At 40.0% G+C, this 72,089-nt stretch overlaps 3 protein-coding genes across 3 annotated transcripts; 2 read left to right on the forward strand and 1 right to left on the reverse strand.

Annotated features, from left to right (window-relative positions):
* Window positions 1-21,088: 21,088 nt before the first annotated feature.
* LOC132050707 (uncharacterized) lies at window positions 21,089-22,960 on the forward strand. The gene is made up of 4 exons (XM_059442080.1): window positions 21,089-21,311; window positions 21,552-21,765; window positions 22,075-22,546; window positions 22,853-22,960. The coding sequence occupies exons 1-4, from the start codon at window positions 21,089-21,091 to the stop codon at window positions 22,958-22,960; spliced, it is 1,017 nt and encodes a 338-aa protein (XP_059298063.1).
* Window positions 22,961-26,449: 3,489 nt separating this feature from the next.
* On the reverse strand, window positions 26,450-29,840 carry LOC132051148 (xyloglucan endotransglucosylase/hydrolase protein 31-like). Its single transcript, XM_059442420.1, has 5 exons — window positions 29,593-29,840; window positions 29,022-29,122; window positions 28,693-28,910; window positions 27,972-28,115; window positions 26,450-26,683 (listed from the first exon to the last, which is right to left on the reverse strand). Exons 1-5 carry the CDS (start codon window positions 29,789-29,791, stop codon window positions 26,467-26,469), a joined length of 879 nt encoding a protein of 292 aa, XP_059298403.1. The 5' UTR covers window positions 29,792-29,840; the 3' UTR covers window positions 26,450-26,466.
* A 10,547-nt stretch (window positions 29,841-40,387) lies between these two features.
* Window positions 40,388-41,320, forward strand: LOC132048946 (uncharacterized). Its single transcript, XM_059439625.1, has one exon. The coding sequence runs from the start codon at window positions 40,388-40,390 to the stop codon at window positions 41,318-41,320; it is 933 nt and encodes a 310-aa protein (XP_059295608.1).
* The last annotated feature ends 30,769 nt before the right edge of the window (window positions 41,321-72,089 follow it).

The raw sequence follows: 72,089 nt of genomic DNA on the forward strand, positions 1-72,089 counted from the left end.
AGAATTGCTTCCTTGGCCTCTCCACTCAACACTTTATCACGAATCCTGCACAACTTAGCATCCTCGAATGACTGTGCCTTAATCTGATCCAAAAGCGACGACCTCGCCTCAACACAAGCCAAAACTTTACCTGAATCTAAAAAATCGAGTCTCACCATCCCGCTTGCCAAAGTCTAAACATCCTTAGCCAAAGGCCTCTGCTCAGATACCAATCGGGCCGAACTACCCATACTCACAGCCTTCCGGCTCAAAGCATCCGCCACCATATTAACCTTACCCGGGTGATACAAAATGGTCAAATCATAGTCCTTAAGCAACTCCATCATTCTGCGTTGTCTGGAGTATCCCTCTGATTGAACACATGCAAAAGACTACGGTGATCGGTGAAAACCTCGCAATGAACCCCATACAAGTAGTGCGTCCAAATCTTCAAAGCAAAAACTATCATCGCCAACTCCAAGTCATGAGTGGGGTAGTTCTTCTCAGGAACCTTCAATTACCTCGAAGCATAGGCAATAACCATACCATCCTGCATCAGAACACAACCCAAAGCATCACAATACACGGTGAAATCCTTTCCCTCGACTGGTAGGGATAGAATAGGAGCCAAAGTCAACAAAGACTTGACCTTTTAGAAGCTCTCCTCACACTCATTGGACCACTGAAAAGGCATATTATTCTGAGTCAAACGAGTCAAATGGGAAGCGATCGAAGAAAAGCCCTTCACAAACCCGGCGACACCTCGAAGCATAAATGGTAGGAATTAAGGTTCATTGGATTCTACTTAGGGTGCATGAGATGTTTAAGGAAAATATTGACGCGGAAATATTAAGGAAGGTTAAGGACATTGTAATGTATTGATTTTGTTTGGTTCATAAGTTGGTTATGGAAATTTAGTGTGGAAATATCGGAAAGGACTAAGGGCAAAATTGGAATGTCGGAAAATGGTTTCATGAATTACCAAAAATATGGATTAAGAAAATTGGGCTTGGAAAACAAAAAAAAATTAGGAGGCCCAACCCAAAGGGTGGCCGGCCATAGCAAGAAAAGAGGGACAAAAATTTAATTAAGTCATGTGACATGGTCACATGACAATTAATTAATAAAAGGGGCAAGAGAGTTTCAAGAAAATTCAAGAACAAGAACAAGAAAAACAAAAGCAAAACAAGAAGAGAAAGAGAGGCCATTCGCCCAAGCCTGGGAAATTTCACCCCTCAAAATCTTGATCCAAAAATTATTTTCTTGTGGTAATTATACTAATTCAAGGCCCCTTAACAACTTGGTGCAATTGGTTTGGAAGAATAAGTCATTGGTTTCTTCAATTCAACACTTGAGGGAGTGAAGAAGTTTGGAGAAAAAGGTAAGATTTTATTCCATTTATTTATGTTTTGAAGGTTTGTTTGTGTTGTGGAATATGTAGATGAGTAGAAATCATGAAAATATGGAAGCTTGCATGGTAGAAGTAAAAGCATGCATATGGCCGAATGTATGCAATATAGTTATATTGGATTTTGTGTTGAATTCTAGTTGTAGTTATTGTGGAAATTGTATTGGAAATGAAAGTTGAATGGAAAAGGAATGAAGTTGGAAATTGGCCTTTGGCCGTGTGGTATGTGATAAAGGAATTGTGATGGATTTATTTTGTTTAACGTGTTAGTCGTGTTATTGTGATCATTATAATGTAAATGATGAAAATTAGCATTGAAATGGAATGAAGAAGCTTATGTCGTATTTGTATGATTTTATGATATTATGGTAATTAAGTTGTTAAGATGTGAATTGCGATAATCGTTGATGAATTTGGAAGATGGAAATATGTTATGAATATGTATGTTGAAGATTAGAAGATTTGGAGGAATTATGGCTTTGATAGCAAGTTTGTATGTTTTAAGAATATGTTGAAGAAATGCTATGAAACGCTTCCGAAATTATATTGTAATGATCTTGATCCGTAATGAAAGAGAGCATGTTGATGTTGATTTGAAAATATGAAGTCGAAATGGAAAGCTGTCGCATTATGTCGGAAAATACGCTAGTTATGTTATATTGTGGTTTGTAGTAATTGTCGATGCTCTTGATGTTGTTGTTGGGTTGTTGGCAATTGTTTTGAGCCGAGTTTAATTCTCGGGGTGTTATACTTATAGGGGAAGTGCTGCCAAAATTTCGGTAGCCAAATAAAACCAAAGATTGAAATATCAACTTGCATGAATAGTGACTGGTCACTATGACCATTTGCAGATTTTCGACGAAATGGGATTGGAGTTTCGACAAGCGTAACAAGCGCAAAAGGTATGTAAAGTTTGCCTATTTCTTCTCTTGGCACGTCTTAGGGTATTAGGCTCGACTTTGGTCCCTCGGGGATATTCCTACTTCCTGGAATCTGCGTTTGAATTTTCCCCTTTTTCCTTCAGTAAGATTGAACCCAGTTAGATCATGAATAGCTAGAATGGTCTTAGATGCATAAAACTTGTCCAAATTCAATCCGACTACTCTAAAACATTTATTAATGATATTATGAGGTTCGATATGCATGTTTTATGTTCGCCACCTCATTTGACCGAGGTGAGCCCATTATTTCCGACTTTATTCTTTTGTAAATACGATTCGTTTTCGAGCGGCTTTCAAGAAATGTTTTAATTACTAAACAAAAATCATTTTAAACATTCTATCAAGCCCTATGAAATGTTTTGATATGTACTTCGACTCGAAAGTTCCGTTTGAGATAATCCGCCGTGATGTCCGAAAGGTATGTATTATGATTCGATCCGATTTCATTGATTTGATTCGTTATTCGATATTCGTTATTCGATATGCTTCATTGAGTCTCCGGATATTTTTATTGCATTAGTTTCTCACTACTCCACTCGTGGATGCCTCAATGTTTCCCACACTGAGCCCGGGCCAGGATATGTTCTCAAGCGTATTCCTCGGCATTATTCGCCGCCCCGGTGTGAGGGGGCAGGTATATACGTACATGGGTTGTGGTGTATGATGTGCCATGTACGCTTATTCTGATATCTGATTATGTTCTGATGTGGCCACTTGGTATGTTATGATTTGTTCGGAGATATTCCCTACTCTAAGTATGTTGTGTTGGCGCGGGACGGGGGAGCGCCTCGTTCGTTCACCGAGTCCCATAGCGGGGCCGGCTTTGCATATGTTTTCGTATGCATTACTTATGATTTTACGGTATGCATTTTGATTCCCTATGTATCTTATGCTTCCTCCGCACGTTCTGTTCTGATTTTGATTTTATTTATTACGTTCTCCGCTTTACATATTCAGTACATTTTCCGTACTGACCCCCTTTCTTCGGGGGCTGCGTTTTCGTGCCGCGCAGGTACAGACATTTGATTTGATGATTCGCCCGCCTAGGTTGTTTGCTCAGCTGGTTGAAGTGCTCCTTTGTCCGGGGCCCGTATTTTGGTATAAAAATTTTCTGTTACATTTGTATGTATTTGTTCTGGGTACGACGGGGCCCTGTCCCGTCATATGGTTATGTTATGTTCTGCTCTGTTCTGTAGAGGTCTGTAGACATGTGGTGTGGGTTCTGTATATGTTTCGTGAGATTTGCGTACGTTTAGAGTTTATCTATGTTTTGTGACGGCCTTATCGGCCTTCGTGCGGCATGCCCACTTGTCCTTGTTAGATTATTATTTCTGTTTATTTTTAATATTTTGCTAATTTAGGTTAAGGTACGTACGAGTGCCCAACTAGGGCACGTGTCGCGGCCTACGGAGTTGGGTCGTGACAAAAGTGGTATCAGAGCGGTTAGGTCCTCGGAATGTCTACGACCGTGTCTAGTAGAGTCCCGTTTATGGTGTGAAGCGCGCCACATTTATAAACGAGGAGGCTACGGCATCTAGGAATTGTTGACCTTCTTTCGTCTTAGATCGTGCGATAGAGCCAAGTCATAGGAAATAAAAATTCCTTGCGTGAGTTTTGCATACGGCGGAAAATGGCAAGTGGTGACGGGAAAGGTCACACAGGTAAGTTCGGATATATTTATTCCGTTACCCGAAATAGAAGATCCTGAATGGCTAGCGTGGGATACGAAGCTGTATATTCTGCACGGTATTATGGGTATTTGCGGCGTACAGGGTTCGAGTAACAAGAATTTGCAAAGGTGACTACCGAAGGTCAAGAAGGGTAAAATAGTAATTGTACAAGAAAGGACGTGTTGTGAATGTGCCTCGGGATCCGTAAGGCCTCGTATTATGTAATAAAGGTCGTGTGTGGAAACGGACGCGATTATACCGACATTAAAGGACTCGAATCTGTCGAGGTTGCGAAGTTAAGCGTGCTCAGGGGAGGAGCAATTTTAGGATGGGTGACCCCCCTGGGAAGTAATTGAAAATTTTGCAAACTTGGAATTTAAGGGGATAAATGGAAATTTGGGGTAACCTAAAGGAAACGGGAGTCTGTGAAGCGGATAGCACCCTTACAGAAGGAAAAGCGATTAATGAGGAAAAAGGAAGAAAGCGCAATATCGCTTGGAAATCAAGGTAAATTTAAGTAGCGATTGGAAATGTTTATAAGTAGAGTGATAATGAGTGTGTGTATATATGTATGTGTATGATTTTTCCCTGGTGATTATGTTGGTCAAAGGCGAGTCCTAACGACAAAAGGTTGCCACTAACGGAAGGCATTACGAAACGGAACATAAGGGGTGAAGAGAAAGAAAGTACAGTATAGCCTCGGGATTTGTATAGGCTTGAACAACGTTGGAATTATTTTGTGGGATAGTCGATAATAATCATATAGGTGTGTGAATGCGTACGATATTCTCGTATGCAATTGTATCGGTAGGTAAGTAATTCCCACCACCGGTGCTACGGTGTGGGAAGCGGCAATCGGACAAAGACATCGAAGTTCGAGTAACAAGGAAAGATATGGTACGGGTGTTGTAAGATAAGTTGCTACTCTTTTCACTATGGATTAAGGTTGGGAATTGAAGTATTGGAAGGAATTAAGGATAAGAAATATGATCAAGTAAAAACCTTTGGAGGAGCCGATAAGCGAAGTAGGAAACCATTATGTAAGAATGAGAGAAGCAAGTTTGCAATCAAGCGAGAAGTAAAACAAGACAAGGAAATTTCCGTAGGTCCCTAAGGTAGTAGTAAAAGTAGCCTGACCCTGAATGCGATTCCGTATGCCATATTTCTGTGCCTCTGACTTCGAAGAAACTCTGTCCATTATACCCCGGTACTACTGAATCTAATTATGTTTCCATCTGCTATACCTCTATATGTTCGACTCTGATGACAAACCCGTCTGATACATCTCTGTACGATTGACTCCAACCATGAATCCGTCCGACATACGTTCGTCCGTCCGACCCCGACTATGAATCTGTCTGGTAAATGTTCGTGCGCTACGACTCCGATTATGGGTCCGTCGATACGCTTTTGTACGTCTAGCCTCGATTTGAGTCCGATTTTGATTCGTCGTTAAGATAACGTCGATTATGATTGCTTCTGATTCCGGATATGTCTCCGTCCGACGTCCGTTTGATCTTCTGATTCTGACGAAGATACTGTTCGCCGTATATCCGATTTAAGACCCCGAGCAGCCCGAGTGAGGGGATGCCGAAGAATGACAGAAGGCGTTGGACAATGAAGACCCTTACAAGTGCTTGGGTCAAGCTCAAGTCTGTGTTTGGCAGGAAGGAAACCTCCCCGAAGTGTTATGAAACCCCATAAGGTCAGTTGAACATTCGAGGACGAATGTTCTAAAGGGGGGGAGAATGTTATACCTCGCATTTTATGCGTATTCGGAAAAATTGGAAACAAGTCGGAATGGTAGGAATTAAGGTTCTAATTGGATTCTACTTAGTGTGCATGGGATGTTTAAGGAAAATATTGACGTGGAAATATTAAGGAAGGTTAAGGACATTGTAATGTATTGATTTTGTTTGGTTCATAAGTTGGTTATGGAAAATGTAGATGCGGAAATATCGGAAAAGACTAAGGGTAAAATTGGAATGTCGGAAAATAGTTTCATGAATCACCAACCATATGGATTAAGAAAATTGGGCTTGGAAAATTAACACAAAAAAAAATTTGAGGCCCAACCCATGAAGTGGCCGGCCATAGCAACAAAGAGGGACAAAAATTTAATTCAAGTCATGTGACATGGTCACATGACAATTAAGAATAAAAGGGGCAAGAGAGTTCAAGAAAATTCAAGAACATTTGAACAAGAGAAAAACAAAAGAAACAAGAAGAGAGAAGGCAGAGGCCATTCGCCAAGCCTTGGAAATTTTCCACCCCTCAAAATATTGATCCAAAAATTATTTTCTTGTGGTAATTATACTAATTCAAGGTCCCTCTATAACTTGGTGCAATTGGTTTGGAAGAATAAGCATTGGTTTCTTCAATTCAACACTTGAGGAAGTGAAGAAGTTTGAAGAAAAAAGGTAAGGATTCATCCTTTTTATTTATGTTTTGAAGGTTTGTTTGTGTTGTGGAATATGTAGATGAGTAGAAATCATGAAAATATGGAAGCTTGCATGGTAGAAGTAAAAGCATGCATATGGCCGAATGTATGCAATATAGTTATATTGGATTTTGTGTTGAATTCTAGTTGTAGTTATTGTGGAAATTGTATTGGAAATGAAAGTTGAATGGAAAAGGAATGAAGTTGGAAATTGGCCTTTGGCCGTGTGGTATGTGATAAAGGAATTGTGATGGATTTATTTTGTTTAACGTGTTAGTCGTGTTATTGTGATCATTATAATGTAAATGATGAAAATTAGCATTGAAATGGAATGAAGAAGCTTATGTCGTATTTGTATGATTTTATGATATTATGGTAATTAAGTTGTTAAGATGTGAATTGTGATAATCGTTGACGAATTTGGAAGATGGAAATATGTTATGAATATGTATGTTGAAGATTAGAAGATTTGGAGGAATTATGGCTTTGATAGCAAGTTTGTATGTTTTAAGAATATGTTGAAGAAATGCTATGAAACGCTTCCGAAATTATATTGTAATGATCTTGATCCGTAATGAAAGAGAGCATGTTGATGTTGATTTGAAAATATGAAGTCGAAATGGAAAGCTGTCGCATTATGTCGGAAAGTACGCTAGTTATGTTATATTGTGGTTTGTTGTAATTGTCGATGCTCTTGAAGTTGTTGTTGGGTTGTTGGCAATTGTTTTGAGCCGAGTTTAATTCTCGGGGTGTTATACTTATAGGGGAAGTGCTGCCAAAATTTCGGTAGCCAAATAAAACCCAAAGATTGAAATGTCAACTTGCATGAATAGTAATCGGTCACTATGACCATTTGCGATTTTCGACGAAATGGGATTGGAGTTTCGACAAGCGTAACAAGCGCAAAAGGTATGTAAAGTTTGCCTATTTCTTCTCTTGGCACGTCTTAGGGTATTAGGCTCGACTTTGGCCCTCGGGGATATTCCTACTTCCTGGAATCTACGTTTGAATTTTCCCCTTTTTCCTTCAGTAAGATTGAACCCAGCTAGATCATGAATAGCTAGAATGGTCTTAGACGTATAAAACCTGTCCAAATTCAATCCGACTACTCTAAAACATTTATTAATGATATTATGAGGTTCGATATGCATGTTTTATGTTCGCCACCTCATTTGACCGAGGTGAGCCCATTATTTCCGACTTTATTCTTTTGTAAATACGATTCGTTTTCGAGCGGCTTTCAAGAAATGTTTTAATTACTAAACAAAAATCGTTTTAAACATTCTATCAAGCCCTATGAAATGTTTTGATATGTACTTCGACTCGAAAGTTCCGTTTGAGATAATCCGCCGTGATGTCCGAAAGGTATGTATTATGATTCGTCCGATTTCATTGATTTGATTCGTTATTCGATATTCGTTATTCGATATGCTTCATTGAGTCTCGGATATTTTTATTGCATTAGTTTCTCACTACTCCACTCGTGGATGCCTCAATGTTTCCCACACCGAGCCCGGCCGGGATATGTTCTCAAGCGTATGTCCGCATTATTCGCCGCGCCCCGGTGTGAGGGGGCAGGTATATACGTACATGGGTTGTGGTGTATGATGTGCCATGTACGCTTATTCTGATATCTGATTATGTTCTGATGTGGCCACTTGGTATGTTATGATTTGTTCGGAGATATTCCCTACTCTGAAGTATGTTGTGTTGGCGCGGGACCGAGGGGAGCGCCTCTGTTCTGTTCACCGAGTCCCATAGCGGGGCCGGCTTTGCATATGTTTTCTGCATGCATTACTTATGATTTTCTGGTATGCATTTTGATTCCCTATGTATCTTATGCTTCCTCCGCACATTCTCGTTCGATTTTGATTTTATTTATTACGTTCTCCGCTTTACATATTCGGACATTTTCCGTATCGACCCCCTTTCTTCGGGGCGTTTCGTGCGTTTTTCGTGCCGCGCGGTGAAGTGCTCCGTTACATTTGATTTGATGATTCGCCCGCCTAGGTTGTTTGCTCGTAGACATGTGGTGTGGTTGAAGTGCTCCTTTGTATGTTTTGGGCCCGTATTTTGGTATAAAATTATTTTAGTATTTTACATTTGTATGCATTTGTACGTAATTTTTTGGGTACGACGGGGCCCCGTCCCGTCATATGATTATGTTATCCTTTTTTGTTTCTTATCTTCCTTGTTACGTGAATCACCGTAGACATGTGGTGTGGGTTAAGTATATGTTTCGTGAGATTTGCGTACGTTTAGAGTTTATAATCTATGTTTTGTAACTAAAGGCCTTATCGGCCTTCGTGCGGCATGCCCACTTGTCCTTGTTAAATTATTTGGAAACACGGAAGCTCCCTAAAGCTGGTCAAACAAATCATTAATGTTTATTTTTAATATTTTGATAATCAATACACATCCCCATCGATCCATTCTTTTTCTTTGTTACGCTCAGTCTAATGAAACCCTTGCTAAGAAGATCTTGCAACTGTTTCTTTAACTCTCTCAACTCAGCCGGTGCCATCCGATATGGCGGAATAGAAATAGGACAAGTTCCACCGCAATAGGCACGTCAAGTAGATCATAAATCATATCCAAACCCATAGAGAAATATATAGCTACATAAGAGAAAGTAGAACTCGAGTCGAATAACACTGAAGCTGCCCGAAGACAGATTGAGATATTACATGTGATAACAACATTGGAAGCCTCGGCCTCTGGCCTGCTAGGGAAAGCGTAACAATGAACTTGTCCACCACCAGCCTGCGAACCTCCATGACCAACCTGACCAGACTGTGCTTCGCTCCCACCGGGCTGATGTCAACCTCTACCTGACTAAGATCCTCCTCTACTAGGTTGGGTGCCATCTCTACCAGATGTGTGGCCACCCCTCCCAGGCTGTGCACTGCCTTTACCATAAGACCCCCTCTCTAAGATGAAGTTTGGAGCCACAGGGGTCCGATGCGAGTACTATGACCACACTCTTACGGCCCTGTGGGCAATACATCCTGATATGCCTTAACTCACCAAACTCAAAACATACCCTATCAAATACAGTCCTCTGAACTAAAGCTGAACAACTCGAATACCCACCACGATCCGAGAACCTGGAATACAACCCTACTGGCTGCCCTGAGGATTGACGACTTGGCCCTGAAGACCCTCCAACAGATGTCTATATAGCCGAACGAATCGGGTGACCGGAATAGATCTGGGAACTCTGCCCATACTGGTCCTTCTCTCTGGAGAATGAACCACTTAAGCTGCCCCCTTTACGGGCCCTCTTGTCATTACCCTTACCAAAGTTATTCTGTCTCACTGACTTAACCGCAGTGACATGATCCACCACATCCTGAAATGAAGCCCCTGTGGATACTAACTGAAGAGCTGACAACTTCAAAGCACTGTTCAACCCCATGATGAATCTACTCACTCTCTCCACCTCTGTGGGAAGCAACTAAAGGGCATATCTGGACAAGAAGTGAAAACAAGCCTCAGAATCAGCAACAGAAGACCTTCTCTACTCGATGTGGCTGAACTCATCACGCCTCCTATCTCTTAGAGTACACAGGACGTACTTCTCCAAAAATATTTGATAAAATTAAGTCCATGTCAACGGAGGCACCCAGTTGGTCTTTACTCAACATACGCTCCCCACCAAAGCTTAGCATCACCCAATAGCTGAAAGGTCAAAAACTCAACCTCGTGGCTCTCTATCGCCCCCATCTGGTGGAGCCTCTCATGACAGTCGATGATAAACTTATACGCATCCTCCTGCTGTGTTCTGTAGAAGAAGGGAGGCTTCATCTTGGTAAACCTCTAAAACAAATCATGCTCCTCCTCGATCATCAAGCCACGCTACGTACACAGGAAAAAGTACGGTCTGGAATCTCATCCATACTGGAGCACAGAACCTCTATAGAATCTACTCAGGTAATCTCACTCCCAGACCATCTGGTGTAGCCGGTAACACACCCTCCTGAGTCAACCCCTCAAGCAGGTTCAGCACACAAACCAAAGCATCGGACAACACTGGAGTAGTAATAATATCAGGCTGAGCTGGTGCTGGTCCCAACTCCTTCTTCTCGTCATGATGACCCGCCGGTAGCTCAAGATAGACGGATCTAGCGCGAGCCTCACTAGCCACGGGTGCCCTGCCATTAGCCGGTGCTTCCCCTCTGCCTCTGCCTCATGCACGGCCTCTAAGCTTGCTCCTACCATGTGTCGCGGCCCCAGCGGCCGGCACTGGTGCCTCATTAACTGTCGCTCTAGCTTGAGTCCTCACCATCTGTGAAAGAATAGAAGGAGAATCAGATACCAATTTGAACAAACTAGATACCAATTAGAATCAAGTAGCACAAAAGGAAAGAAAGAATGGAGTTTCCTAGTGTTCCATAGCCTCTCGAATATAAGTACAGACATCTCCATAACGATCCGTAAGACTCTACTAGACATGTTCTTGTATTGGTCATATTGGTGAACCTAGGGCTCTGTTACCAACTTGTCACTACCCAACTAGCATAGTCGTGATGGGCCCCACTCTATCCACCCTAGTGGGCATACCACCTCTCATTTCACTACATATCAAATTTACGAATAAATGAATCACAAGATAAATCATAAGAGTCTAAGTCATAACATGAATAATAGTGCAGAAATACTACGTAAAATACCACCCAAGGATGTCAAGTCACTAGTACAAGAACAACTAATCAATACCAAGTCTAGGAATAGTACATCAATTTGAAACATAAAGAAAACACTGTGTAGTGGATAGAATAGTAGACAATAAGAGATAAGATCCAGGGTTGCGGGCTGGAAGGTGGCTTACCCTCAGAATCTCAGCTGGATAGCCTTAAGGCTAGAAACGGGGTCTCGATAAAGGTCATGCCTCAAAATTTACACTCAGGAAAAGTGCAGCAAGAGTAGTATTAATACACACACGTACTGGTAAGCATCATAGGCCCACTAAGATTAGTTTATGCATATATAGCACAGAATTAACAAGTTAAAGAGATAGGCACATAATAACTAGTCAAGTCACAAAATATCACACAACCAAATCATCGCCTAAGGTGAAGCACCTAAACACAAGTCTGTCAAGTACCCAATATTTCCTCACAGTAACCACAACACGAATACAACCAACAATCCAATCAATCGATGTAAAATGTGATGATAATATGTGCAATGCAATGAAATGGACTTCATGCAATGCAATGGCCAATACTTACTCTGTACACACATGCTCCGGACGGAATAACGACGTCTCGACAGTAATGAACCACAGGGGAACCATGGCATCTATGTAACGTTGTGGCATGCAACCCAATCCCATAAATACACATATATCCGGTGCGGCGTGCAACCCGATCCCATATTTCATCAAACTGATTTCACCTTTCTTTTATCAACTCATTTTCACATTCCTTTCATCAAATCATTCCCACACCATTTCCATCATGTATGAGTGTATGAATGGAAAAATGCTAAATCAAATGTAATCAATGCTAATGAACATTCTATGAAGGTCACAAACACCATTAGCCACCTCAAGACTTGCATAAATCACAACAACCATGGAAATGGAATCAACATCGAGTTTCAATCACCATAATGAATCTATTATATCACACCACTCCGATCACATAAACACATACACCACATGTCAGCAATGGGTAAAATAACGGCGACAAGCCCACATAATCAGAAGTCATACCAACCTAATTGTATATCCATCCCAACATCATGTCTGAAGACCTAACATTCTATATCCCGCTAATTCTACACATACATACAATTCACTAATCAAAGTCAAACTAAAGTAAGTCGTAACCTACCTCAATTGTCGAACTGGTTCCACGAACTACTCTACATAGGCCTTCCCTTTTCGAAGCGCCTCTGAAAGATCGAAGTCTAACAAATACCAATTCTAAGTAAGTAAATGACCACACAATATTCAACTATTCAGAAAAAGAATCAGGTGTGAAAGCTACCCAAAATACCCCTAACGAACTGTCACGATCCAAGTGGCCGTGAGTGGCACCCACACAAATCCCCTAGTGGGCGAACCATCCTCTTACCCAACTATCAATCATTTTAAAACAATTGCAAAGCGATAACTAGAATTAAATCATAAAACTATCTAGTCATGCCATTAATCAATAAAAGTGCGGAAATCTAACTATTACATCCCCAAAGACCCGAAAGTCATTGTACAAGGATTCTAAAACATAATATGTCTAAAGAAATAACAACTGTCTGAAATTACATAAGTAATGTCTGGAATGGAAGTAGACATCAATAAGAGAAGATTTTCAAGCAGCCTGGCATGGATAGGACCTCACCCTCAAATCTGTTGAAAACTGGCCTCACGCTAAATATTAGGCCTGGTAGATGTCTCTGGATCACAATCTGCACTCAAAAGAATGCATCAAGGTAGTATCAGTACAAACACTATGTACCGGTAGATATCATTGACCGATTAAGATTAGTATCATGCATAAAATCACAAAATCAATAGAATAGACAGGTAGGCACAACAACACATAACCATATGAAATTATCAACAAGAATCATCCAACATCGAAGTAAGATAAGCCCACACAAACAGCAATCAATAAAAGTAACTCAACCCATGTCATCACCAACACAACCGTAACTCACGAATTATCTTAGCTCAGTCACATATCTGTACACACATGCTAAATGATATTGTTTGCCCAAATAGCCATGACTTCCAGGAGACCCATGGTGTCCATGTACCACTCGCTCCGGAACTAACCTCCGATCACGAGCCCATAACTAGGCCATATTCTCACCCCCTGTCAAATGTGCCTTTTCATATTGACATGTTCTTTCTCATCTCAATGTATTTTCGTTCCAACAATCAAAAAAGAATGTGAACAATCAATGAATCAATATCAGGAAACATAAGTCACCATACAACAAGTCATATCAAGACTCAAGAACCAATTCATCAATGGCATCAATAAGATATTACTCCAAGTCAACAAGAAGAGTATTCATTAACTTCTTCTTATCATATCATAATAGTTGCTCACATAATCAATCAATCAATATCAAACTTGGGAAACTCCAAACACACTTTATGTCCGAAGACCTAATCATGCTTTCTCCTATCAATTTCATAACATATACAATCAATTAATCAAAGTCTAACTCAAGTAGACCGTGACCTATCTCAACGTAGAACTGGAACAATGCAAGCTATTCCACGTGAGCTTTTCCTTTCCGCAACGCCTCGAAACGTTCAAAATCTAGAAATATAGCGCTACATAAGTATTCGAATCATCTACTCAAACAATAAAACAATTGGGAAAAGAGAGCCCAACCATTCCTACCCTTTTTAATGGGTTTCTAATCCGTTCATCTCCTTTCAGACAGTTTTTATGCTAAAGTTACCATCTTTATGAAACTCTAAGTCTCAATACATCATTTTCATCCATTAGAACTTGAATCCCCTCCCCCCCCCCCCCAACCTAGGAAGTGATAATCTATAACCTTAGATGAATAAACCACAATAAAATCACTAACCCCTTCATTATTCAAGGATTTCTTAAGTTGTAGGGTTTTAGTCCTTTCATTCACCATTAGAGAACCTTAAACTAATCATGGAACTTAAGATAATGATGGAATGAACAAAGTAAAGGGCTGAGACTTACCTTTCAAAAGTGTTTTAGCCTTAGCCTTAGAAAATCGCCACAGGTGTTCTTGGGAACTATTTTGGAGTTATGTGGGGAATGAGTTCGGAATAAAGGATATAAAACACTGATTCTGTCTCCCGTCGATCGCTGCAGCTGTCGACTTCTCCCTACGGCGATCCTGCTATAGCGGGACCTATGGCGAACCTCATTAAACTTTCCTGCTCCAGCAGTAGCTCGAGTTTTTCCACCATTTTTTCATCCAAAGTCCCAACAACAATTCGAGGCCTACAAATGCAAACCACACATGCACATATACATAAAAACATGCTACGGACTCACCCGCTGCCTTGGAATTCCCCATGGAGGTCTAGTTTTACTACGTCACCCCCTAACGGAACACAGCAAGTTTTTCAACAAAACATAGCAATAACAAACAATTCAAGTTTCATTTGTTAGACTTCTACATCTTTGAGTTATTATTAGTACATTTCTATCTTCGGAAAGGTACTAGAAAGGGTACAATGGTCAGAACCCCCATAACGACCTAGCGGGTCGTTACACGAACTTCAAGGTTAAAACCAGAAATTAAGGGCGAAATTACATTACTCAAAATCTAGATAGTCATATTCCTTAATTTCATGGAATTCTAACCACAATTGGTCCTTCAATTTCACCAATCACACCAAAATCCCCAATTTAGAAAGAAACCCTAATTTCAAGATTGATTTCTTGAAGCAAAGGGAGATGTAAGCCTAGTATCTAATTAACCCATGATTAGATAGTAGTAAAAAGTAATTAAATCAATAAATACTCTATTAGATCAAAAGGGTTTTAAATCAATAGCCTAGGTTTCCATAAACCCATTTTCCCTAATAATTTATTAACCAACATGGATACTAATTAAGCATGATTAAATACTAGAATAAGGTACAAGGACTTATCCCAAGATGATTAATCCAACACTTCTTCAGAAATCACCCACAATACTCCTTTGAATTAGGTTTTTGGTGAATGGGATAAATGATTCGAAGTTGAGAAATGAAATAAGGTTTCTTGTTTAGCGATCTTCACTGGGGCGGATCTCATTAAATGACTCAGCTTCTACTCTTGCGGGCCAAGTCTAGCCTGGGTGGACCCGCAGAGGCAAACCCTCTCCCGCCGGGGCGAGACATCAAAAATATTCTGGTTTCACCAAATTCAACCCAAAATCACGACATCCATCCGAGACCTCCTGGATACAAACCAAATATGCAAACACAAGTAAAAAAACACCACAAACTTATTCATGACCTCGGATTTCCCAATGGAGGTCACCTTGACTTGGTTAACCCCCAAACAGCTAAGTCAAGTTTCAAACCAAGTAGCTAAAACGCCTTCAGAAGCCTTCGAAAATGAACCAACCACCCCACCAAGTCATAAAAAACCCTTCGAACCTCACGGAATTGATGGAATTCCAAAAAAGGTTCGTTTACCATAACATCAACTATTTGTCAAATGTTTTCACTTAAGGGTTCTAATTCTTTCAATTTCCATGAGCATCACCCTATAACCTCGAGAACTGGGTCAACGGGGGTAAAATGGTCAAAACATGCATAATAATTGAATGGGTCATTGTCACGCCTCGAACCATGGCCTAGACGTAACACGGTACTCAGTGCCTTGCTGCCTGTGAACGAGTGAACCATATGGCTTGCTCAATCAACATGGGGCATGTACTGATGCGGAATATAATATAACATGTATGGTGAGAATAAAGCATAGGTTAAGTAATTATAAATCTGAAATTAAATGATAAATGTTAAGCCAATACTGGCTATACGACTCCGAATAGCTGACATGACATAACTGAGCTAGTCTAGTCTATGAAACCTCTAACATGAGTCTGACTACTAAACTACTTACCAGAACAACATCCCCGGCATACCTTTACTGTATAACTGACAATAAACAAATAAAGGTAAAACCCCGAATGAGGTAGGGCTCACCAATAGCTAGTACGTGCAAAGTCCTAACGAGCTGATCTATCGTCCTGTAAATCTGCATCGTGAAATGCAGGCCCCCAGGCAAATAAAGGGGGACGTCAGCATATTTGAATTATACTGGTATGTAAAGACTGAATGAAATAAGCATGGCATATGAAATAACGGAATTGAAACTGAAATTGTATTTGTAAACTGAGCATGAACATGAATATCATCTTACATGTATATGTATAACATGAATAAGATATTTTAAGTCTATAAAGATATATGTGGGAGAGCATTAGTATAACTAGCATGTAACCACCATGTAAGCAAGTGGCATCATGTACCTTGTTGGGGTACAAGACATGAATGGATCCAATAACCCGCAATGGGTAAACATGAAGGAATCGTCCTAACTGGGTGGAGCGATCCCTATCCTACGCTGGCATACGTAGTTTTAGCCTATCTGAGCCTTCTCAAAAATCTGTACAACTCCCAAAACATGAACATGGATATAATTGTCTTAGTAGCCCATGAATTATATAAACATGATTGTAACCATGATTCGTGTTTGTATTGTAACATGAAGATAGATATAAAGTATAACTTGTATGAAAACATGGAAGCATGTAGAAGTTCATGAAAACAAACATAAAAGTTATATCTTGCATTTAAGAACCCATGGAATGCAAAGTATGGGTTTTCATGGATTACAAACAGATTCCCAATATCCAAAATGGACTACTAAGAACACAATAATGAATTATTAATACAACATGTTATATCATGGTACTAGTACTTAGGGTTTCATGAACATGACTGGAAACCCTAGTTTTAGTAAAATTTCGTATAATCATGGAAAAATGTGGAGTGGTGAAGAACAATGATGTTCCCACACGTAGAGAGAAACCCTACATACATGTTAATGCTCCAAAATTCGTAACTAATGGTCTGAATTTGGAGAAGAATCCAAAAGCCTTAATCTTGAATCCCTTAGAGGGGTTTTCTTGAAAATCCTAGGTTAGGAACAATGGATTCTTGTTTAGAAATCATGCATACATGTTATAATTCACTTGAAAGGCTTGGAATAGGCTTGCCTTAGTATATCTTGACGGTAAGAAGAGAAAAAATTCGTGTTAGGGCTTGAGAATATGAAAAGTGGGATTAACAACTGAAGTCCCGAATTTATACTATTTGCTGAAGCGGGGAAAGTATGGGCACAATGTATCCCCGTACAATATTGTGCGTCCCGTACAATTTGGGGCTACCTCATGTGTTAAATTCTAGAAACCACAATTTTTAGTCTGTGAGGTGCGTGATGAAAAGTACGGCCCGTACTTTAAGGTACGTTCGATATAAATTGTACGACCAAGAAGTACGGTCCACACATTCAGGCCGTACCTGGAATGCCAAATTCCACTGGTCCTATTTTCTCCCATATGAGGTACGTCCAAGAAGTACGGCCCGTACATTTTGACGTAAAACGTACTTTCACCGTTCCAAGGAAATTTTTAATCCAACCACTTCCCGTCTTGGTTTCTAAGTCTCGAATCATGAACGTAACTTAGTTAGGAGGTACAAGGTGTTATAGTCGTTACACTTCACTAATTCAAGATTTGTCGGTTTGCATTTCATCGAGTTGATGTTGATGAGTTGTTGGATCTATTGGGGGCTACCTCCTGTTTTATAGCTTTGTCGATCATGTTATTCACATGTCTATCAAAATTAGTGGAAATATTCGGTTGAAATTGGTTTCATTTGCTGGTGGATGTAAGTTGAGACGGGTGAAGAGGGTCAATGCTTTTAGCAGTGAGATTTTGGATCTGACCCAGATATCCCGTTTGTAAATATAGCTTAGAGGACAAGGAAATTTTTAGGGCTTCAACAACACTAGGGTTATTTAAGGTCCTCTTAAACAACTCTTCCCTGTTAAGGTTTCCTTGGGTGTCACTAGAAGGTGTGGGATTGAGAGGTGTAGTAGGGTTACCCATAGAGGAATTGGGGAAAGCAAAGGAATTGGGAAAAGCAGGGGATTGATGGCATGGGGGGAAGCATTTACAACTATAGTGGGAACTGGAAGTTGCTTAGTGTGAAGGGAGGCCAATCAAGGGGAAAGGAAAGGTCCACCATTAGCATGTCGGAATTGTGCTAACGGCTAATTCCAATAGTACAATAACGGTAGGATATTCGGAGAAAATACAGTGTAAAATTTAAAGAGAGAGAAAGTTAGCTTGGGGGAATAGTTCACCACTTCACTAAAATATTGATGTTCCCTAAAACGATAAATGATCAACAAAAATACAATCTGGAAATTGTAGGAGCCATGAATCTGTCTTTACGTTTTGCCAATTACAACTTCTTGTTGTTGTAATTGGCAACGTAAACACAAATTCATGGTAGATTTTCGTTTAGCTAAAATTACCTTCTTTGCCAATAAACTGTGTAGACAAGAAACAATTCTCACTTTGAGTCTAAAATTTGGCACAAGGATGTCCCTTATAAGATGTCCTTCATCACTTGGAGAGCCATTCACATTAAGCTCGCCACTGACGATAAAATTTTATAGTTTGGCATTGACATTGATACTAATTGCAGTTGTTGTTTAGGTGCAGGTATGTTACCTGTTGTGATAACAGTTGAACACCTCTTTTACAGCGGAGCTTTTGCACAAAATATTCGACAAGTGTTTCCAAGGAGGATAGCCATCAGATACACAAATAGCACTTTGAGGAACTTGCTGTTTGACTGCTGGAACTACAAGACTAATAACTCAGTTACTTTATACCTCCTGAAAATCATACCACCCATAGTGATATGTGAGTTATGGAGGTGCAAGTGCTGCTCCAAATTTGATTCACGGAAGCCTTCCGTCATCAGATCCATGACTTATGTCCTTCAGCATCTGTCCCTAATTAAATAAAACTTTAAAAGATCCTAACTACTGAAAATTGGGAAGAACTTTGCTAGATGATAAGACGATGATTGATACATCCTCTACTGTGGTCAAATGGATCAACCCCTCCCCACCTTTCTTGAAACTGAACACTGATGGATATTGTGTTAATGGTATACGTGGAGGGGGTGAAATACTTAGATATGAGCTTAGTAAGATCATCATGGCTTTCAGCATACGTCTAGGTCCAGGAATAAGTAGCCAAGCTGAGGCAGAGGCTCTCCTTTTTGGTTTGAAGTGGTGCACTAACAATGGCTTATGCTCTATCATAGTTGAGATGCAATTCTCTGTACTCCTATGGAACTGTATCTATGACATATGGACTACACCATGAAAAGGATGTTGTCTAGGAGATCAAAGGACTTAAAGGGCATCCATGCAATCACAACTCAATACTGCTCTGCTATAGGGAGGTTAATAGAGTTCTAGACAAGTTAGCCTCCTTAAGCCGTACTTTTGATAATGTACAAATAAATTCTCAATTCAATACTATCCCTGGGATTTTGAATGGACTTCTTAATAAGGATAGGTTGAAATTCCCTTCTTTTAGGATCAAGAAATGTAAACTAAATATCTTGTACTATGATCCCCGTGATCCCTTTCCTTTAGTGCTACTGGTGTTTGGAGTTCACTACTAAAAAAATCTCTATTTTCCCACTGATTTCCTACTGAAAAATGTTCAGTGGCTATTTCCCACTGAATGTCGATGGGAAAAACCTAAATAGTAGTGATTTCACACGAAAAAATTATGAAGTTTCCTAGCATTTCAATGAGAACCTATTTCCCACCATGCGTTATTTTCCCAGTGAGTTAGTTCGCTGAGAATGAGGTGGGAATATCATGTTTTATAGCACAAATTTTCTCCTGAATGTCGGTGGAAAAAACCTCTATTTCTAGTAGTAATTAGAACTCCCCAAACTCCGCATTTTCTCATTCAAATGATTGGTTTACCAATGTAACCAATCTCTTAAGAAGGTATGATCTAGCCCTCTCTCAAATGTAATCTTCTATTAGTAGCAATAGTTTTTTGCTAGTTAAAAAAAACCATATCATCAAAGAAAATCACTCATGAAAGGAAACCATTGCGGAGCCATTCGCATGACCTTTTACAGTACTCTCTTCATTATAACACGCCGCCCCACCAACCCAACCCCGACCCTCCCCCCCCCCCCCCCCCCCCCCCGCCACCACAAAAAAAATCAAATTTGAAAAAGTAAGTAAAATTCCAAATCTCCAGATCCTTGGAGGTTTGGGCGTACGGTCCAATTACTCTTTCATTACATTCATGGCAAGTATGATCCATCTCAAGATACTCCAAAAGAACTGTATTTATACAGAATTTTTGACCAAAATAAGCTATTATTTAAACCAATTCACCAAAATAATACGTTTTTAATTTTTTTTACAGAACTAGCATAAACGTATTCCTGAGTAACGTATTAGGCATTATTTTATTCAAAAATTCTGACGGGAAAAATAGCTGAGGTTAACGGTGTTAAAAGCTAATTCGTGACTGTGAGTAACGTATTATGCCTAATACGTATCCCAAGACCACGACTATTAGTTGTCTCTTCATTTAAAATAATCTGACATTGATTGATGTTAAAGTCGTAACTCGGAGTTACGATTTTAGGATAAAACGTAACTGACAGTTACGTTTCTACTCAAACTAGGCACGCGCAATCGAATCTTGCAGAGAATCCTGCAAATGGGAATCCTTACACCGATGTGACTATAAAATGTGATCAATAGTTACGTTTTAATTGTAAAACGTGACACACAATAACGACACACTGCTAAAGTCCCTCTTCCTCATACGTTTTGAACAAACCGTGCATCATTATAAAATATAGTGTATCGAAACGAATGTTCAAACACATTCCAATAATTTTCAGCAAAGCTTCTACTTGTGTGGCCTATTGTTGGAACAACATTAAAAAAATTCAACGGTATGAGTTAATTAAGTCAAATATGTTGTAATATGTTAAAATAATACTATAGTTTTAATTTATTTTTCTGTTTTATTAATAATAATAAGTGTCTTATTTTCGCGTGTAGGAGTAAAGATGGCTAATTTTGAACATAATGTGATGGTTGCTTTGTATTGGGGTGGCGAAATAATTACTGAAATGAACGGATTCAGGTATACTGAAGGTGCCAAAATGATTGTTAGCATGTTTATTTCAACGAACTATGCTGAATTGGTTGAACTATTGCATGAGAAGATGGGGACAAATAGTGAAAATATTCAAATTGATATTTCTGGAAAATATCCATGCTCATTTCAAGGTAACAATACAAGGTTCATTGAGTTTAAAATTGGGAATGACCAGTCCTTGCTACAATTTTTCACCATACCCATAAAAAATTTGCGGATAAGATCGATATAAATATTTTGGAGATTTATGTAAAGGCCAAACCAGCAAATCAAAATAATGTATTTCAAATGAGTGGTCAGCATGGTTATCACATGAATTTGTTGGCTCAAAATTATGGATTTGCTATGGCCGATCGGGCCTCATTTTGCAGAACCGATTATTCAACCATCATTCCAGCAATTACCGATGCATGACAATCCAAATTTCTATAATCAATCTCACACCAATGTGCCATCATATAGTGCGACACATGGTTTCCGTCAATCATTTGGTGCAGGTCCTAGCACGCATGATCATCGATCATTTGATGAAGGCTCAAGTAGTCAAAGACGTACTAGTAGTAGCCACGGAGAATATGAGGCCAGGTAAGCAACAAATTAGATTTTTTTTGATAGCTTAGGTTTATATATTTTCAACAAATAAATTATTCAAATTATATGCACTCCCCAGAAGATATTTGTACCGCCAATTGTTGCACTTTTACATGTTTTTAATTGTTGCTTCAATTATTTAGTGCCAGAACAGGTTTATTAGAAACCTCAAAATTGTTGCATTTTTTAACTTTTAAATGTGTTCGTACTCGTATAAATTTTCTGCTAAAAGAAAAAAACTTGCTTATATATCCTACAATCTTACTACAATTTACTAATATGGTTTCTTCCTTTTCTCCACAGAGAAGCTGAGGCCAGCGTTGATATGTATAATGATGCAAATGCTGAAATTAGCTCTGAAAATTCAGAGGATGACGACCCTTCAGGAGAGGATGAAGAGAGTGAAAGAGAAAGTGAACCTGATGAATATATCGGTGATAGTGGAGATTTACTTCAAAATAATATTGGTGTAAATCCTCATAATCAATTTGGTCATGGTGTGTCCGAAATTCCATGTCATGATATACCCTACTTTACGACATTGGAGAACGAGGAAGATATTTTCATTTCTACACGAGAATCTGAGATGGGATGTTGTTTAGCTTGGTCCGAGGATGCCAACAAAGACTTGGAAAAGAATATGTATTTTAGCAGCAAAGCAAAATTGAAACGGGCCGTGACGATTTGGAGTTTGCGCAAAAATAAAGAGTTCGAGGTGGTAACGTCAAACAAAAGTCTATGGGTTGTGAGATGCAGGTTTTATAAGACGAGTATGGTCAGCATGTACCCCATCTTTTTTATAATCGGCTTGTAAATGAATTCTATCAGCCTCGTGCACATATGTCAAGCACTTTTCACCTTCAGTCCGCACCATTGCACGAAACATATAAAATTCCTCAAATAATGGCGATCACCGAGTGATTTTGCTTTATCAACTACTGAATGAATATAACGCACCTGTGTGAAACCACATCAAAATCAAGCATCTTTAGAATAGTACAGTAATACTCTGTCCCAAATGCATTTTCATGGAACCAAACAGTACCTTTTTAACACAAATTTGCTTGAGAATTATGGGCAGAGCATGCATCATAGTTTCAAAAAGGAGAAAGACGTGGCTAGTATATCACAAGTTGTAATATACCATCTATCAAACAGTTCACCTGAAACTAAACTTAAGAACCACTAGATTAATTTATAAATGATTAGTTACTTGGTAGGATCTTTTAACCGAAACAACAAAGACAAAGGAAGTTATTAATATGCTACGACTAGTGTAAGGCGATCATCGATACGATTTTCACATTGCATATACAAGAAACATGTAGGATTGTTGAACCAAAATAAATATGCACCACTTACCATTGCTTCATAAGCCGTTGCATTAGGCACATAACCTTGTTGCCGCTGAGGACGCGAAGTAGGATTACCAATAACAAGACGAGTAATGCGTCCTCGAACCAAACAAGGTAGGGGTCATCGTACCGAAGTGGTTCATGATTGACGTGCATTAATAACGTATCGAAGTCGTTGGTGCCAAAATGGTAACCATTGTGCATGCTCCAATTCCCAATTTGTATTTGGCCTTCCCCGACGATCGTGGTTAAAATGTGTGGGATCAAATGGAAACAGAGTTGGTGGTATCTCCTGTATCATTCCAAATTGCCTCATAACTCGATCAGGCAAGTGAACCTCGACAACATCCCAACAAAATATTGTGACTCTAGCACGCCATATATTTCGTCCAACACGACAATAATCGGGAAGGCTCTCAATTAATTCATCAGAATATGGTTCCCAAATAAACTAAATGAAACAAATAAATCGAATGAGTCCTTACAATTACAATATACATGAAAATTAAAACAAAACTAATACAACATTGTACATGATCCTCCGTCATGGAATCAAGTGCATCCCTAAAAACTTTCAACACATATTGGGTAGTTTTGGTCCAACTAAAATGTGCAAACCATCTAGTAGCGCGTGGACCCCTAGGTAAACCAGCATTCGCGTCCCTTTGTTTAATAAAAAAAATATGAGGACGGTAATTCTCTCCCATGCCCAAACCTAAAGAAAAAATATTAATTTCAGCATCATTTAATGCAAGCCCCCAGCTGCCCCAGTAAACTAAAACAATCAACATCATTTTTTTCATTATAGCAAAAAGGAAATAAAAAATCTTATCGTTTAGCTAGAAAGAAAATAAAGAGAACTATATGTATACTCTAGGAGGACATTCCATGTAAGAAGGTTAGAAAAATCTAATTAGAAGAAAGAGAACTATACGTTTAGGAATTGAACAAGTTTTTTTTTATAGATACGGTACTAATACTTTTATTAATATTTTTAGGTATACTTGTAGTAGTGGTAGGAATCCCGCTATCTCATGTTGCTCATTTCTCTGTGAGGCCTTACAAAGATAGTGATACAAGCGCTAGGTCGCCTACCCTTAATTTGTAAGATCCTATTGTGTTGACGTCCTCGAGCATAGGTAAGTACATAAGCTTCAAATTACTTAAAAGATGTATCCGCCATCATCATAAAGAATCATCCAAAACATATAGCATCTAGCCTTGATTGACCATATCTTGTGTTGCCGTGTCAAGTAATTTTGGATGTCGTAGCATGTGTTGATTAAGTAAAAGATACCTTGAGGCTATTTTTTTTAAAGTCTCCAGTGGACTAAAACCTAATAATCTTTGACAAATGTCTTTCAATCCTCTTAGGCTCCTCGCCAACTCATTCCCAATCTTTGGATCACCATTCACGGGTAAGCCATACAACACCTCTACGTCTTGCAACGTGATTGTCGCTTCTCAAGTCCTAAAGTGGAACGTATGAGTTTCGAGACGCCATCTTTCAACTAATGAAGTAATCAAACTACGATCAATAGTAGGTCGATGAGATCTATAAACACCGTACAATCCCGATAGTCTAATCACTTCCAAGACTCGTGTATCAATTGGATGTTCCTTTACGAAGTCCCAAAAATTTCCATCACATCTCCTTGTATTCAAAATCACATTATCCTTTCCATCCCATATATCCGTGACCTATGGGTGAGTTGTTCATTCAATACGGATGACTCGAGTGGACCGGATCCATCGATATGTATTAATTTCCGCCATAAAACAAAAATACCTACACAAGTGAATATTTTCTATGAAACTTCTATGCTTGTTTTCCAATAAAAATGTGAACATCACATCTTCTTAAGAAAGTGAAAAAACAGAGAAAAAAACTCTGTATTTTCCCAAACGAAAAACACAGAAACAAGAATACTACATTTTTTTGAAGATAAAGGGGGAAATTCGTCATACCATTATCTTCTAATCCAGAAATTGAAAGTTTGAAACGTAATCCAGAATTCTTCCACTATACTAGTGTGTGAAAAAACACATACCTTAATCACAGTATCTGTTCCACGAACAACGACACACAATGACAATTGCAACTCGAAACCCCGATTGTTCAAGCGAGGACATTTTCTTGATCGAAGAGGCGTCTAGAAATGTATACCATACACGCAAACGCAAACCATCGCGGAGAAAGTCGAGAGATCATGAATTCACCACAAGATTAGAAGCAATGAAGGCGCATCAACAAACAACACATAACATCGGAGCAGATTTCTAAGCAATTTCAAATAAAAATCGAAGTTGCGGAGAAAGTCAGAAAGTCCGAACTCACCACAAAATTGGAAACAATGAAGACACATCAACAAACAACACACCATATTAGATCAGATTCGGAGCAATTTCAACCCAAATCGACACAAATACCGAAGTACAAATGGGAGAAATTTTAGGAGATCAAGCAACAAGATGTGTTCAAGGAGCTTCAAAGATGGAATTTTGTGGAGGGACAAGGCCAAATCATCACCGAACGTCAAGGAAAGATTCGAGCCGCTCGATTGACTTTATGGTTGCACTTTCCTTTTCACTTAGCTTAGTCTATTTGCTTTCTGTTGTTTTTCACGTTTTCAAAGACATTTGGTTTTTGTTGAACCTTTCCTTTATTAATAAAATAGCCACTAGGGGGCACAAAGCCTAGTGGCCTTTAATTAAAAAAAAAAAAAAAAAGTTTCTGTTACTTCATCGATTTTAGCAAGCAAAATCGCACAAAAATCGAGCTTTGAAAGTTTCACATTTAAAATTTGTGGCAAAAAATTGAATAAACGTCACAATCTATATCATCGGAACAAAATCAATTTGCAGAGATAGATAAAATAATATATGGATCGAGTAAATTTTGTTGTTCTCTTGATGATAGTGATGCTAGGGTTTTATTTTGAAGAGGGTTTTAGGTTGAAAAGGAAAATTTGTTCAATGAGCGTTTACTTCTCGATTGTATACATTCACATATATTAGAAAACATTGAACGATGTCGTTATTTTAAATGAAGAGACAACTAATAGTCGTGGTCTTGGGATACGTATTAGGCATAATACGTTACTCACGATCACGAATTAGCTTTTAACACCGTTAACCCTAGACTATTTTTCCGTCGAATTTTTTTGAATAAAATAATGCCTAATACGTTACTCAGGAATACGTTTATGCTAGTTCTGTAAAAAAAATTAAAAACGTATTATTTTGGTGAATTGGTTTAAATAATAGCTTATTTTGGTCAAAATTTCATTTATACACATACACTACTATACCTTTTTTTTTTTTTTCCTTTTCTCCATCCCTAGCACTCTGGTGTATAAGTATGGTCTCTTTGGGGGTCGTGGCAATAATCATACAATTTATAGTTCCTTTGCACCCATTCCATGGCATCATTCTGCTTGCGGCTCAGCCTGCCAAACCTCGACGGAGAGCCAGAAGGCGGGCGGCATGAAGGGTTATCATTGGTGGTGCAACCACTTATTTTGAAATTGTTGTATCTTCCGATGAAAGGTTGGTACCTATTAAAAATATAACAAAGTAAATAATTCTGCACCTTCTTAGCAGTTTAACTTTTAGAGACAGTCACGCAATTCAATAGTACCTATAATTAAGGGTGTCAAGTGGGCCGGGCCGGGCCATTTTAAGGTGGGCCACAAGGGGCCGGGTCGGGGCCGGGCCGGGCCGTAAGTTAGGGGGCCGGGTCGGGGCCGGGCTTGGAGAGGGAAAAGGGTGTCCAGCCTAGCCCACCCCGGATAGGGGCTACACCTCAGGCTAACCGGGCCGGGCCGGGTTATAGTTAGTGGGCTGGGCCCTTTTTTTTTTTTTTTTTTAAAGTTCTAATACAAAAATAGACATTTACATTTACTAATAATAATAAAATTAACATTTACATCTAATGATAAAATTGCTAAATTAAAAAAAAGTTTAGTCGTCGTCAAATTCAAAAAGCTAGCCATTGTAAATTTAAAAACTAGTCGTTGCTAATTTTATTTGAACCCACAAATTTATGAATAACTTCACTTTGGTCATATTTTCAAACTATAAATACCCCTCCATTCTTCTTCATTTTCACACAATTTTTCCACAATTCTCTCTTTATCTAAATTTGTTATTCAAATAGTGACATTACTTCACCTCCACCTTCTCCTCGAGTTGGAAGATCAACTTCAAGTGCGGTGTGGATGCATTTTGAGCGAGTAAATGAGGAACATGTTAAATGTCAACATTGTGGTGACATATATCTCCACAAGTCTGAAGCGTCGGGTATTAGCCTATTAGGGGGGGTGGGGGGTGGAGGGGGGTACCGGTGTGTTGCGTAGACACTTGTGAAAAGGCATGAAATCGAACTGAATGATTTATCAAAGGTATATTTGTTGAGATAAGTACTACCAAAATCTAATACATACTATATCGAAAATGTATCAAAGTTATATTTGTTGAGAAAACAAGATTATCTAGCTTTAAAATATAATTTTAAAGAAAACTAAAGTCTTCAGTAAAAAGAGACTCCCAATTTATTGGGATATAATGTTTTTAAAATACTTATTATTAGTAATAAATGTAGTACTTATCTTTTTTTTTTCTTTTTTTTAAATTTGAAGTGGGCGGGCCGGGCCGGTGCCGCGTGAGCCATCAACCGTAAGTGCGGGTGGGCGGTGCCGGTGGGCTGTCCACTTTGTCCCGGCCGACCCTCTAATCGCGCTGGCAGAAGCCCCTCACACCTTTTAGTGGGTTTGGGCCGGGCCGGTGGTGGGCCGGGTTTACCGGGCCGGGTTCGGGCTGGCCCGGCCCACTTGACACCCTTACCTATAATCAGCTTTGATCCTTCCATCATCGGTAGCCCATGACCAAGCATCCCAAATCGAACCATACACATACATTGGCCTTTGTGGAAACGTTGCATCACTTTTCCTAGGGTACCTTCTGATTGGAACATCATAGACAAAAAATCTACACATCACAATCAAAGAGACAATGTCATAGACACGTTAGAAAAAAAACAGCGAAAAAAAGGTTCGTTTCATCTATGAGTGGGGTCTTGTTGCTTGCATTAGCGTTGTTCGGTTCTTGAATAAGAATACATTTTTTTGGGGGAGAAAGTGGCATAATTATTATCTTAGTCACTTAAAAGCAACTAAAAGCAGTAGGCTCTGAGTTATTTTAATACTTTTTTCTTGATTTTACTCAAAATCTTTTATCTATGTTAAACTAATCTTAATGATTTTGTTACGTAATTGTTTTGTCGTTATTGATAAATTATCTTAACGTTGAGAAACTTTTTGTAGTACGTACACTGGTTCAGTACGTTAAATAATTAAGAGGGCGTTGATGTGTTTCTTGATTGAGTGGGTCTAAAATAGTGGATTCACTCACTTGAACCCGCTCTAGATTTGTTGTTATCTATGCGCATTATGCAGTGCATGCGTACATGCATGTATGATTCTCTTTTATAGTTAATGGAGAATAAAAAGAATTAAGTGAGAAAGACTAAAATAAATTAAAGCTTAGAGAAATAAGATGGACTAACATGATCTCATTGGAGTTCCATAGAATAGCATAATTGTGAAAACCTTTAGTTGGGTCGAACCAAAGGTGAAACTGCATTTCTCTCCCAATAATATGACCATCTCCACTTCCTTTTATGTACACATTTGTTTGCAAGATGTATGGCTTATTTGGCGTCGTCCCAAGGAACTCAATATCAATTTCATCATGATGCCCTGGAAAGTCTTCACTGTTCGAAAGCTATTACAATAATTAAAAATAAAATCAATTATTAGAAATCTCATGAGGATTTTAACAAAACTATAGCAGGACAGTTTTTTTTTTTTAATGTTTTGGGTTTTAGGTTCTCACGTAGAAAGAAGTAATAATTCTAGCAGTGTAACCAGGTTGTAGCTTGACAGACGTGCCAAAAAAACCAGATCGATAATCTCTTTGAGATTTAAAGCCACTCCCTGCATTTTAAAGCAAGAAAAAGATAAATCCAAGAATTTCGAAATTACATATATAAAAAATGAGAGCCACTAGCCCAATACTACTATACTCTCTGTACATTTCGTGGGACTTACGACATCAATATTAAAAATGATAGCCGATATATAAAATTATTTTCTAATTACAAAAATCATGAAACTATCATTTAATTTTCTAAACTATCATTCTTGTTCGTTACTTAACTCTTGTTGAGATTTATTATTATTATTATTATTATTATTATTATTATTATTATTATTATTATTAATAATAATAATAATAATAAAAGGCCGCGACACACTGTCTAGTGGTATAAATTCACCAAAACAAATAATTCACCCAGACCAAAAAGATATAAAAAAAGAAGATTAGGAACTCATACAAGATAGTGTCTAATATGCCCCACATTAATTCATAGGAAAAAAAATGGAGACAAGAGGTATATGAGGACCTGAATTATGATCAAGCCGAATTGTTAAGGTATCCTGGTTCAGTGACTGATGTTGAGGACCCCATAAGTTTCTAAAACTTTGCTTAAACTGTACTGGTCCAACTCTAGAACTAGGATAATAGCCAGGAGAAGGGGGACCCATTGAATTGCTTGGAGGGAATAAGGAAAGCACAAGAAGAGAAAGAAGCAAAGTAGCCATAATTAACAAGTAAAATACTTAATGCAATGTGAATAAAAAGGAAACTGAGTGCTTCAATATATTGCACTGTTTGAGAATGATGATGAGTATTTTTGGCTTGAAATTAGAGGAAGTAGACAAGGGTATAAATAAGGTTCCCACTAAAGAAAAAACTGAAGTGATAAGGAGGTGGAACAAAAAGGAGTTATATCTAAAGATTTTTTGAGAATATATAATTAGATGAGTGATAAGGAGGTTGGAAAAAAGGAGTTTAAATGAGATACTCACACACTTTAACATGGTAATAGAGCAGATAGAGATTTTGGGAATGAATTTTACCGCTTCCAAATGCTTGACCATGAAAAAAAAGAATTAAGCTCACACGTAAGGGAACGTCTTACATATTTTCATCAGACACAAATAAAGAAAACAGTTTTGTGATGCATATTGATGAACAGATAAAGAAGCAATTTGCTCACTAGCATCTTCTTCCGTTTTTTATTTCATTTTTTATTGATCCTTAATTTCTTTATTCAAGAGGAAAATTCAGTCTGTTAGGATTTTTCATTATGGAGAGCTAGAAAAAAGGGATGATGAAGCAGAAAGTGTTTTTTCTCTTAAAGCAAATCGTTTTCCCATCTTTACCTTTTGTATTTTCCTTCACTAATTATATTATTTTTTTATTTTGTAATTCTTGTGGCTGTGGCGTAGCACTGCATGTCTTACAGCGACAGACTTTTCAATCAACAGTTTTGCTCTAAGCCTTTCACTTGGTTTTGTCTTATATCAACATCATCAAAAAATTACTTGCAGTTCGGTTATATGGTTCAATTATTACCTTTTGACATGATTTTGTACAGGGCCTAATTTATATAGACCAAAATCAAGTAAAAAGGTACTACTACAATTTAACCTATCATCATGGAATGTGGTGGGCTGAATCACATCCTTCACTCTTAATGAGATGTCTAGATTCGAAGCTTGAGAATGAAAATATTGCTAATAGAGATCTTTAATGAGCCATATAAGACGTGAATTTGAATTAATCGTACTAGATTAAATTTCGAATACCTAATAGTTAAACTAATAAAAACACCATGCAACAAAAATTAAAAAGACTAAACCAATGTGTTGTTTGGCACAAATATCTATGGTTTGCGTCATTTCCCCTCGGTTTCTTAGTACTTTAATCGTACCTTTGCATTGGATTTGGTGGAATTGAACTTATGTTGGGGTATTTGTGTTTTTCAGGTCCCACAAGGAAGTTTGGATGAATTCCGAGCATTTTGACGATTTTTGAAAGAATTTCGAGGAACACTGAATCAACCCGCGGCACCTTAACGGCGCAGGGGTGCTGCAAGTGTACTTGAAGTTGAAGAATATTGGCAGATCCACGGCACCCTCACGTCGCAGAGGTGCCGCACTCAGACACACAGTCAGTCAGAATTTTGTTCTTCTCTGGCACCCTCGCGTCGAAGGGGTGCCGCACGTCGGCGACCAGTTGTCCTAATTTGTTCGGGATTTGGTCTACTTATTTTAGTTTTAACCTAGACTATAAATAGACGATTTTATCATTGCAAACGACATGTTAGGATTTTCTTAAGACTTGTAAGCCGTCATCCTTATTCTCTCTCTAGGTTTTACTTTATTTTTCATTATTCGACCCAAGATTACTCATGAATTCTTGTTCTTCATCTCGAATCATGAGTAGCTAAACTTCCGTATTCTAGGGTTGTGGCAAAGACATGATAGTTGGTTTGGTGGCAATTTCTATCGATTGAATTTTCAAATTTTGGGTTGCTTATTTATTCTTGTGCTTAATTGTCTAATTACTTGATCACTAATAAGACACTATCTGTGGTGCGTGAATTGGACTTGGAAGAGGGAATTCACGTACGTAATAAGAATAAATAGAGAGTTGTTCGATTTAATCATTTCGCTATTGAGGATAGCAATATACCCTTTACCCCTACTTACGGAGATATAAAAGCGTTCTAGTTACTTCTTGCGATCATAGAAATATAGACGTCAAGAGTAGCATCTACAGGCTTGTGAGTAGTTCGAAAGAATATCATAAAGTTAACATCAACCCATCAACTAGTAACCCAGGAAATAAGATAGGTAGAATTATCTGAAGACTAACTGGATTGTCGAAAGCCATGACCCTGAAACTCTTTCTCATCTGATAAACCTTACAGTCTTCGTCACAAGTGTCTCAGTCACAAAATATGCATATTGATTTGTTTACTTTCTTGAATAGTTACAATGGAATTTGAATTAGTTGAACAGTATAATATCTAAGTCTCTGTGGGTACGATATCTGGACTTTATATCCTATATTAGTTGTACGACCACGTATACTTGCGTGTGCGTTTGGAAGCAACAAGTTTTGTATGAAATGCTAACAAAATACTCCCTCTATTTCAATTTGTTTGAACCTATTTCCTTTTTAGTCTGTGCTAAAATGAATGACCTCTTTCCTATTTTGGAAACAAATTCACTTTATGAATGATTTGACCACACAAATTTTCAAGGCTTATTTTGAACCACAAGTTTCAAAAGTCTTCCCTCTTTCTTAAATGTCATGCCCGGTCAAATGGGTTCATATAAATTAAAACGGAGGGAGTATATTTTACTCATATTGTCTACCAAAAAATGGGCGGCATTAGTGTGTTATTATACTACTCCCTCTGTCCCAAAAGGATTGTCCTCCTTTCCTTTTTAGTATGTCCCAAAAAGATTGTCACCTTTCTATATTTAGAAACAATTTAACTTTATGTGTTGATTTACAGCCACACAAATATCTAAGGCTTATTTTGGACCACACTTTTTAAAAGTCTTCCTTTATTTCTTAAACTTTGTATCAAGTCAAAAGAGGACAATCTTTTTGGGACGGAGAGAGTACAATATTTAGGACGACAATTGGTTATGTAGTTTGTACTTCCTTGTGAGGTTGTCCTCAAGAAAAATTTTAAGGGAAGGGAGAGAGGATTTACACTACTGTCACCATCCTCTCTAGTTTCATCAACATTCATAGACAAGGTTGTATTTATTAGATCCCTGAAATACGCAATGTATCTGTCATAATAGATAGTATCATTTTATCTTCAGTGTACAACTTTTACTTATCTACAAATTTTACTTGTCATGAATAATTATTTATAATTACCTTTTTACTGACCGATGGTAAAGTTAAATTCGGTGTTCGCAGATACAAATTAAATTCTTCGAACATAGTTGTCTCTTAGTGAATCAAACCCTTGCGGTATGACAAAATTTTAGGTCATAATTTGTGGTTGTATGACTTTCGTGTGATCTAATCACAACGCATATGACTTACAAAACAAATCAAACTTCATGTGATTAAGCACTTACATCGCATGGATGCAAGAGTAAGCCCATGCATATGCATTTCCAAATGGCAGGTTGATCACAACTTGTGGCTGAACGGTGGGAATTAACTCGAGCGAATTACTACAACCGTTACTTTTTTTCTTCCTTTTTTTTTTTTTTTTTTTTTTGGGGGGGGCGGGGGGGCGGGGGGAATTGGGAGCAGAAAAGAGAAGTTGAACTCGCACATCTTTTTGCGGTAGATTGTAACCTTATCATTGGTTCATCCGCGCTCTCTCACATTAAAGCTTTTTTGGGTTTCTATCTAATATCAATTTTACATTCCCGATTAATTTAGATTCGCGTCGTAATAAAGAAAATCGCTCGTTATCAAAGATTTTATTTTTATTTTCTAAGATCCAAGTTAAAAATCTTTAATTATTACTATAGTGAAATTCTATCCATCACTTATTGTGCACAAAGTTCTATAAAGTGTAAATCAAATTTGATATTTTCTATTATATATAAGCCTCTAAGGAGGATCAACACAGCATCAAATACTTGTACCAAAAGCTTTACAAATTATACACTCAATGAATGTTTGTACCATAAGCTATATAACTAGTGCACTTTATCCAACTATTTTTTTATCCCACGTGGACATATGTCATAAAACTTAATATTTATTCTCTTCTCATGTATAGACGTATGCACTTCAATTTTAATTCTCCGACACATTTATTTCCCCCGTGCACTTTTACTTGTTCACTTTTGACTTTTCACGTTCTTGCTGCATATTTATTCTCTTCTCTTATATAGGCGTATGCAGTTCAATTTTAATTCTCTTACACAAATTTATTTTCTCCGTGCACTTTGACTTGTTCACTTTTGATTTTTCACGTTCTTTAAGAATTAATAAAATCATGTGGATATATGTCATAGTACTGAATATTTATTCTCTTCTCATGTATAGATGTATGCACTTCAATTTTAATTCTCCGACACATATTTATGTTCTCCGTGCACTTTTACTTGTTCACTTTTGACTTTTCACGTTCTTGCTGAATACTTATTCTCTTCTCATGTATACATGTATGCACTTCAATTTTAATTCTCCGACACATATTTATTTCCTCCGTGCACTTTTATTTGTTCACTTTTGATTTTTCACGTTATTTAAGAATTCATAAATGAAGTACTTCCTCCGTCCCATATTACTTGGCCACATTACTTAACTTTTCACGTTCTTTAAGAATTAATAAATGAAGTACTACCTTCGGCCCATATTACTTTTCCACATTACTATGCTTGACATTACTAACAATATATGTCTATTTTTCTATTTTATATTTTTCTTCTTCTTCTTCTTCTTCTTATATATAAACGCCCAAGGTGGACGAATACAACAATAATTTGTACAAAAAGCAACTGAAATTGTATTCTAAGCAGGGACTAACATGTGTACATTTCAGAAGTTGAGCATTAATTCTATCTCTTGTGTGTTTACTTTTTAAGTCCTCACAGGTCCGCAGTATCTTAATTGTCCTTTCATTTCCTTCATTTGGCATATACTCCCCCTGTCTCAATTTAAGTGTCTACATTTGACTAGAGATGGAGTTTAAGAAATAAAGATAAACTTTCAAATCTTGTGGTTCTAAATTAAAAATGTATATAATGTAATAAAATTTCTTTGAATCTTGTGATTACAAACTTGACATGTAGGATATTTGAATTGTCAATTTAATAAATATAAAAGTGGCGGACATAACCAAAATAAGATAATTTTTTTTTTTATTTTTTAACAACAAACGCCCAAGTGGACGAACACACCAACAATAAGTTGTACAAAAAGCAACTGAAATTGTACTAAGTCGGAGCTAACATGTGTACGTTTCGGAAGTTTAACATTAATACTACCTCTGTGTGTTTACTTTTTAAGTCCCCGCGTGTCATGAGTGTCTCAATTGTACTTTCATTTCCTTAATTTGGCATATACTTCCTCTGTCTCAATTTAAGTGTCTACATTTGACTAGACACGGAGTTTAAGAAATAAAGATAGACTATCTTGTGGTTCTAAATTAAAAATGTGTATAATATAATAAAATATCCTTGAATCTTGTGATTATAAACTTGACATGTAGGATATTTGAATTGTCAACTTACTAAATATAAATAGGAAGCGGACATAACCAAAATAAGACAAATTTTAATAACAATTGAGAAATTAAGGGGGAAAATAAGACGAAAAGAAAAAAAAATATGGAGATTCACTAAGGAGAATCGCGGTATCCTTTGTAAAATATACAAACCATAAAGACTAACTAAATTGAGTAACCAAATTAATCATGTTGAATCCCGTGCATTGCACGGGCATAGTTTGCTAGTGAACCACTAAGTGCTAAACATTACATGGCATGTCTTGACGGGGCATACAATTGGAAGATTACGTCATCCGCTCTCTTGTGTGGATAAATATTTAATTTCCTATAGGTATTGTATTGACTTTGACCTATAACGCCAATATATATGGACAAGAGACCCCAATTTGCTGACACTAAATCCATTTCCCATCATATTTTTACCATATCTTAAATTAAAAAAAAAAATGATGTACCTCAAGTCTCAAAGAAAGAAAGGGAAAATGACCTTCTAATTAATGATAAAAAGGGCAGCCCCGTGCACAAAACATTCCTCATTAGCATGGTCTGCGGAAGGGTTATACTCCAAGGGGAATGATACAGACAACCTAACCTAATGCAAGCATCAGTGGCTGCTTTCAATATCCAAAATTCAAATCCAAAACCTCTAATTAATGATTAAAAAAAAAAAATTATTCGTCACACCACTGACTTATTGTGCACAAGTTCTATAAAGTGTAAACCAAATTTGATATGAGCAACTAAGTGCCAGAAATTACATGGCATGTCTTGATGGGGAATACTACTAGGTATTACGTCATTCGCTCTCTTATGTGAATAAAGATTTCGCATAGGTATTGTATTGACAAGAGACGCCAATTTGCCGACACGAAATCCATTTCCCATCACATTTTTACCATATCTTAAATGAAAAAATAAACGATTTACCACAAATCTCAAAAGTAAAGAAAGGCAGGAACACTGACCCTTTTTTAGGTGAAACACTCACAATAAACTCAGTATACACTAAGGTGAAAAATAAAATGGAAGTTAAAACATGCAACGTAACTGCCTCCATGCTTAAAATTCCTTAGCTTGATTAAACTGAGTTATCGATTTTTGTGAAAGAATAATAGACGAAACTAAAATTTGATTCCAAGTCATTTTCCTATATAAAAACAAATTTATCTTTTGATACTGTCTCAACAGTCCGTCTTGACGAATCAAATTAGATCCAACCCATATGATAAAATCAAAATGGTTCTGATTCGTAAAAGCTAAAGGCATCAGCAAAGATGCCTCAATGACAGTTGCAAATTTAGAGTACAAAGGCAGCGAGTTTGGTAAGACACTTTGTATAGGGGCAAAACCGAGGACAAGGGTATCCTCGGTTTCCCAACAAGAAACTTAAGGTTATGATGGTCGTTGCTGGATTGGACGAATCCAGTCGGGGTCGAGATCAAATGATGAATCGTTGCCAGGTCAAGCACGACTGACCCCGGGTCATTGAGGTCGGACATAACCGAATATCGAGGTAGGACGAGGAGGCGGTTAACAATGATAAATGAGGGCCGAGATATCCGCCATCAACCGGATATTGCGGCACCAATTTCGCTTGTCAATAACTGAAGATCTTATATCTTATTTAGACTTGTACTAGGGTTAGGACTCCTCTACTATATAAAGAGGAGGACCCCCTTTTTTCTTGGGCCAGTTCCACACACGCACAAACATACAGAGCAATACAATTTAATTTTAAGTGTTCATCCATCTTTCTTTCTAAGTGTTCTATCATTGTTCATTACTTAACCACTGTAGCACGAGCCCGGTCCCCAGGACCCGAGCCATCGGATCGGTCGCTTCCCAAGGCCAATTGTTGCTTTACTGTGGTTTGATTGTTTTTACTCGCATTTGCTTTATTATATAGCGATCAATAGTCATTCGTATTAAATCAAACCGCAGATCCTTCGCTTCGTGTACAAATTCAATTGTTATCCATTTTAAGGGTAAACAGTTTGGCGCCCACCGTGGGGCCTAGGATAATAGTGGTGGATTTATACGAATTTCGATAACGCACGTTATTTTACGCTTATTCTTTAAGTTTATTTTCAAGGCTATTCAACGTGTCAGACCCTCACTCCGTTAACCTTCATGCTGAATCAAGCCACCATGAGGAAAATGACAACGGGGTGCCCAACAACAACGTACCCCAGTTGATCCAAATGAAGCTAATCCTCACTCTCAAAACGCGTATGCAGATGGAAGCAACGGAGCCACATTGCAATAACTCAGGAATCAATTAGAAACGGTTGTGGCACAACTGCAGGCCCAACAAGCGGTCATAGCTCAATTACAAAGCCAGAATCGAGCGCCCAACACTGTTCAGCCTGAACCGACTGTACGGAGAACTCCAATGAAGGGAAATTGGGCTCGAATCGGGAAAGACCGTATAGAGTCATCGGCATAACCGGGAACGACTCATATTAGCTCGAGTCTAAAAACGGAAAACAACTTCCGAACAACTGGAATATGGCGCACCTAAATCGATACTACTGCTAAGGTATGAACAATCTTTACCTTTCCATTCTTTTAGGTCTAACCATGCAGGCATATGTCGAAGTGGACATCGAAAACAACGTAATGGAAGTCGAGAATTCACAGAATTAGGACTAAAAGCATGTACTACACCCTTTTCCCCTTCGACCAGTTTTGTCCCGATGTGGGTTTTCCGGCATGGTTTTTAATGAGGCAGTGCCATACAGCGTGTGGCTAAAACTAAAAAGACCAGTCAAGAACCGGGGACTGGGGGACTGCCCACGATGGATCAATAGTACTCAAAACCTCATACTTCGGACTCCAGTACTGGGGAACTATCCTACTCGGGGCAAATCGAGACCTATTCAAAGCCAAGGCTTGAGCGATAGGATTCCTTTTGTAAGGGCCAAACGATCGATTGAATCGTGCCCGATTAGTTCGTTCTCGCCGCGGCTACTATTGTAATCTTGTCTCCGGTTCAATCAATAAACTTGGAAATTTCTCAAAGTATCATTTTAGCCGTTACTATTCCTTTTGCATTAATATTACATTTTTGTTTTATTTTTCGGACCCCAAATATCCGAAATGCACAAACTAAAGGCTAAAAGCTTAAATTGTTAAAAGACTGCGGTCTAAAATATGAAGGACTATGGTTTAAATTGTTAAAGACTGCGGTCTAAAAACCCAAAACTACAACTCAGCTTGTTTAGCAGACTACGGTCCAAACGAGGTCTAAAGTCATTTGAGTCCTGACCCGATTACATAATGCGACTTAGAGACGTCTGAGTTCGCAAATAGAAAAATAAGGCCTTTGCATCTTTTGCATAATCATTAACTTGTTAACGGTTACCAACTGGTCTGGGTATCGTCTTTGAAATTCGGTACTAAGGCAATATCATATGTCGGTGAAACTTGAGACCGAGTTACCACTACTTTAAATTCTATTTTTTGCTAAAACAAAAATGCATGCTAAGGCAATAACACGCAACGGAAGAGTTTGAAACCAAGTCCGCGATTATTCTAATCCTTAAACACAAAAGATAAAGGAATATTATGCAATAAAAAACGGTGAATTGAACCGGGCAAAAGCTTTCTTGCATATATATACGTCGAATATTTACAAAGGCCCAGAAAACGTCCTTGAGTTTCAAAAACATAAAAAACTACATAGAAAATCGCAAAAAGCGAACAGAAATCTAAGGCTCCTAAGCCTGATCTTCATCCGAGTTCTTGGCATCACCCTTGCCCGATTCGAGGTCGCTGTCCGACCCCTCAGGATCATACTTGGCCTTTGCCTCTGCCTCGAGCCTCCTGGACTCTTCGATATGGTCTGGTAAGTCCACCCTGGTGGCATGAATATCTTCTAAAGTCTCCCTTCGGGATAGACACCGCATATACTCGGCCCGAGTGTCGCTCCTTCTCTCGGCCGCGGTTACATCAGCTTTATACTGAGCCAACATCCCATTAAAACTCGAGATTTGGCCTAACGCTTCATTATACTTGGCCCGCAGATCGATGTTATCATGGCCAAGATTATCCCGCTCCAACTCCACCGAGGCAAGTTTCGATCGGAGTTCCGCAATTAGTTTCGACCTCTCATCAGCCTTCTCCGTCATCATACGGAGCTGATCCTTAGCCGATGCTAAGTCTTCCTTAAGAGCATCTCGCTCAGAGGAAACACCATCCATTTTGTCCTTGAAGGCCTCGAACTCGGGCTTAATCTCATTGAGCTCAAACCGAAGCTGGTCGATCAGGGTCACATACTCCCGGGCCTGAGAAGGGGTAACATTATCAGCGGCTATTAACTATTTATTGTGATCGTCAAAAGCCCTTACCTTCCCTGCCAGGAGGTCATGTTCCCGTCTAGCCTCGATTGCCTCATTTCGGGCCTGCCCCAGTTCGGACTCAAGAGCGGAGTGGTCGGGTAAGCTCGAGATAAACTCTTGGTTTTGCTCGTAGAGCTTCCTGAGCGATTCCATCTCTTGGGTTTGCTTCTCGAGCTCATCATTAAGATGGTCCACTTCCATCCTCAGTCGGTGGAAGTTTTCATGGTAAAGCACAGAGGCCTGGAACAAAAAGGGGAGCAATTGTTAGAACGTGAAAAGAAAATAAAGCTAAGTACAAAAACAGAAGAGGGAGGTGTACCCGGTTTAAGGTCTGCTGAACCTCATTAAAAAGTCAAGAGCTATCGACCTCATTCATTTTTCTCTGATCCTCTGCGGTCACTATAGGATACAAATAACTGGCCACCCCGATTGGGCCGGACAGCATGTTTATATCAGTCGGCACCATAAACGAGACCAGCCTCTTTCAGTTTGAGCTGAAGCATCCTATGATTCAACTACTTCACTCTAGTGGGCAATTCACGGGAATGTCGCACGAGGATCCTCAGCATCACATCCATACTTTTCTGCAGATTGTCGATACCTTTGCTACTGGAAGGGTCACTAAAGAATATGTGCGGTCGACACTTGTTCTCTCTCTATTAGGGAATGCAAGTAACTGGTTATTAGCAGAGCCCGCCAATTCTATCACTACGTAGGGTGACTTGGCGACGAAATTCTTGATAAGGTTTTTTCCACCAGCAAACACAGCTCGCCTCCGAAGGGAGATCATGTCATTCAGGCAGAAAAATGGAGACATTTTGTATCAAGCCTGGGAGAGGTTTAAGAGTCTTCTCAGAGATTGTCCTCACTACCATCAGATGAATGAAGTACTGGCACACACATTTATTGAGAGTCTAGATGCCCAACATAAGTCATCACTAGACACTGCTGCAGGAGGGCAGGCTCTTGATCTAAGCTATGAAGAACTATTCACACTATTGAACAGGTTTACTCAGAGCACTCCAGACTGGCAGGCTAATGCAGCTAGCAGTTCAGTTAGGAAGGCACTGGGTGTCTTTGAAGTAGATAATTTTACAACACTATCAGCACAGATTGATGCCATGCGCACTGAAATCAAGAAGTTAACTGCTGCGCAAGCTCCACCACAGGTGCATGCAGTGCAACAAGCCATCGTTTTTTGTGAAGTCTGTGGAGAAGGTCACAACAGTGATGAATGCCCTGCGAATCCCGCATCCATATACTTTGTGGGTAATGCAAGCAAGGGGCAAGGAAACAACAATCAATACGGGAATTCCTACAACCCAAATTGGAGGAATCACCCAAATTTCAGGTGGAGTGACAACCCAGGTAATCAGAAACAGAACTATCAGCCAACATCTGCTCCTCAAGCACCCACGAACAGTATGGAAGAGATGATGAAAAAGATGATGGGTGATATGCAGAAGATGATGATAGACCAGCAGAAGTTGATAGCAAATAATCAGAATCGCGATTTGATTGTGCAGAATTTAGAGAGGCAGATGGGACAGATAGCTGGTGCACAAAATACTAGACCACCTGGAGGACTTTCAAGTGATACGGATGTGAATCCCAAGCCTTATAATGCTGTGACTCTTCGAAATGGGAGAGAACTAGAGGAAGTGGCTCGAAGAAAACCCGGTCGGTCGAAGCTGAAAAGGAGAAGATTACCGAGGAGATGATTGAAGAAGAGAGGGTAGTCAAGACACCAGTGGCAAAGTAGCCACAACCCGTGGTTGCAAAGCCACCACCTCCATTCCCTCAACGTTTGGCAAGACAGAAAGAAGAGGCTACTTACACGAAGTTTCTTAATTTTCTTAAGCAGGTACACGTGAATGTCCCATTGGTTGATATGCTACAGGGTATTCCAAAGTATGCTAAGTACATCAAAGATATTGTTGCAAACAAGAGCCGATTCACAGAGTATGCCCGCATGTTGCACTTATTGAGGAGTGCACTTCGTGGATTCAAAATAGGTTGCCCACTAAATTGAAAGATCCCGGAAGTTTCACGATTGAGATTTCTATTGGGAAGTGGAGTTGTTGCTAGGCAACATCGTCGATCTTAGTGCAAGTATAAATTTGATGCCTTTATCTATCTTTAGGAAGCTAGGTTTGGGAGTACCCAGACCAATCACTATAGTTCTTCAGCTGGCAGCCAGATCGTTAGCAAGACCAGAAGGCATTATTGAAGATGTATTAGTGCAAGTGGGGTCGTTGATAATTCCTGCAGACTTCGTGATTTTGGAATTCGAGCCAAACCCGAAATTCCCATTTATTTTGGGGCGACCATTCTTGGACACAGGGAGAGCACTTATTGATGTAGCTGCCGGGCAGCTCACCATGAGAGTACATGATAAAGTTGAAGTCTTCAATGTATACCAAGCTCTGAAAATGCCTGCAATCTATGAGGAGTTGTCCGCTATTACTGTTCTGAATAATGATACACGAAGGCCACTCATCACTTCTCATGATCCATTGGAGAGAGCCTTGGTGGGGGATGATATTTTTGGTGACACGGCGGCATTTGAGATGGTGCAGATTCTGGATATGGCGAGTATTTATATTCGGGCAGGCGAGTTTGAGCCTTTAGACAGAACAATGGGAGTAACTCCAAAGTTATAAATTGAAGAGCCTCCGAAGTTGGAATTGAGGCCCTTGCCCGCCCATCTTAAATATGCATTCTTAGGCGAGGATGACACCTTGCCAATAATATTGGCAGTAGAGTTGACCACCGATGAGGTTAGTATTTGTCTGGAAGTATTGAAGTCTCACAAAAGGGTATTGGGGTGGCAAATATCTGATATTCAGGGAATTAACCCCGCGCTATGCATGCACAAGATACTCATAGAGGATGATCATAAGCCTAGCGCACAGCATCAACGGATACTGAACCCTGTGATGAAGGAGGTTGTCCAGAAAGAGGTAATCAAGTGGTTAGATTCCGGCATTATTTTTCCCATTTCGGATAGCAAGTGGGTGAACCCGGTGCAGTGTGTACCGAAGAAAGGAGGGATGACAGTTGTGACAAATGACAACAACGAGCTCATTCCTACTAGAAAAATCACTGGATGGAGAATTTGCATGGATTATCGCAAGTTAAACGAGGCAACCAGAAAGGATCACTATCCCATTCCTTTCATTGATCAAATGCTAGGCAGGTTAGCTGGGCAAGAGTTTTATTATTTTCTAGATGGCTATTCTGGCTACAATCAGATAGCTATTGCTCCAGAGAATCAGGAGAAGACCACGTTTACATGCCCATATGGTACATATGCTTTGAAACGCATGCCATTTGGGTTGTGTAATGCACCCGCGACTTTCCAAAGGTGTATGAGGGCTATTTTTTCAGAGATGGTTGAGGACTTCGTAGAAGTGTTCATGGATGATTTTTCGGTATTCGGGAACTCTTTTGAGGTTTGCTTAAAGAATCTAGACCGTGTACTTGCAAGATGTGAAGAGACTAACCTGGTCTTAAATTGGGAAAAATGTCACTTTATGGTCCAAGAAGGCATCGTCCTTGGGCACAAGGTTTCAAAGAGAGGGCTGGAGGTTGATCGCGCTAAAGTGGAAGTCATTGAGAAGCTGCCACCCCCCATATCAGTCAAGGGTGTGCACAGTTTCCTTGGGCATGCAGGATTCTACAGACGCTTCGTAAACAATTTTTCGAAGATCTCGAGTCCGATGTGTAGGTTACTTGAAAAGGAGGTGAAATACCTATATGATGATCCGTGTATTAAGGCCTTTAAAGGTCTAAAGAAGAGATTGGTAACTACACCAATAATCATTGCACCTGACTGGAACTTGCCATTTGAGTTGATTTGTGATGCAAGTGACAATGTTGTGGGGGCTGTGTTGGGACAGCGAAGAGAGAAAGTTTTTCATTCTATCTACTATGCTAGCAAGATGTTAGACGCTGCCCAAATGAATTACACTATAATAGAGAAGGAGCTGCTAGCTGTGGTTTATGCGTTTGATAAGTTTCAGTCCTATCTTGTTGGGACACATGTTATTGTCTCTACAGACCACGCAGCCATTTGCTGCTTGTTCAGTAAGAAAGATGCTAAACCCATGTTGATTCGGTGGATTCTCTTTTTGCAGACATTTGATATATAGATTAAGGATCGTAAGGAAGCTAAGAACCAAGTCCCAGACCACTTGTCTAGATTGGACAACCATGATCATTTTGTAGAGGATGTCCAAATTCGAGAGTCGTTCCCTGATGAGTAGCTATTTGCTATTCCTGCTGCCGAAGTCCCATGGTATGCTGATATTGTGAACTTGATAGTAAGTGGGGTGTACCCCCCAGAAGCCACCTCACAGCAGAGAAAGAAGTTGTATCATGACTCCCGGTTTTATATATGGGATGAGCCGTATTTATTCAAGCAAGGGACTGATCAGTTAGTGCGGAGATGCATTCTACAGACCGAGGTGAATCAAGTGTTGGAGAGTTGTCATTCTTCCCCATACGGAGGGCATTTTCAGGTTGATCGTACTGCGGCTAAGGTATTACAATCTGGCTTCTATTAGCCCACTCTTTTCAAAGATACTCATGCATTTGCTAGAAGTTGCGACAGATGTCAACGAACGGGAAACATCTCTAAGAGGCACGAGATGCCTTTGACAAACATATTGGAGGTAGAGATATTTGACATCCGAGGCATCGATTTTATGGGTCCCTTCCCACCATCCTTCGGTAACAAGTACATTCTGCTTGCTGTCGACTATGTTTCAAAATGGGTAGAGGCAGTCCCTCTTCCAACCAATGATGCGAAGGTGGAGGTGAATTTTGTGCGAAAGAACATATTCGCAAGGTTTGGAATTCCTCGAGCGATGATTAGTGATGGTGGTGCTCACTTCTGCAATAGTTTGTTGAATAACCTTCTAGCAAAGTATGGGGTGAAGCATAAAGTCTCTACAAAGCCTTACCATGGACATGCGTACATGCGGGTAGAGGTCTCGAATAGAGAAGTGAAGCAAATCCTAGAGAAGACCGTGAATGCTCGTGAAGGACTGGGCAATGAAGTTGGATGACGCCTTATAGGCGTATCGTACAGCATATAAGATGTTATACCCCGCGTTTTCAGAACATAAGTATGACATGTACCTCATCGTAGTAATGGGGTGTCGCAGACGTCCCATGAGATTTTGAAAGGCAAACCATGGAAAGTACGTAACAACGAAGAAAAAGGGTGAATTACGACCTCGTAAGTCGTAATCGGGAAAGAGTATTTTGAAACACGAGAACATGGCCATTATTAGTATAATAAATGACAAATATCATGTATGGAGAGTTTCGGAATATTTCGAGATCGAGTAGAGTGAAGAAAATAAGTTCGACGAAAATTTGGGAAATGCTGGGCGAATTTTTAGTCAACTTTGAAGGCGCATATCTCATAGTATATGTGGAGTTTTAAGGTGTTTTAAAAGCCTAAAATGAAGTTCGTCGAGTCTAGTTTGTAATGCAACAAACCGTTCATTGATAGGACATCGGAGTAGAGAATTATATACGTTACAAACTGAACTGTCGACGCAGAAACAGCATTCCTGCAGTACCGCTACAGTGAAACCGACTTTGGCATTTTTTTTAAAAAAGGGACAGAAACATCATTTTTTTTCAGCCAAAAAGTTCCAAAAATTTCCAGAAAATTCAGCACAAAAAAGGAAGCAAATATACCTCACAAAATGAGAATTTTGAGTGAAATTTCAAGTAACGAAGTACCAATCGAAGTCCAAGGCAACGATAGTCACGAATATAATTTCATTTTGGAGTTAGAGGAGCATGGGAACAAGAAAATGTTGATGATTTTGCTACTTTCATAAAAGCAAGGTATGAATCTTCAAATCCCTCTCTTTATTAAGTGTGATTAAGGAATAAATGCAAGAATAGAGTTATAGTTTGTTGTGTTGATGTTGTTGGATTATGGATTGAGGGGTGAAGAGAAATTTTGATGGAAATACATATATTTATCTTGTAGGATGTTGAGAATGTTGTTATTGATGTTGTTAGTATAAATTTCGACTTCTTTACGAAATAAAGTTATTAAATTAGTTGTATTCCAAGTTGGTTGGTTGAAAATTTAGAAAACGAGTGTGGGTCGTTTTATGGAATATGTTGGTGTTGGAAATAATGTTATTACTATTGGTTTTGTTGTTGATGTTGTTGGTTGTTGAATTGGAATTTCGGGCAAGGCACATAAACATGGGAAATGCTCCGAGATTTCGACGAAATTTAAAAGGACTTTCATTAAGTATTTAAGACGAGCGTATGACGATGATCCTAACGATATTATGGATGGTTCTATATGTAGATTACGAGGCTACGAATAATTCTTAAGCGAATTGCAAGACAAAGTAGGTCGAAAGTCGAGAATTTGTCTTTCATGTGAAGCTCACCTTTCTTTCTTTTGGCATGTCCTAGTTGTGATTAGGCTATGACACGAGCTTCGAGGTGACTCCACTCCTAAGTTCCGAGCATGTTATGATTCATATTGCTTATTGATGTTAGCACCTTTAATATGGTCATGCTATGGTCTTTATGTCTTTGATATGGTTGGATTTAGAATGCTGTATAAACAGTTTTGTTTCTAAAAGATCCTATGTCTAAAAATGTCCGTAACTTTCATAGATAGAACCGGATTGTTTTGAAACGTTCATAGAAAGTTTCGTAACGTATAATGATTTTAACCTTCATGTGTGGGCCCGCATTGGTTGATGCATATCCGTGGTCTCCGAGATTTGCTTCGTATAGTCCTAATGACTTGTTTTTGAAAGAACTTAACATGATTTTCATTTTGATTCTCGAGCGTCGGCTATTCACTTATTCATTGAGTCTGTGATGATGATTTATGTGCATTTGGTTTCTCACTACTTGCTCGTGCCGGCCTCAATATGTCCTTCAGCGCGTCCCGGGCCGTGGCATGTATTCGTGCGCCTTCCCCGCATTATTCACGCGTCCCTCACTAGAGGGCCGGGCACGTTATATATATATATGATGATATGATGATATGAGGGAGGTGGACGGGATGGCATATGATGACTTCGTCACCGCGTCCCTCGGCTGTAGGGCCGGGCACGTTATATGTATATGCATTTGATGATTTTACTTACCGCGTCCCTCACTAGAGGGCCGGGGCACGTTATATCTATACATGTGTACAAGATGATTTTTTTTAAGTATATTTCTCAGTTCTATAATGAATTTGACATGATGTTGACATACATGATTTATGTTTCAAAGGCAAGTCTTATGATTTTCGTACTCCTTATTTAGTATGATCCGCCTTATCTTGTATTTCATGCTTTACATACTCAGTATATTCCGACTGACCCCCTTTCTTCGGGGCCGCGTTTCATGCCACGCAGTACACCTGCATGAGCGAGGGATGTTAGTAGAAGATGTCCTAAACTCGGATTGGCGAGCTCCACTTCTTTGCCGAGTCGCAGTGCTTTTGTTATGGCATCCGGAGTTATGTTAGAGACTTTGCAACCTGTCGTGAATATAAGATGTCGGTTTGTGTGACATGTGTCGAAATGTAGTATTATGCGTTATGTGACAAGTTTCATATGTTATCGATTTTGTTTTATTTGAGCGAAATGCAAAGCATGTTTGTTTTCTGAAAAACTTTCATTATGTACTTATGTCATGTTTTACGGGCCCAGTATGATTATGAGTGTCACGAGAGTCAGCGGGTTCGCTCGGCCCTAAGTAAGGGTCGGGTGCCCATCACACCCTATCAGGTTAGGGTGTGACATAAGACCCCCATCAGAGCGTCTCCTTACAGGTTAATTTATGGGAAAGCGTGCCATCTGCCGGTTGAATTAGAGCATAAGGCATATTGGGCAATCAAAAAGCTCAATCTTGATATGAATGCGCGGAGAAAAAGGGTTTGCTCCGATTACACGAGCTTGATGAATTCAGACTAGGGGCGTATGAGAATGCAAAGCTACACAAGGAGAAGACTAAGAGATGGCACGACAAGCATATCCAACGGCGTAAGTTCATGCCAGGGCAACAAGTACTACTCTTTAACTCAAGACTGAGGTTGTTTCCGGAAAAGCTTAAGTCCCGTTGGTCTGGACCATTTGTGGTAACTAGAATCACACCCCACGGTGCGGTAGAGATACAAACCATAGATGGGGTGCGCAAGTTCTTGGTGAATGGGCAGCGTCTCAAGCGATATTGGGGCGGTGATTTTGACAAGGAGAAGGAGCAAGTGCTCCTTAATGATGAGTATAGCAGGATATGTGTCGTGCCGCGAATTTAACTAAGGCGCTTCTCGGGAGGCAACCCAAGTTTGTAATGTAACAATTCAAAATAAAAGAAAAGTATAAAAAGTGTCGTGTCACGACCTTAACTAAGGCTCTAGTTGGGAGGCAACCCAACTTTTGTAGCATATATGTCATGTTTGTTCTTGTTGCAGGGAGAAGGGAGGCACGGGAACTCGAAACGAATGCAAAACAGTAAGAATCGAGATCCAGGTTTGTGTGTGTTTTGCCTATGCGTCGCATGGGCATCGCACACCAGGTAAACAGGCCAAAAACTTGGCTAAGGAAAAAATTCAGAAAGAGGTGTTATGTGCGTTGGTCATGCGTCGCATGGCCAGCGCATGTTCGGTACTCAGAGCCAAAAATTTGGCTAAATAAAAAATTCAGAGAGGGTTATGTTATGCGCTAGTCATGCGCCGCGGAACAAATACGACCGGTACTCGAAACATAAAAATTTCTAACTATAAAGTTCAGAAAGAGAGGGGGGGGGGGGGGAGGGGTTGTGCGCTAGTTATGCGATACATGACCAGCGCACGGGTTGACCCAGTTTGAATCCTTTATAGATTTAAAACACGGACCAACCCCCCAATTCCCCCCACTTCTCCCCAACGCTCTCTCTCTCCCTAAACTCGTTCCTAACCCTCCTAACACCTAAAATCCCTCCCCAAATCTTCTCCATCCTCACAAAATTCGCGTGCATCATCTCACAGCTCAACAAAGGTAATCAATCTTCATAGTTTTTCCATGAAAACCCACTCCTTCCCCCCCCCCCCCCCCGCCCCCCTTTTTGTTGATATTGAGAATGATGAACTAGGGTTATGGGATTGGGCGAGTTGGGGTAGGGATTTGGTATTGTTGTGTTTGATATTGTTGTTGGATGAGGGAATAATGAATCCCTAACAAAATGGAGGCTTCTTCCACCCTCCATTGGTGCAAAACTCAAAAGGATATTTCTATGCCCACAAGGTGTTTGAAAAAAATTACTAAAACAAGTTTCTTGTGATTTTTGCGAATTCTTGAGTAGCAATTGAACTAGAAACAGCAGTCGAAACCTTGGGGCGTCACCATTAACGCCCTTAAGTCGAAAACAACATGATTTTCCTTGTTTTGTAGGATAGTTTGTTTTTTGGTCTTTTTCTTTGGTTTCATAAATTTTGGTCGATTTAGCCTAAAAAATTAGTTAACTTCTTTGTTTTTAAATTTTTGCACCATAGTTTGTAGTGAGTGTGGGGTGTTTCACGACCCCACACTTGGGCTTAACTTGCGGACGATAAAGTGAAGTGTTAGTGTACAATAAGTGTGGGGTCGTTTCACGACCCCACTTGGGCTAAATTTGCAAACGACGTTGGATGATTGTGTTGTGAATCCCTACAGGTACAATGGTGACCAAAGGAAAAGGCAAAGTTGACGAGGCGGGTCCCTCGCAGGGATCAAAGAGACCCAGAGGGGGCAAGGCCATTGGCAACAAGAAAGGGGCAGCAACCCATAGTAGCAAGCAGTCAGTAGTCCCCATTCCTCGGGCGTCTCCTCTGAGGCCTCGTCCCTATCTTATAATGTTTGGGGATGCGAAAAAATGGTGCAAAGAGTTCCCTTTGAAGGATGGGTACATTCATGAAAGGCCCGTCAACAAAGTGGCCTTGAAGAAAAAAATTCGGGGGATCTACAATCAAATAATGAAAATGGGCTGGCAGGATGTCTTTGAGAATCCGGGGCCCGTGAACATTGACATGGTGTTAGAGATGTATGCCAATCTAGAGTTGGCCAGAACAGAGGACAGTGAGATGCAGCCATCGGTCAAAGTAAGGGGTGAGTATGTGCCGCTAACAGCCTCCACCTTGTGTGCACATTTAGGGGTCCCTGATTGCCCCATTGGACCATTGCTGGAATTCATTAAAAGGCCTGACTACAAGGCCATTCGGGAGACTTTATGTGGGAAAGATTCCAAGGCCAAGTGGGCCAGATATAGAGAGGACCCCAGGTTGCACAAGACAACTTGATGGGTGATTTTCTGAAGGAGGCCCGAGTGTGGCTCAGGCTGCTCAACTACCGTATCATGCCACTTGACCATTTCACGACTGTGCTAAAGGAGAGAGTAGCCATTGTATACTTCTTCTTGACGGGGCAACCTGTCAACATTGGCTATTGGATGCTAAGGGAGATGCAGCACATTAGAGAAGGCAAGTCCCTCAGGCTGAGCTTTGGGAATACCCTCACTGCCTACTTAAGGAAGTTGGCACCCCACTTGGAGAGTCCGCATGACAAAGTGCTTGAGTGCCCAGATAATTGATCCACATTTCTAATGTCAAGTCCCCCGAACAGTGCACTAAGCTCAATTTAACTCCAGCCCAAGAAAGATCGGCTCAGTCCTTGTGTTGTCACAAATCTACAAGATTGCGATGATCGCAAATGAGCAATTTGAGTTAGACCTCTCTAGTGTGTTTGCGGAGTGCCCTCACACCACTTACTCACGAGTTCTCGTTGGAGAGGAGGGTAGGTTGCCAGCTGATGAGGATTTGTGCTCCGCTGACCTCATAGCAGCCGAGATAGAGGAAGGTAGTGAAGAATAATCTCAAGCACAGGATGATGACGATGAGGAGGAAGAAGATGCCGAGCCGTCTAATGGCGAGACTGAGTTTGAGGAGGATGACGACTAGGCCCTAGGGGGCCACAGGGAGTATTTCTTACCTTTTGTTTTTAAATTTTTCCATCTATATGCTTCGAGGGCAAAGCATGATTTAAGTGTGGGGTGGGAAATACGTCCCTTGTAACAACATTTTGAGGTCAAGGATGGTGATCAAGTGCCATAGGTTTCTTCTTGGTAGTTTTTTGTGTTAGCCTTAGAGTCGGAAAATATATATATATATATATATATATATATATATATATATATATATATATATTTTGAGTCCTTTTAGATTTTCTCTGTAGCTCTTTGAGTCGCTCATTTGTGGCACACACCATCCACCCCCTTGGGTTTTCTTATGGCCTCGGTTCTTTCCTAAGGGGGGACCTTTGAACCGGGTTAAATTTTTTAGTTTTGGTAAATAGAGTCGTAGGAGTCAAGCCTGTTAGACCACTCGAATGCTAGGTGCTCTGGTGAGGTGGAATGTGAAAGCCAGGAGCTGTTCTTGATGACCTTTTAAAATCATGCATGAAAAGAAGAAACCTCTCTTGAAACACTTTTGTAGTGAATTGCATTGACTCATATATGACCCACTTGGCATAATTTGTGATAGTTGCTTGATTAGAGAGTTGTATGAATCTGTCTTGTATCGATTATGTGATTGTGTGTGATGTGAGGAAACTCTTGTATGATCCATGCTTGACAGTGATGACTAGAACTTGCCCGGTGTGTTCGTGAAGTGAAAGTGAGTGAGAAGTTTAGGAAGTGATCTAGGCATTTCTTTGTTAGCCAAATTTCGAAACGTCGCTTGCCTACCCTTTGTGTAATTATATATCCCTAGTCAACCCCGTTGAGCCTTTAGCCATTCTTTTGACAAAAGCCAATTAGCCTATCCTCGTTGTTCTTATTGACAAATTTTTTATTCTTGTTTACTCCTTAGGCACTTTTAATAGCGAATTGTGGAATTGGAGTTGGGACGCGAAACTAAGGGGGGATTCATTGAATAAAGTTGAAAGGAAGGCTATTGGTGCGCTTGAATGTTGTGAATGCTAGTAGTGGGAAGTGTGGGTTAAAAAAAAAGAACACATAACTGAAAACGAAAAATAGAAACTGTCCAGTTAGTGACTTGTTTTCTTAATATTGTGTCCCACTAGCTAGTTGAAAATAGGATGCCGCTTAAAAGTTGAGAAAATAAATGATTGATTGGAGGGATAGAATTGGTAGCATGTGGTTGAAATTCATGGTTGATGAAGAAGGGTGCTAAATAAACTATGTTGTGAGGTATTAAAAGTGCTTTGGGAGGTGAGTCACTATTTTCCAAAATATATCCTACCCGTCCCTTAGCCTACGTTACAGCCATACACGTCCTAAGTGATCCTAAACTCATCTCACTCTAATTTGTAGAGCGGTTACAATACGGGCAAGCTTATGGTTGGTCATGTTTGAGCAGTGGATATTCTTTGTGAGAGTGAGCTATCTTGTATGCAACTTATGTCCATTGAAATATGTTGTCAACTTTGTTTGAAATATGGACTACTTTCTTTTAGGTGAGCACACATAACTGATAGGAGATGGGTAAAGTACTCCCACTAGGTCAAGTAGCAGACTCTTTGCGTTTTGAGTGGTGTCTGGAGTCATATGCATGTTTTTGAACATATCATTTCTTGAGAGGTTTGGTTGCTAATATTTGGAAGCGTAAGAAAATGTTGTTTTGAAGCAGTTGGCATGCCTTTTGAGAGAAGTGGCTTAATGTGTATGTTTTAATGCAATTGCGAAACTTTCATATCCACCGAATCCTGATGTAGACCTGTTTGAATGGCATGGCTAAGTAAAGTACTAGGGAATGTATGATACAGTGGTTGCTCGAGGGCGAGCAAAGTCTAAGTGGGGGGTGTTGATATTTGGCACAAATATCTGATTTAGTGTCATTTGCATTTCACTTCTAAGTACTTTAATCGCAGTTTTGAATGCAAATTGTTGTATGGGAGCTTATTTTGGTATGCTTGTATGAATAGGTACAACAAGGACCAATGGAGGGTATTCCAAATGCTTTTGATTGATTCCGAGGCTTTGCACGTTGATTGAATGTTGGGAAGGAAGTTCCCAAAGATCAAGGAGGTTAACCGACCACTGAAGGGTCTCATATGCTGGCCATGCGTCGCACAACCAGTGCACAAAACTCCGTCTCTGAATCTCAGATAGGCCTTGTATTGGGCATGCGCCACACAAGCAACACACAGAGGAGATCATGCGCTGGCCATGCGACACATAGCCAACACACAAGCGGCGTCAGTTGTCCTACTTGGATCGAGATTGGGCCAACTTATCTCAATTTTACCCTAGCGTATAAATAGTCATTTTTAACACTAGAAAGATGGCTTGGACGCTTTTTGAGACTTGTGAAACTCTTTCTAGGTTTTATTCCCCTTCTATTATTTTTCATTACATTGAAACCCTATGTTCATCATGAATTCTTGCTTCCATTCTCGAATCATGTGTAACTAAACACCGTAATTCTGGGGTTGTGGCTTAACCATGAATATTGACGTTTGACAAGTATTTCAATCTTAGTAGCATGTTCGTATGCAATTACTTCTTTACTTCTGTGCTTAATTGCTTGATTGTCTGCGTAACAGTTGAGTCCTATTTACTAATTGATACACGTGCTTGGGAAAGACGTTGTTAATGTGGAGAAGAAGTAACGAAATTGTGATATGAATATCCCTATAGTAGGGCTAGGATTTGTGGCTAGGATAGGAATATACTTAGTTACCACAATCAATTTCATGCCGTGCTCTTATTGCATTCTTGATAGGTCAATACCATAGGAATATAGGAGGCGAGTTATCTTGAATCGGCGAGTAGTGGTTCGGGAGAATACTACGAGATTAATAATCCAGTTAATTGACAATTGTGAACAAAGTTACTAAGGTGTGATACTTGAACGACTGAATAGGATTGGTGAACGAACCACGACCCTGGAATACTTCTAAAATCTTGATAAAAGCAGTACTCAAATACGTTCTCAGCACAAATTCTGGTTACATTACAACAACAACAACAACATACATAGTTATTTTTATTCTGGTTACATTATTAGTTATTTTTATTATAGCATTAGTTTACAAAACAACCAAAACTTTTATTCTTTACTTGCATAAGTAGTAGCAATAGTTTATTTTCGTGAAAGTATTGGTCATAAGTCTCTGTGGGTTCGACATCCGATTTTATATAATCACTATATTACTTGTACGACCACGTACACTTGCGTGTGCATTTGGACGCAACAGGGGCTCTCCGACTGGATGCTCTCACCGATGCAGCCGTAGTCTTTCTTTATCCAACAATATCCTCGGCATCCCCTTTGACGATGTCTTTCCCTTTTGAAGGCCTTTTCGTCGGGATCCCTGAAAACCGAGGAGTCGATGTCAGAGTGTAAAATGGAAAAACTAAAGAGATCCACAAACAGATTAAGAATTTTCATGGTTCTTGCCTTTCCACCCTTCGGGTGCCATGGTCCTCCAAGAATGGCCCACGTCACGGGAGGCGCCTAAAAGTGGTACTACCCAATTAAAGATGGTGATTACAAGCTCAGGTTTGATTGGATTTGGGATGGGGTTCCACATCTCTGGGAAGTCTGCGGATAGGGAACGGTGCAGTTGGTCTGTACGAATCATTACGAATTGATGTAGCCATCCCCTGTCATAGTTATCTTTAGGATCTATGAGGCCTCGAGTTCCGCGAGGAAGCAAATGAACTATGCCACCTCGAATTACTCGGGGAACGTATATATGGATCAGGTGGTTGAGGCTAAAAGAAACCTCGTCTACGCTTGCTAAAAGTTTGAGGCAAAACACAAGCCTCCAAATTTGAGGAGCAATTTGGCCGACGCAGACACGATATCGACGACAGAAATCCTCTATCACTTGGGGAATAGGAAGAGAAAACCCGATGTTAAAGGGGTAGGTATAGATCATCGAATAACCAATAGCATGATGATTGATCCTTACCCCACTTTCAAGAGGGCGGACGCCGACGTCCGCGCCGAGGTTGCAATCATTCTGAGCAGCGGGGACGGTGGCATCATCAATAAAGGATTCGAATTTCTCCACAGAGTCAAGACCAGAAGATATTTTACAATAATTCGCATACTTGAAGCCGGCAGGAAGAACGTCCGCAGCAAGAAACTCCAGCTCCTCCTCAGGGCTGGTCGCTCCAATCGCTGACAAGGGCGGTGAATATGGCGGTGACGAAGAATGGTCCGCCCTTTGGGTTAGTAACGGTAGAGGTGCCATGACCACGATTAAGGCGTGGTGTCAAGTGGTGAAAAATAATAATTTAAGAAAGGTTCCAAACTCAAAAGAGAATGTAGAACTTGGCGGCTGCGTGTGCGCAGGATTTTTCTTTGAAGACGAGGTTTAGGTTTGGTTCGTGCCCGCATGGCAAGAAGGAAGTATATGGGCTTTATATAAGGAGGAGTACAAAAGGTTGTTGAAGGATTTAAGGGTTCTGACAAGGGGTGGATTCTCAAGACTGATTAGGTGGCTGAAGTAATTATGAACTGACATCGGGCAGAGTGCAAGGATTTGATGGGAACATCTTTCCAAGGTGGCTAGGTGCGGCCTGCTTTGCCTTATCCGGATCCATTTCCCGAAATTAACACTTCCCTCTGAAAAATAGGGGGACTATCTGTATACGGGCAAAACTGAGAACAAGGGTATCCTCGGTTTCCCAACAAGAAACGTAAGGTTATGATGGTCATTCTTTGGATCGGACAAATCCAGTCGGGGTCGAGATCAAATGATGAATCATTACTAGGTAAAGAACGACTGACCCCGAGTCACTGAGGTCGGACAAAACCGAATATCAAGGTAGGACGAGGAGGTGGTTAACAATGATAAATGAGGGCCGAGATATCCACCATCAATCGGATATTGCGGCATGAATTTCGCTTGTCAGTAACTGAAGATCTTATAACTTATTTTGGCTTATACTAGGGTTAGGAATCCTCTACTGTATAAAAAGGAGGACCCCCTTTTTTCTTGGGCCAGTTCCACACACGTTCAAACATACAGAGCAATACAATTTAATTTTAAGTGCCCATCTATCTTTCATTCTAAGTGTTCTATCATTGTTCATTACTTAACCACTGTAGCATGAGCCCGGTCCCCAGGACCCGAGCCATCGGATCGGTCGCTTCCCAAGGCAAATCGTTGCTTTACTGTGGTTTGACTGTTTTTACTCGTATTTTCTTTATTATATATCGATGTCACGACCAAATTTGGACCGTGCGGGCACCTACCTTTCCCACCTCGGTAGGCGAACTCCCTATCAAATAACACGTTGATTAAGTAAGACTATTTATTTAGCTGACAAATAATTAGGAATAACAGCGGAACTTCGTAATATATTCATTAACTCAAATGTTTACATGATTACAACAATACATGATTACAGACTCGATACAAATTCCCATGACCTGGTCTAGACTAGTACAAGAGCGACTAATGATTTCAGAATTTCCACAACACTCTAAGACTCAACCTCCGTCCCGGATAAAGTGGGAGGAGGCCTTCCAGATAGGCACCGCACATTTCCGCTTCATATCAATCGAATACCTGAAACAATCTACGCCCAAAAAGGGTGTAGCAAGTGTAATATCATTACAAAACACGCGTTCTAAGTAAGTATCATAGGCCGACAATGGTTTGTAACACATATCAGTAAAGAATTCACAGACAAACATGATGATAAATCTACCAATTCATACATCTATCTACCGTACAATATACAACAATACCATTTTTATCATTAATTCCAGGACAATACTCACCAATAAGACTCATAACAAACTCGCCACTTCCATATCATTTAATCATTCGTTTTAACGTAGTTGTCAACTCGTCACTAGGACACCCATTATTCTACAGCACATAAAGGCTGAACACGTAGATAATATTACGGTCGATCTATAGCTACTTCACCAAGTAAAACAACGAATCCAGACCCAAACACCCTGTTACACCCCGTAGTTTGGTACGTTAAAACCCGTAGGGGTTGGCTGTTTTAAGTATGGACATTGAAGTTATCTACAAGGATACATGAGATTAGATGCGCTTATTTTATTTTTATGAAGGTTTAAGTCCATATAATAAGCAGTGGAAGGATTGGAAGGCAAGTGAATCAAGGAAATTAAGTTTGTTGGATTTTTGAGGAAATAGGAGGGGTAATTTTGGCCCTACTTGAGGAAGGAATATCTTATGGTATACGAAGAGTTTTGAAGTGAAATAAAAGCCTAAATTGAAGTTCGGGAAGTCTAGTTTCTAATGCAATAAACCGCGTGTCGATCCGACATCGGAATACTGAATTATGAGCATTTTAAGACCGACCGCCAGTGCAAGGCTTAACTTCGCGCGATCGCGCCAGCAAAAGGAGGCGAACGCACAGAGTAAAGACTAGCCAACTACCGTGTGAACGCGACCCAAGGCAGCGCGAACGCGCAGAAGGATTTTAGAGTCGGTGCCAACCGACTCTAATCCACTATATAAGGGGTAAAACCCCCATTTTTCTCCACCAAAAATTTCCCAAATATTCCAGAAAGTTCAGCAAGCATATGAGAGCTTATATACACCATAAAAGTGAGGATTTTGAGTAATTTTGAGTGACGGAGTATTAATCGAGGTCCGGACAGCGTGTAATCGCGATTATAGTTCGTTTTGCGTTGGAGTTGGCTTGGACTCAAATTAAATATTAGAGATCTTGCTACTTTTGTAAAGATAAGGTATGAATCTCCCTTCATTAATATTGATTTAGGAATGATTATGAGAATAAGAGTTATAATTATTGTGTTGGTATTGTTGGCTTATGGATTGAAGTTTGAAGAGAGTTTTGGATGAAAATATACATACTTATCTTGTATAATCTTGATGATATTGTTGTTGATGTTGTTGGTATTGTTTGGGAGTTGTTTTGGTATTTGGAGAAAGTGGATAATATAGGGGAGATGCTGTCCAAATTTTTGTAACCCAAATTAGTCTTCAATAATTAGTGCATATAAGTTGATGGAAATATGATGAAAGGATGATTAAAGATGTATTTCTCGATATATAGGTTCGGGTGAAGGGCAAGCATCGGAGTAAGGGTTTCTTTAAGTGGCGGCTTGACATATAAGGTATGTAAGGTGTTCGTTTTCTCTTTCTTTGGCACGAATCCAACTAGAACATGAACAGGAGCGTTCCATAACAAATTCACTCCATTCCTATGATATGTATTTCAAATCTTAATGCCTTAATTATTTGATTGATCCTTACTATAATATCATGTTTATCATCATTAAGTTATTTCCTTGGATTCGATACGAATTCCATAATTCATTCGGAGGTTACGACCTTATGTCACTCCGAAAGGCCGTTGGTACTTCATTTGGCTTAGTGTATATATATATATATGTATGCACTATTTTACTACACCGAGCCGCGTTATAGTCGGCCGGGTACGGCACCCATTGTGCAACCACTGATCAGTTGGTATTACATACGGAGTCCCGAAAGGGCCTGGTACGTTACACATCGAGTCCCGAAAGGGCCGGGTACGTTACACACCGAGTCCCGAAAGGGCCGGGTACATTACACACCGAGTCCCGAAAGGTCCGTTTACGTTACACACCGAGTCCCGAAAGGGCCGGGTACGTTACACACTGAGTCCCAAAAGGGCCGGGTACGTTACACACCAAGTCCCGAAAAGGCCGGGTACGTTACACACCAAGTCCCGAAAAGGCCGGGTACGTTATACACCGAGTCCTGAAAAGGCCGAGTACGTTATGATGATGATACTATTTATATATATATGTATGCTTGCATATGATTTTAAACTCATGCATTGTATGTTGTGCGTTCTCAGATGGGTGTTACTTCTAATCTCCTTATATCTCCGACTTACTTATGTTATTGATTCCAGTCTTACATACTCAGTACTTTTTGCTCGTACTGACGTCCCATTGCACGGGACACTGCATTTTGTGCTGCGTTGTGCTCTAACATGGTTATTGAGGAGCGACCGCAGTAAGATTTTCCGCTCGGCGGTGAAAAGTGCCACTACTCCGACTTCGTCGTCTTTTGGTACTCTTCTGTTAGTGTAACATATGTTCCTACGTACACTTTTAGAGGCTCATAGACATAGTGGGGTATGTAAGCATGGTATATGGTCATGTTGGCATTATTTTGGTCTATGACACTTCACTGTTAGCCTTGCCGGGTTTATGATACTTGTGATGTCGTAGCGACCTTACCGGTTGGCATATGTATAGAGATGTTGGATTATTGGATATTTCTATGTTGGGCCTTTTCTGCGTGCATGTGTTCTTTGAATTACGGTATATGATGTTCAAAGTAACTGTTAAGTCAGGTGGTCTCCGGCTCACGGGGCGGACCCCGTCATACTCCTCATCGGGGTGTGACACACCCAACATTACCTAAGTAATCAACTAACCCGAATATGTCAGGTCTGAGTATATCCGATCCAATCCAACCATCACAATCCAATCATCAAATATCTCAATCAAGTCATAATGCAATACAGTGCAATAATGGTATGTATGCAATGTCATGCCATGCAAATGAGGTGTACACATGTACTCCGGATGAAAATATCGACGTCTCGGTAGCACAACCCAGCGTGACTCGCGAAATCTAACTGCCACATGTCCCGGATTTTTTCCCAACAGACGGGCGGGACCCTGGTTAATTGCTCACTGGGGGAGTCTCACCGGCACCACCAAGGGGGACCCGCGGAGTCTATGCACTAACAACGAATCCGGAATATCATCGGAATCGGCCATGCCACAACGATGCCGGAATAGATCATCAGACATCGGCCATCTCACAATCTGTAACATCCCGTAAATTCGAGTTAGGTGTGAATGTATGAAAACCAGTATTAAGTTGATATTTTAGCCATATGAATCCATTCGGAATGAATTCGGGTGATAAACAGTCATTTTGAAGTCAAACCAAAAAGTGAAGTTCTTAAGGCCTTCTAAATTCGTCTAAGTCTGAGACAGTCTGCACTTATGGCAACTTTTTGGATATTTTCATTAGGAATTTGAGAAAACGCAAAACATAAAAGTTGTGGGTCTTTGAAATACCTGTCCAACCATATATTATGGAGGTCAAATGAAGGTTGGTATAAAAAGTTATGGCCTATTTACTGAAGACGGGTAAAATAGAAATCCCGATTCTTGTAGGATTAGGTTTTAAAGCCCAAGCTTTTATGATAACCTATAAATACAACCCAAAAACGTCTAAAGAGAGGGTTTTTCTGACTGTGCAGGCTTCTACCAACCCCCTAAGGTGAGTTTTTAGTCAAATCCCTAAGACAATTACATTAACTTAACACTAGATTAACACCGAATCATTATTTGGAATCGCTAGATTGTGAAAAATTCTTTCAAGGTCAAATTTGGGATGAAGCTTTGGTATTTCTTCAAAAAGGCAAGCTCCTCACTCATTAATGGATTATTTGGAGTTGTTATTATATTTTAGACATTGAATGGTTGGTAGAATCATGAAATAGGATTGATTTAGATGCACTCTATTAAAGACAAAACCTTAGTATTTTTGTTATAGAATTCCCTGCGACCAGTAAGCTTTAATTGGCGTTTTCCACTTATTTAACTGTTGGATCGAGCCCAAATTTTAACTGAGTGGTTACCACATATAGGTCTTCAATTTGAACGGCGGAGTTCTGATTTGGAGGTCCGTAGCACGGCGTTTTGAGCTATGAACAGTAGCTACGAAATTGATAAAAACTTGCAAATCTTAGTTGTGCAATCTTCAAATTGGATGTAGAGTGACTCTTTGAAGTGCAGAGGTTAATTTTGGAATATATGAATGGCATTTAAGATATGTCTCTTTTGAAAACCTTATTTTGGATGTGTGTCTCCTTTCCAAAAGTTCTTTATTAAATAAAAAGATGAACTTTCCATACTTTTGAAACCCTATTTCATGCTTTGATTGTGGTTAGTGTGCGTGAGGGGACAAGCCCACATTAAACCTTGATTGTATTATACTCTATACATGTATACATAATTCTAATCGTTTTCCTCTATAAGAGATAGTCATCAATAATGGTTAAGGGTTGGTAATGGTGTTTTATGATGAACTTTGACAATTGAACCTTGTTTAAGGAAATGAAAACGTTTTCAAGATTACCAATGAAACGATGTATCTTCGTAATGACATGATGAACTTAAATGCTAATTGATGATGTGACTACCTTGAGATAAATTGTGATTCGGCTTCTATGCTATGAACTTTGTTATTGTGTTTAGCCTAGCTACTCGGGAGGAAGGGTAGTCACTATGGATCCTAGTGTGATAAGCCATTCGGGAGGAAGAGTGGCCACTTTCGGGTTCGCTACCTGGGGTGTGATTATGCCTAGCTATTCGGGTGGAAGGATAGCCACTGTTGAATTACATATTTCGGTGTGATGCGCTGCTACGATTAGGTAACCTCAAGGTCATCCCTTCGTTATGATCGATTTTTGGGCCTGTATTGGCAAGTGTGATATTCCTATCTTTTAATGGAATTGTTGTTAATAATCATGATCAACTTAAATGGCATATTTAAAGGTTGGAACTTGACAAGGACTTTATAACCTATTTTTGATAATTGTCTTTCATTGAGATAAACAAGATGAATAATCAATCGTTTCCATATTGTGTCGCACTATCTCTAACTTGATTTCTTTATATGTTATTACACTTTATTTTCATATCACTTGTTGTCCCCAGGTATCTACCGAGTACGAAGTACTGTGCATATCATTGTTGTTTTTTTATGGTATGTTAGGTAACGGCGAAGAAAGGTGTTCGTGACATATTAACGTTTGAGAACTTCATTACGACGTCGATTTGGTGAGCCCACATGCTTGTTCGTAGGACATCACATTTATTGATTCCATTTATTTATATTAGTTTCAGGGCTGCGTTCCGATGAGTTTGACGTTTATTCCTTATTCTTAGAAGCTCCTTAGTATACATTCGAATATTGGTAGAAGAAGAGTTGTTGTTTAACTCTTTCGGGCACACTATCATGTTTTGGTTGAATTATTTAAATTACAAAGACTTATGCTGATTTTATTCTTACATCATGACTTGTTTAAATTTATTTTATAAATTGTTGGAGGTGATTATTGAACCTGGCGGGTTCAAGTGTCATTGTGCATATTTTAGGTTCTTCTGATATTGTTCATGACGTCGGATGCGGGTCACGTCTAGGGTGGGTTTTGGGGCGTGACAAGCTTGGTATCAGAGCCTAGGTTTAGATATGTCCTAGGAGTTGTTTGTGTCTATGGAGTTGTGTCTAGTGGAGTCTTCCTTGTACGTACTCGATCACCGTATGATCGATCGACTACGTGACATTAATAGGTGTTTCTCATTTTTCTTGATTCTAGATTGTGCTATAGAGCTTGAACTTCCTTTAGGATCATTCTGACGTGGTTGTTACTCGTGCTTTATGGAGATGACTTTAACTCGTGTTGCAGATGTTAAGTAAGTACTTTAACTCGTGTTGCAGTTGTTAACTAAGTGAACAATGGTGTTATAGAGTGCAGATTGTTTTGATGCGTAATCTGATGGATGGTACAGAGTAGCTGAAATTGTATTGTAGGTGTTTGGTATATATGGTTGTTGTAGGGTTTGGTTGTTGATAAATTGAGACAGGTATAGAAACAAAAGTAGTCCTTGTTACAGGGAGAACTCTGCCGAAATCTTATTAGGTTGAAAGGAATAATTAAGGTGTGATATGTTTTAAGTACTGGAGGTTAGGGTGAAGGAAACAATTGAGGGTCTCTTGTAGTGAATTAAGAATTATTGTACATTAAGGTTATATTCTTATTGGGTTAAAAGATCTGTACTATTTTGATGTTTAGTGGAAGAACTCTATTTTAGGCTTGAAACTCAAAAACAACCACTTGTGGAATAATGATTTAAGAAGATGACGTAGTTGATTTAGGCTTTAATTTGTTATTTTTAGTTTTGGGATGAGGTAAGTTAAGCTTGAATCATGTGTTGTTGAATTAGCCTCCTTATCGGAGTATATTGTCTAGATTGATATATTGTGCGCTTCCTAGTCAAAGCATATACGTGTTGAACCTGTTGAGTATCTAACTCTTGGGAAAGTGAGATGAAGGTAGAAACCCCCTTATTCGTGTTGAGACTTGAGTGTTCTAGTCATTAGAAATCCCCGATAAGGCTATGTTGTTCTTATTTGGGTGAAGATGTATTTTTATCTTTTCGGGGTCGTTTAGCATAAAGAAAGCTCAACTTCGTGATTTGGCTCGTGGGGAGTTGGCTGGAGTCTCAAATGTTGTGGTCACAGGTATTCTCACTATTTGTTCTCTTGATGCGTAGTCGTTGATCGATCCAGGTTCGAAATCCTTCTTATGTGACTTTGTACGTTACCCTTGATTTAGGTAGGGAACCCGAACAATTGTTGGCACTCTTTTTCTATGAATACCCCTGCTAGTGTCCTTGTTATCGCTTCTAGAATATATAGAGACTGCGTCGTTGTAGTTAAGGGTCGTCAGATTACTTTTGATGTGTTTGAATTAGAAATTGTGAACTTTGATGTGATTTTTGGGGACAGACTAGTTTTTCGAGTTTTATGAAACTCTACATTGTCAATCAGAAATAGTTAGGCTTGAATTTGCTGATGGACCTATTGTACAGTGAAAAAGTGATATTTGTTAAAACCTCGGGGTAGACTTATGTCGTATATTAAGACTTGCGGGATGAGCTCGAAAGGGGCGTAGTTCTATCTAGTTGTTGTAGTGTTACTCAAGTCGTGTTACCTTGAATTATTCACTACTACAGGTATGTGTTGAACCTTTCGGATGTGTTTTCCTATGAAAGTTTAGAGTGAAGTGTAAATCTCACAATTGTGTTTAGGCTTGAATGATGCATTCGTTATATGTTTAGTCGTATGTTATCTCTGAGGATGTTTCACCTTGCTAGAAGAACTCTTGAAATTCTAAAATTTGAGGTATAGTAAAGAATCCTAGGCCACGACTTTCATTCGGGGACGAATGATCATAAGGGGGGGGGGGGGATAATGTAACATCCCGTAAATTTGAGTTAGGTGTGACTGTATGAAAACAAGTATTAAGTTGATATTTTAGCCATATGAATTCGGGTGATAAACAGTCGTTTTGAAGTCAAACCAAAAAGTGAAGTTCTTAAGGCCTTCTAAATTCGTCTAAGTCTGAGACAGTCTGCACTTATGGCCAGTTTTCGGATATTTTCGTTAGGAATTGAAAAACCGCAAAACATAAAAGTTTTAGGTCTTTGAAATACCTTTCCAACCATATATTACGGAATTCAAACGAAGGTATGTATAAAAAGTTATGGCTGATTTACTGAAGACGAATAAAATAGAAATCCCGATTCTTGTAGGATTAGGTTTTAAAGCCCAAGCCTTTATGGTAACATATAAATACAACCCAAAAACATCTAAAGAGAGGGTTTTTCGACCAGAGGCTTCTACCAACCCCCTAAGGTGACTTTTACTCAAATCCCTAAGACAATTACATTAACTTAACACTAGATTAACACCGAATCATTATTTGGAATCGCTAGATTGTGAAAAATTCTTTCAAGGTCAAATTTAGGATTTCTTCAAAAAGGTAAGCTCCTCACTCATTAATGGATTATTTGGAGTTGTCATTATATTTTAGACATTGAATGGTTGGTAGAATCATGAAATAGGATTGATTTAGATGCACTCTCTCAAAACCCTAGTATTTTTGTTGTAGGTCTCACGACCAATAGCTTTATGGAGTTTTCCACTTATTTATCAATTGATCTTGAGCCCAAATTTTAACTCTCTAAAACCCTATAGTTCTTGAATTCTCGAAATGGAGATCTGATTTGGAGGCGTGTGGATTTTGAAAGCTATGAATAGTAGCTACGAAATTGATAAAACCTTGTAAATCTAAGTTGTGCAATCTTCAAGTGGATGTAGAGTGACTCTCTTTTGAGAAGGTTAATTTTGGAATATATGAATGGCATTTAATATATCTTTTTAAAACCTTATTTTGGATACGTGTCTCCTTTCCAAAAGTTCTTTATTAAAAAAAAAGGTGAACTTTCCATACTTTTGAAACCCTATTTCATGCTTTGATTGTGGTTAATGTGTGTGAGGACAAGCCCACATTAAACCTTGATTGTATTATACTCTATACATGTATACGTAATTCTAATCGTTTTCCTCTATAAGAGATGGTCATCAATAATGGTTAAGGGTTGGTAATGGTGTTTTATGATGAACTATGACAATTGAACCTTGTTTAAAAAAGTGGAAACGTTTTCAAGATTATCGATGAAACGATGTATCTTCGTAATGACATGATGAACTTAAATGCTAATTGATGGTGTGACATTCTTTGAGACAAATTGTGATTAAACTATGCTATGAACTTTGTCGTGGTGTGTTTTCGCTCTAGCTACTCGGGAGGAAGGGTAGTCACTGTTATGGATCTAGTGTGATAATGCCTAGCCATTCGGGAGGAAGAGTGGCCACTTTCGGGTTCGCTACCTGGGGTGCGATTATGCCTAGCTATTCGGGAGGAAGGATAGCCACCGTTGAATTTCATATTCCGGTGTGATGCGCTACTATGATTAGGGAACCTCAAAGGTCATCCCTTCGTTATGATTGATTTTTGGGCATGTATTCGCAAGCGTGATATTCCTACCTTTTAATGGAACTGTTGTTAATAATCATGATCAACTTAAATGGCATATTTGAAGGTTGGAACTTGAGAAGGACTTTATGACCTGTTTTTGATAATTGTCTTTCATTGAGATAAGCAAGCTGAATAACTGTTTCCATATTGTGTCACACTATCCTAAAAACTAATTTCTTTATATATTATTACACTTTATTTTCGTATCACTTGTTGTCCCCGAGGCATTCACTGAGTACGAAGTACTCAGGCATACTATTGTTGTTTTTGATGGTATGTTAGGTAACAAAGAAGAGTAGGTTCGTGACATTCAGAAAGTTTATGAGAACTTGCTGATGCTGCTGATTTGGTGAGCCCATATGCTTGTTCATGGGACACCCCATTTATTGATTCCATTTATTTATATTAGTTTTCGAGCTGCGCCCTGATGAGTTAGACGTTTATTCCTTATTCTTAGAGGCTCCTTAGTATATATTCGAATGTGGGTAGAAGAAGAGTTGTTGTTTAACTCTTTCGGGCACAGGGCACACTATCATGTTTTGGTTGAATTATTTAAATTATAAAGACTTCCGCTGATTTTATTCTTGCATCATGACTTGTTTAAATTTATTTTATAAACTGTTGGAGGTGATTATTGAACCTGGCGGGTTCAAGTGTCATTGTACATCTTTTAGGTTCTTCCGATGTTGTTCATGATGTCAGATGCCGGTCACGTCTATGGTGGATTTTGGGGTGTGACACAATCACTCAAGTAAAAGAGTCTATCAAATATCAGTTTCATACAATTAATGATTCTGATATTGATCTTCGGACATCGGCCTTCTCACAATCACTCAAGTAAAGAGTTTATCAAATATCAGTTTCATACAATCAATGATTCGGGAATTGATCTTCAGACATCGGCCTTTGCACAATCGCACAAATAAAAGAGTTTATCAAAATCAGTTCACTCTATCAATGATACCAGATCATCACCGGGTATCGGCCATGCATCATGAATGAGTGAGAATGTATGCAATGCGTATATCAACATCAACAATAGAACTCAATATCATAAGTACCGGCAATAAGATGTCAATTCTATCTCAATCAAGACAATAACACAGATTCCAATATCTACCATCTACTCATGGCATTAAACCATCACAATGGAACAATCAAAGCACACCTGACGGGGTGGCTAGTCCCAACACACACGTCAAATCAATCAGTTGATACACGCCATACCACTTCCTTACCTCAGCCTATTAGTTCAGAACAAGAATTTCACCCCACACTCGAAGTTATCCGTCACATATAATTTAGAAACCGATCGCAACCGCGGGCATATTTTATCCTCTCGTTTAACGGTTAGATTCACCACAAATAACATAACTCAATTAATCTTGTATTATAGGAAGTTTTCAACATTAGACACAAGACAGGCTCCGTCCGCTACTCCCAAGTATCATAAATCCACCGATAATCAAGGAAAACCACATCAATATCTAAGGAATCTGAGCCACAAGCCCAAATAAAGAATTCACAAAACAATACCAACCTAGAATTCCATCCCAAATGTCTGATTTCCTACACATGCATTCTCCGTTCCTTCTATCAATACGATACGGGAAACTAACCGGAGTCTACCAAAGGGAAGCCATAACCTACCTCATGGCCGAGCGGGTGCCATGAACATCCATTGATTCTTTCAATCGATCGCCACATCGTAATCCGCATGAAATAGTTTGGAGACAACCATGTTACCCAAGATTAATGCTTTCCACTTGAATCCTTTATAAGAGAATTGGATTAATAGGGAGGTTTGGGGGTCTTAACCCACTTCTAGCTTTCTTCTATACCAATGCTAAGAGATTTTCCCATTTTCAAGCTTATATTTGGGAAGACCCTATTTCCAAGATCCATACAAGAATCTATTTTCAAGGGAAAAGGAGTGTAGAGGTCTTGGTTATTAGTTCATTTTAGGTGAAGAACATGGGAGATGTCTTAGAGAGAACTTAGGGGAAAAAGTTGCTACCTCATCACTCTTCCAACTCTAGATTACTTGAAAACCCACTTGATGATTCTCTAGGTGAATATGCTTAGGAGTAATTTCTTAGGTGGAAGGAGGGTTGGAGGGTGTTAGAAGGATTTATTAGGACTAAAAATCTCATTTTATGCTTTCCACCGAACCGGGCGGGGCTGGGATTTAGGGTTTTTAAAAAATGGGACAATTCGCGAAATGATCCCTTAAATAGGAAAATTCACTGTGCGACACCGCCCCCACAAGTTCATCACACAGCGTGCATTCGCTAGGGCGGCGCCGCATGCCGCTATAGCGGTTCTGAGGTCCTGTGCACTTACCGCTATGGCGGTTTGTACACCGTTGCAGCATCAACACAACTGCTATGGCGGTCATGTTCGGTCTGGTCGCCCACGTTTCTATTCCTTATGCGATGTGTACAACAATCTTGGATCGGGGCGAACAGGGTTTCAAGACGCAGATGTGACTGGAGACAAAGTTAAGGGCCATAGTTGTCTCCTTCCTTCGAGATTCACAGTAACGATGTAACAAGTCGTTACATCAGATACTAATTGAACAACCGTTCATCCCCGAATGGTAAGGGAACGAACCAACGCTGACGGGTGACGTGTCCAGTAGCTAGGACTAACTAGTACCATCTTACTCTCGTATTTTAAGTCCCACAGGAAGGAACAGGGCGAATAACGTAGTCGGGGAACCCCTTGTGACTCAGCGCTTCTTAGAAATAACTCAATGGAATCGCCTGGTCATCTTGGCATTCTAGCTTTAAGTACCCCCCCCCCCTCCCGGTACCGGTGACCGTTACCGTTTATAGCTCGTATTAAAAATCCAAGAATGTTCGAAGTTTGTTAAATCCCAAAAGCTCCGCACGGTATCAAGGCAAGGGGAATTCAAATGCCATGGTGATTTGCAAGAGGTCCACTACGGGATGTATGGCTTGAGTATACCCCAATGTATCAAGAACTTCACGGACGGAACTGGATATAGCCATAGCGGCTGTATTACCGCTAGGATTGTACTACCACAGCGGCTTTATTACCGGTAGGATGTTCGCCCAAGAAACCCAGGGCACCACCATAGCGGTCCCTCTACCGCCATGGCGTAGCCGCTGCAGCGGCTGCGTTGCTGCCATAGCGGTCTCGCTGGCAGAATATTAAGGGACAACAGTCCCTTTTTCTTCATTATCCCTTCCCACCAATTCGAAAACCTCTCCATATTCCTTAAAACTCCTACTCCCATTTCACTCCTAATCACATTAAAACTCTACCAACTATCCCTTTTCTCTACTTAACACAAATTACCCTCCCAAAACACCCACTTTCTCTTATCCAAAAGAAAAAGAAGAAGGAGAGTAAGAAGGGGAGCCAAAGCAAAGAATCCATCTTCATTCACTACTTTGCTACAAGATCAAGTAAAATTTCGTCTCCTCCTTGCTCCATAGTTAATCAACAACACTGCACTCTAAATAACAACTTAAGGGTTGGGATTTTTCGGTACCACAAGTTGGGTTTCTGAAATTTTAGGTAACCACACAATTTGGACGAATTTTTTTTTTTTTTGAAGTAATCTAAACTAGTTAATCGTTAGGATAGTCTTCCCTTCGCACTTAGCGTGATTATAACATAGATTTGAGACTCAAAACTTGAGCATAGTAAAGAAATATTCTTGAAATAGATTCTGGGGTTTTTCTCGAAATTTGGGCTAGTTTGTTGTTAGAATAGCACCTAAATGGGATTTAAACTTCATGCATATTGGTTTTCTCCCCGATCCCTGCTTCAAAACAAGTTTTTGATCCAAAAAGTGGGGTTTGAAATCTTAAAATTTTGCCATCGTTCGGGTAAGGTGCGATACCGCGCTGGGGCCGATTCACCGACCGCCACAGCGGTGCCGATGTAACGCTCGAGCGTCGTGGTGGTGCATCATAGAACCTTGGTGACCGCTGTGGCGGTCTTACTTCCGCCATAGCAGTACCACCATGGCGGTCTGTAGGCCGCTGTGGCGGTATCGAGATTCTCGCAACCGTGCGTTGCTGTGCATTCTTTTTCTCGATTTTTCGCTTCGATTCTTTGCGAATGACATGCAACCGATAAGACTTAAGAACCGACACACTTCTAATTCCCTTGGCAGTGCACAATGGTTTGAAAATGAAGAACAATTACCTCAAATCCAAGGCGGTGCCCCCAAAACGAGGAAGTGCTATTTACGACAAACCCCCACTCACCGCAGTAAATGGCTACATCTCGAAATCCGCAGGTCCATTCCTTTATTATTAGAGCGGGGATTTGACATGACAATCTGGAAAGGCAAGCTCCGGATTTCTGGAACAGGTTGGTGTTGACCAAGTGGACTGGCTTGTATTGAAACCCGGGAGATTGCAATGAGTCTTGGGTAAGGGAGTACTATGCTAGTGTTGCTTTCTTGGTCGATCGGGACGTCCCCAGCCCCTGATCATAATAAGGGAGTTACCCCGATGAAAGCGGGGCAAGGGCTATCAATCGGATTGATCGACCGGATGATCATCCCGTGGAGCCCCGCGAGAGAAGGCGGCGGAGAAGGATTTTACGTGGTTGGCCCCCCATTGGTGTGCGAGTGATATTCGGTGGGGTTCCCCTCGGGCTCTCGTGGTAGGGGAGCGATATATAGTGACCGCTTTACTGCTGAGGCCATGAGATGGTTACGCATTGTTAGCCGCCGGGTCTGCCCTTCCTCAAACACCCATGATGTTTCCTATGCCCGTAACCTTGTTATTGCTTGCGTCCTTGCCGACATACCTGTAAATGTGGGGGCGCAAGTCATTGCAGAGTGGAAGAAGTTCGCGGATAAGGGTGGGGGAAGCTTGATGTTCCCTTCTTTGATCACCTTTTTGTGCCAGAAAGCTAAGGTTCCAGAGGAGGAGGATGACGATTGGGTTTAGCCTGAGGCCCCTTTCCATCCGTTGAAGGCGAAGGGTCATGGGACCGCGATTGTCAGCCGAAAGAAGAGGAAGGTGGCTGATGCGGGCGAGGGGGAAGTGGAGCTGGGGCTGACGTTGGTGAGGGGGATGATGTCGAGACTGGGGCTCCTTATGTCCAGGGTCCCTTTGAGCGCATAGATACGCGCTTTGATGATATAGAGGCCATGTTTTGGGTGATGCCCATGCCTTATGGTGGTTTTAGTTCATCAGGTGTTGTTGCCAGCAACCCCACCCAACAGGGGATGAAGGGGTATTTTGATACCCAGACGTAGATGAGTGAGTCACTCACCGGCCTCCAGACTGCCTACACCACCCTGGCAAAGAACCATGGTGAGCTTCGCGCTGATTTTGACAGAGAAAAGATGAAAAACAGGGGGCGCGACAAGCTTCGCATCAGGTCTTGGAGTGTTTCTAAGGGGATGTGGGGTAAAATGTACCCCAACTTGTTGCTGTCAATGGAAGATGATGATGACTCCGAGCAGTACTCCTTCGAGAGTGGTCCCCGTGAGGTTGGCGGTCAGGGCGGTTTAGATGGTGTTGGTGGTGATGACTCCGATGATGATGGTGCGACTAGCACGACGTGGACCCCAGAGATTTCCCTCTCTCTCCTTTCTCCCCCCTACCCCCCCCCTCCCCGCTTCCCTCCCCCCGCTTGTTATTGTGCTTGGTTGCCCTTGTGGAGCGTTTATTTCTGGACAATCTTTTGTTGGTTTGCCTCTTTCCTTTCGGATAGTTTTATTTTGTTTTTGGTTGGCCTGGTTTATGGCTAATGTTTGGATAATTTGTTTGGATGTTGAACTATTTAGCTTCCTTGCTTTTGGTAATGGTAGTTGGTTTCGTAGTAGTGACTTGAGTGGTTCTTGCCCTCGTCGGGCTTGTTTTTATACTACCGTTGGTTGGTCAAACTGTTGTTTTTATCTGATCCGTCAAATGGTTAAAATAGGGAAAACAGGCTGAAAACAGAGGAAGGTTCAGGTCTCAGAACCCAGCAGTACCGCCATGGCAGTGTCTCAGACCACTATAGTGGTCCCGCCTTGCCGGCAGAGGAGTCGCAGGGGCGGTCCAAGGAGGACTTGGCTTCACCGCTTCAGCGGTTACCCTTCCGCTGTAGCGGCATCGTCGCGCAGCTGTGCACGGACCGCCGTGCCTGGCAGTGGCATCACGCCATGCCCCAATTTCTCATGCACCTGAAGTTTAACTCACCTCTTCCAACACAGCTAGGTCTAATCCTGAAATATAACTTACTTTTCGCACGTAGATACCAATTGGAATCGTCTAGATACTAATTGGGCTCACTAAGATACTAATTTGATTGAAGTAGCACGATTGGAAAGAAAGAAGGGAAATTTTCCTAGATGCCCTATAGCCTCCCATGGACGTGTACGGACGTCTACGTACCATTCCACGAGACTCTACTAAGCATTCCTCTTGTACCTAGTAGACCGGCAACCTAGGCGCTGATACCAACTTGTCACGAACCAATTCGGACCGTGCGGGCACCTACCTTTCCCACCTCGGTAGGCAAAACCCTCTATCAAATAACACGTTGATTAAGTAAGACTATTCATTTAGCTGACAAATAATTAGGAATTACAGGGGAACTTCGTAATATATTCATTAACTCAAATGTTTACATGATTACAACAATACATTATTACAGACTCGATACAAATTCCCATGACCTGGTCTAGACTAGTACAAGAGTGACTAATGATTTCAGAATTTCCACTGCACTCTAAGACTCAACCTCCGTCCCGGATGAAGTAGGAGGAGGCCTTCCAGATAGGCACCGCACATTTTCGCTTCATATCAATCGAATACCTAAAACAATCTACGCCCAAAAAGG

This window comes from Lycium ferocissimum, chromosome 3 (assembly GCF_029784015.1).
Source record: "Lycium ferocissimum isolate CSIRO_LF1 chromosome 3, AGI_CSIRO_Lferr_CH_V1, whole genome shotgun sequence".
In the NCBI taxonomy this organism is placed as follows: Eukaryota; Viridiplantae; Streptophyta; class Magnoliopsida; order Solanales; family Solanaceae; genus Lycium; species Lycium ferocissimum.

Coding starts and splice junctions, on each gene's coding strand:
- LOC132051148 (XM_059442420.1), bottom strand. CDS start 29,791: ATGGCTACTTTGCTTCTTTCTCTTCTTGTGCTTTCCTTATTCCCTCCA. Junction 29,123..29,592: donor TCGGCTTGATCATAATTCAG/GTCCTCATATAC, acceptor TTTAAAATGCAG/GGAGTGGCTTTAAATCTCAA. Junction 28,116..28,692: donor TGGAACTCCAATGAGATCAT/GTTAGTCCATCT, acceptor TGTGATGTGTAG/ATTTTTTGTCTATGATGTTC.
- LOC132048946 (XM_059439625.1), top strand. CDS start 40,388: ATGTCATTCAGGCAGAAAAATGGAGACATTTTGTATCAAGCCTGGGAG.
- LOC132050707 (XM_059442080.1), top strand. CDS start 21,089: ATGGCTAATTTTGAACATAATGTGATGGTTGCTTTGTATTGGGGTGGC. Junction 21,766..22,074: donor CACGGAGAATATGAGGCCAG/GTAAGCAACAAA, acceptor TTTTCTCCACAG/AGAAGCTGAGGCCAGCGTTG. Junction 22,547..22,852: donor GGTTTTATAAGACGAGTATG/GTCAGCATGTAC, acceptor AATTATGGGCAG/AGCATGCATCATAGTTTCAA.